This window comes from Rhinoderma darwinii, unplaced genomic scaffold (genome assembly GCF_050947455.1).
Source record: "Rhinoderma darwinii isolate aRhiDar2 unplaced genomic scaffold, aRhiDar2.hap1 Scaffold_47, whole genome shotgun sequence".
NCBI lineage: Eukaryota > Metazoa > Chordata > Amphibia > Anura > Rhinodermatidae > Rhinoderma > Rhinoderma darwinii.
Genome location: NW_027464015.1, coordinates 335,509 through 407,597, shown reverse-complemented (window position 1 = coordinate 407,597; position 72,089 = coordinate 335,509). Strand labels below are relative to the sequence as shown.

The 72,089-nt window shown below is 43.7% G+C and overlaps 1 long non-coding RNA gene across 1 annotated transcript; it reads left to right on the top strand.

The window, feature by feature from the left end:
- The first annotated feature begins 37,081 nt into the window (after positions 1-37,081).
- Positions 37,082-59,013, top strand: LOC142719148 (uncharacterized). Its single transcript, XR_012872605.1, has 3 exons — positions 37,082-37,163; positions 40,855-40,966; positions 56,524-59,013. It is a non-coding gene; the product is annotated as an uncharacterized LOC142719148 (long non-coding RNA).
- Positions 59,014-72,089: the final 13,076 nt, after the last annotated feature.

Genomic DNA, 72,089 nt, shown 5'->3' with positions numbered 1-72,089 from the left:
AGACAGCCAGCGTGCGATTTCCTCCTTGATGCACAGCAGCAGCTCCTGCCCTGTGTGGCTTTTCTCGCCCAGGCTCAGCAGGTGTAAGATAGCGTTGTGGCGCTTCACCTTGCACCTATGAAAAGAGGAGGGAGGAGGAGTGGAAGATACGCTGTGTCCTGACGGGGACGGGAAGACCTCCATTGAGGAGGGCAAGGAGGAGGAGGAGGAGTAGGAGGAGGAGGATCGTAGGCGCCTGGTGTCCGGAGTTGAACCAGAAAGATACAAGCGTGGAGGTGGTAATGCCTGGCATTGCTGCGGTGGTGCATCGGACTGCAAAATATTGACCCAGTGGGCCATGAAAGACATGTCCCTGCCCATAGTTGCTGCTCCACGTGTCGACGGTGGCATGTACCCTGCTGCACACGGATAATTGCAAGGACTGGCCCACCTTTTCCTCCACGTGCTTGTGCAAGGCAGGGACAGCTGTTTTGGAGAAGTAATGGCGGCTAGGTATTCGCCACCTAGGCTGAGCGCACGCCATCAATTGCTTGAAGCCGGCGGAGTCGACCAGGTGGTACGGCAGCGACTGCACCACCAACAACTTAGCCAGGTGTGAATTAAGCCGCACGACAAGTGGATGACTGGGTATATATTGTTGCTTATTGGACAACGATTCTGTAATGGATAACTGATGGGACGTAGGTGGAGCACTAGATGATAGTGATGATGATGATGACAACGACATGGTGGATAAGGCCTGGCTACTACTTAGATGACAGGGACTCGGAGCAGCAGCAGCAGCGGCAGAGGTGTCTTCATTAGATGTACATGATGGTGGGGCATGTCGATTGTCCCACATGGCCTTGTGATGCCGCTCCATGTGTTTACGTAGAGCGGTAGTTCCTACATTGCTGCCCTGCCCACGCCTTATTTTCTGCTTGCAGATACGGCACTGTTTTCGTCCTCCGGGAAGGTACAGAAAAATTGCCACACGGCAGAGTACCGTAAAGAGGTAGTACCACGTCCACCACCACCCGAGCTTGCCCCTTGTCTGGCAGGCTTTTTTCGGGAGCCTACACCAGTAGCATCAGTGTCGCCGTCACCGGCTCCTGAGCTGATCCTACCGCTGCAACGTTTTTCAGATTGACTTCTGCCCCTACCTCGGCTTGGCTGTTTATCACTGCCAGTGCCGCCACTACTACCCTCCTCCTCTGACGCCGTCATCACCTCGTCACCTGGTTCCCACGTCCTGTCTAAAACAACATCATCATAGCCCTCCTCATCATCCCCGCCACTTCTGTCACTGTGTTGTGAATGTGATGTGACATCATGGCGGGCTCCATGCCCCCCCCTCATTACTGCGTCTGCCACCACGGCTACCACCAACGCCCCCACTACCACAGCTATGCGTCTCGGACACCGCTTCCACCTCCACCACCGCCGCAACACACTCCGTTGGCTGACTCGCGAAAAACAAATCATCATCACTATGTTGTTCAGTATCTTCCTTCGCACCCGAGGAGATGTCTCTTAGGACTCTCAGGAAAGATGGCTTCCCGCTAGGAAGGGGGAATGAAGACATAGATGATGGAATGGAAACGCTAGAAATAGCCATATTACTACTGTCACTGTGCCAAGGAACTGTAGAGCATCTGTAATCCAACTAAACCTGACTTGAAGCCAGATCATCAGAGTCTTCCTGCTGAGATGACCGCGAGCCAGCCAACCAGTCCACAATGACCGTATTGTCTAAAGTAACCCACCCACCGGAGGAGATGGACAAGTCTGGCTTGCTGATACTGCTACTACTACCAGCAGGCACATGGCTGCTGCTACTAGTAGAACTGGGCACATGTCTTGTGCCACAAATGCTGGTACTGGGTCTGGCACCAACAGATCCAACATTTGAACTGGAAGATGACATGGCATGGGTGTTTTTTCCTCTACTCCGTCCTTTCACAACTTTTTTTTTACCAGACATTTCACTGCTGTGCTGGAGTGCAGCAAGTTTAATCAAAATCCCTACCCCTACTAGAGGAATGAGGCACTTATAAAATATGGCTGAAAATGAGTGACTGTGAATAGGTGGCAGTCAGTGTATGCTGTGACTTGTATAATAGCACCAAAGGCACCGGCTGTACTTAATTAGCACGTTGAATTAAACCCTTAGACAGAAATGAGGCCCTTTTAAATTGTTATTCGGACTGGCGGAAAATCAGTGACTCATAAGGTACCGGTCAGTCAGGGAATGCTGGGCGTTGTAGTACTACAAAGGCTGCCTGTAGTGCAAGTTGGATGTTAACCCATGTAACGGGGATGAGCCCCTTCTAAAAGCTTATTCACACACTGGCTTGGCAAACGGCAATGAATGAGAATTTCTATCAGCCACGGTGCACTCAGGGAATGCTGGTCATTGTAGTACTACAAAGGCTGCCTGTATTGCAAGTTGGATTGTTATGTTAACCCATGCAACGTGGATGAGCCCCTTCTAAAAGCTTATTCACACACTGGCTTGGCAAATGGCAATGAATGAGAATATCTATCAGCCACCGACGGTGCACTCAGGGAATGCTGGGCGTTGTAGTACTACAAAGGCTGCCTGTATTGCAAGTTGGATTGTTATGTTAACCCATGCAACGGGGATGAGCCCCTTCTAAAAGCTTATTCACACACTGGCTTGGCAAATGGAAATGATTGAGAATTTCTATTAGCCACTGTGCACTCAGGGAATGCTGGGCATTGTAGTACTACAAAGGCTGCCTGTATTGCAAGTTGGATTGTTACGTTAACCCATGCAACGGGGATGAGCCCCTTCTAAAAGCTTATTCACACACTGGCTTGGCAAATCGCAATGAATGAGAATTTCTATCAGCCACGGAAGGTGAACTCAGGGAATGCTGGGCGTTGTAGTATTACAAAGGCTGCTTGTATTGCAAGTTGTATTGTTATGTTAACCCATGCAACGGGGATGAGCCCCTTATAAAAGCTTATTCACACACTGGCTTGGCAAATGGCAATGAATGAGAATTTCTATCAGCCACTGTGCACTCAGGGAATGCTGGGCGTTGTAGTACTACAAAGGCTGCCTGTATTGCAAGTTGGATTGTTATGTTAACCCATGCAACGGGGATGAGCCCCTTCTAAAAGCTTATTCACACACTGGCTTGGCAAATGGCAATGAATGAGAATTTCTATCAGCCACTGTGCACTCAGGGAATGCTGGGCGTTGTAGTACTACAGCTGCCTGCCTGGATTGCAAGTTGGATGTTAACCCATGCTTCGGGGATGAGCCCCTTATAAAAGGTTATTCACACACTGGCTTGGCAAATGGAGAATTTGTATTGCAATTTGGATGTTGATTGTTGAGTAGAGTAGACTCCCGCTGTAGTGGATGAGCCCCTTCGATTGCTGGATTCCTAAAGCTTTCCCTTACTGCACAGAGATGCTATCCCTACAGCTCATGTCTCTAAAATGGCCGCTGAGCTCCGTGCATAGACTTTTATTGCAGGCTTGAGCCCGCCCCTATGCTGCCTCCCGATTGTCTCGGAGAGCCGTTTGCAAGGTATTATGGGGTAGCCTGATGTCAGGTGATATTTTGAAATCCCCCATTTTACATCTAACATGTGGCAGGTGCCAAAATGTAGCCGGGTTCGGTCAAAACAGGTTCAGCCGAACCCGGTGAAGTTCGGATTCGCTGCGAACCGAACTTTTCACAATGTTCGGACCAAAACCGGGTTCGGTTGTCCCGGTTCGCTCATCTCTACTAGCCAGGATAAGGGAGGGGGGATTCTGTGAGCTCACTAGAGTGAGTGTGTATTCTCAAATTTTGCAGCATAAAGCAATGTGGTTGCTTTACCACATACCAATGCTGCAATTTTGGGAATTGCACCATCTAGTGACCAGCACTGGGAAATGTTATAAATTAGAATCTAATTTATAATATTTCCTGACTCGTGAAAAAATAAAAAAAATTAGAACAATGTTTAATCATTTATACACTAACTGTTTAACTAAAAAAAAATAAAAAAAAATTCTAGCGACACATTCCCTTTAAGAAGTGCTTTAGAAACAAAAAAATTTTAGTGACACCTTCCCTTTAAAGGGGTTTTCCACGTTCTGACAACTGATGACCTATCCACTGGATAGGTCATCAGTATATGATCGGTGCGTGTCCGACACCTGGACCCCGAACCAATGCACCACTCCAGCAGCCTCCGGGCACCGGACAACACTGCCGGAAGCAGATGGCTCCGGTCAAAGAATAGAGGCCGAGCTGAAGTTCTGCCGAACGGCCGCTATGCAGTGGTCAGAGCCATCTGCTTCCGGCAGTGTTGTCCAGTGCCCGGAGGCAGCTGGACTGGCAGATCAGTGCGGGGTCTGGTGTAGTAACGATTGTTTTCCCCCATACATTACTGATGATTGCTCCTTGTGACACGCTGTATCGTCGATTGGCGCTGGTTTTAATGGTCAGTATCGGGACGTCTAAAAGGACCTTTATTTCCTCAGACACCACCATAACTAGGCATTGGAACCAACCCTTCCACCTTAGCGGGTAAAGATTAACCATCTAAAAGGTTCACTATATACACATAAGGGCTAAAGGTGAAAACACAGAGGTGCTCGCCATATATCCAGCGTATAACTGTGTCCTCCAAATCTTAGGAGTGCACGGAGCAGGAGTTGTTCTAGATTCCTGTTTATATCCCAGACACGTTCATACCATTTTAGACAATGAATCGACATATCGCAAACTTGTGGCGAAACCAAGCACCGCATGTAAAGAATCTTTAAAAAATCTGCTAGAAGAAGGAATTGGATTAGGAGTATTAGCCAAGAAACAGACAGAATACTTACTGATAGAATTCCCTATTGTTCCCATATTCCATGGGATGCCAAAAATCCATAACGTTTCATGGTCTTGAAACTTGGGTTATCTGTGACGTAGTTGGCTAGTACCCCAGCAAACAGGCCTGCCATCAGGGTAGTACCGCTGGTACTACTGTCAGGGGCCTGGCCACAAAAGTAAAATAAAGTGGGCAGCCGCCGCTCATCAAGGTTATCATCAGCGGTAATTGGTTTGTAGAAAGGAATGGGACCCATGCAGGGGCCAGAAGCAGCAGCCAGCTCTGCAACTTGGTGAGTGAGTTTTAAAGCAGTAGATTCAGTTTAATTATTTTTTATGTTGCCCCTTCTCTCCCACCTTCCCACCGGTCTCTCTCCCCTTCCCACCGGCCTCTCTCCCCTCCCCACCGGCCTCTCTCCCCTCCCCAGACCCCGGTCAAGCGTCATATCCACTCTGGCCCAACTCCCGCTTCGGCCACCTTCCGTTCTCTTAGCCTACTCCTCCGCCTGCTCACAGAGTCAATTGCACTTTGCGTCCTGCTCCCATCCCACGACTTTCCGTTGCCACCTCTCCAAATCCCCTAATAATGGGGGACCCAGATGTATTTCCTGAAATGGAATTCCACTGACTGTATGAGACCCAGACATTTCTGATGGCGGGCCTGCCTGCATACCACATATTCCGGCGATCAAGGCAATGGAATTCCATTTGAGGAAATATACCAGGTATTCCAAATGTCTACAAGAATTTATTTTAATGTCAGTGGAGTATCTGCACTCACATAATTACTTCTGCCTTGATAGTTTTATTTTATTGCAGATAGAAGACGCCCTGATGGGGTCAAAATTCTCCCTCTCCATGAACAATTTGTTTATGACATGGTGGGAGAACAACATTTTTTCAGCCAATAATCCCTTTTACGAGTGGATTGTGTGGGATGGACGCTACATCGATGATCTTTTTTTGTTTAGGGGTCGTGATGTGGCGTCTGTACCACCATTTATGGAATACAATAAAACCAATACATTTAATTTACAATGTTACAGGCTCGGCATCCATGGATGGAATTGTAATACAGAAAAGGAATCATTTTGTGAACCCTCTTCGGGCACTACCATCCTTAATGCTAGGAGCTGTCCCCCAGCTCACACAATCTAGGCAATACCTACAGGGGACCTTATAAGAACTAGGGTAGCCTGCTCAAATGATAAGACATTTCACAACCAATGTATAAATATTGACCGTGGATTACATCTTACAGGATATTAACAATGGATGTTAAGAAGGGCATCAAAACAAAGGACACAAGAATCCATCTTGTTTAATAATAAATACTGAAGCACGAGAGATCAATTACCAGTTTCTTCAACGGCATAGAGCCAAAAGTTTGGAGAAATATCAAAACATTATTCAGAAAAAACGAACCCATGTTAAATCCGGATCCAGTCCTGACACAAATTGTGGGTAAAGGCAGCCCTTGGGTCACCTAGAGGATGAGATTAGTTACATGTTGTCACAAGTCTTTTCTACAGTGTCGCTAACAACAAAACTTGACTTTCCCCCCCAAAAAATATTTTTTAAAAAGTACTTACGATATTGATGCGTTTATAAAAATTTTACTAAGCATCATGTAATGTATGCCATTAAATGCAAACAATGTGATCGCGTGTATGTACGGATGTAGCCATCTTTATCTTGACTCGGATAACTTGCAGCAGCGTGATATCACACAAAAAAAGTCATTAAAAAGTCATTGAAAAAACACTGCCACTGTGTATTTAAAGAGGCTCTGTCACCACATTATAAGTGCCCTATCTTCTACATAATGAGATCGGCGCTGTATTGTAGATTACATCAGTGTTTTTTAATTAGAAAAATGATCATTTTTGACGGAGTTATGACCTATATTAGCTTTATGCTAATGAGTTTCTCAATGGACAACTGGGCGTGTTTTACTATATGGCCAAGTGGGCATTGTAAAGAGGAGCATATAAACTAGAGAAACAAAGAATCCAAAGTATCCAAGTATTTAGAAAAGTACAAAATCTTTATTTGAACAACACATGAGAATCTAAAATACAATGTTTTAACTGGATCATAAATGGACGTACATTAAAAAAATTATTAGAAACAGGTAATGCATGAAAAAATATAAGTTCCAATACAAGTAATATATAATATAGTGAAATCACTTTTAAGGAACAAACTCATATAAATGAACGTCGGTAAGAAAAAACAACAGAAGGAAAGTGACAGTAAGATGTAAGTAATAACACTTCCTATCAAAAGGACGTAGAGAGTGTCCTAGTTTCTAGTTACATCTTGAAACAGTAATCGTTCAAAACTTACCCATTATCAGTGGTGTAGTGGTATACATTACCTCTTCCCCTGAAGAATCGATACGCGAAACGCGCGATGGGGCACCTCCTTACTTACTGGGTCATACCACTACACCACTGATAATGGGTAAGCTTTGAACGATTACTGTTTCAAGTTGTAACTAGAAACTAGGACACTCTCTACGTCCTTTTGATAGGAAGTGTTAGTACTTACATCTTACTGTCACTTTCCTTCTGTTGTTTTTTCTTACCGACGTTCATTTATATGAGTTTGTTCCTTAAAAGTGATTTCACTATATTATATATTACTTGTATTGGAACTTATATTTTTTCATGCATTACCTGTTTCTAATAATTTTTTTAATGCACGTCCATTTATGATCCAATTAAAACATTGTATTTTAGATTCTCATGTGTTGTTCAAATAAAGATTTTGTACTTTTCTAAATACTTGGATACTTTGGATTCTTTGTTTCTCTAGTTTATATAATATTGTTTGGAGTCCGTATCTCCGAAAAATTGCAGGTGGTTGAGATTTATATCCCACCTTACATTGTTGTGTCCTGTGAGACTTCTCTTGTTTAATTGTAAAGAGGAGTGTATAACGCTGACCAATCAGCGACCAATCAGCGTCATACACTTCTCTCCATTCATTTACACTGCAGATAGCGATATACTGTATCTATATCGCTATTTGCAGTCACATAAACACACTATAACGTTACTCATGTGTCATGACAATTAATATGCATACGTGTATTCATTCTCCTGACCACTTCTGTAGCGTCTCTGTGATTTACAGCATAGCAGGGGTAGTCTCGCGAGATTACGCTGTAAACTGTCATTCACAGCGAGATCTCTCTGTGCTGTGCTGTAAATCACAGAGACGTGCAGAGAAGTGGTTTGGAGAATGAATACACATCACGTTCTGGCTGGAGGTAATGTATATTCATGGTCATGACACATGAGTAGTGTTATAGTGTGTTTATGTGACTGCACATAGCGATATAGATATATCGCTATCTGCAGAGTAAATTAATGGAGAGAAGTATATGACGCTGATTTGTCACTGATTGGTCAGCGTCATACACTCCTCTGTACAACGCCCACTTGGTCATATAGTAAAACACGCCCAGTTGTCCATTGAGAAAGTCATTAGCATAAAGCTAAAATAGGTAATAACTCCGTCAAAAATGATTGTTTTTCAAAATAAAAAACACTGTTGTAATCTACATTACAGCGCCGATCACATCATGTACAATATAGGCCGCTTATAATGTGGTGACAGAGCCTCTTTAAGGCGTTGAAAGTCAAGATAAAGCCGGCTACATCTGTAGGGCGCACGATTAGAAACTTCAAAACGCGCATTGTAGAACACATTTCAGATACAAAAACAAAAAAAACACTAATGCCTCTCTGGTGCAGAAAAACACTTCTTAGAAACACATAATGGCAATTTTTAAAGCTTATGGGGAAATGTATTAACCTTTCTACGCCAGTTTTCTAAAAGGGGGCTTCCCAAAAGGGGGCAGGGTGACAGCAGCTCAACAAATTTATAATAATTTACACCTGGCGTAAACTATAGTCGAAATCTACGCCTGCTAATAATTGGCAAAAATGTCACTATGTGGAGCGTAGCTAGGTAGAGGCCCATGCCAGGCTCCTCTCCGTCCCCTCTATCGGACAATTAAATAAAAAATGAATGCTCACCTCACCACTCCTCTTCTGGTCCCCTCATGTTCTCTCCGCAGCCTGCGGCTCATACAGTGCAATGATGACGTTGAGTGCTGTGTCGCATATAAAGAACCTGACGCTGCTCGGTGTCAGTGTATTGTATGGGCAGCAGGGAGCCTTAGGGGATCAAGGGGGAAGAAGAGAAGCGGAGAAAAGATTATACTTATTTTTTATTTTACATTATGTCGGATGGGTAGGGGGAATGGATGGAGAATGGCCGCGGTCGCTACATAACGATTGTGGCGCACGAACGGCCGAAAGATGTGACACATTTAATAAATGTATTTCATCTTACTCCAACTTTCTTTATATTAAGACTGGCATCTGAAATGCCATCTTAATAAATTCCCCCCAATGTTTTTATGGCCTTGAACAATTGAAGAAACCAAAGACGGGTGGATATTGGAGAAGACACTTCCTGAATAGGGAGGCGTTCTTCGATCTGCAGCTTCATACAAGATTCCCGAAGGGTCTAAATTGGAGGAATGATCTGTTATATGTTTACTTAAGAGGAATAACACTTACTACACAATGTATATATCAACGACATAGCATAACAGTCATTTTCCTCTCATAATATGCAGTTTGATGACTTTTATGGCGATTTGTTTTTTAAATATTGCATATTTAAATATGGTGCTAAACTCCTGTTAAATAAAGATTCAGCTTCTCCCCTACTTGAGTAGCTGTGCAGCACCTGCACGAATTTGAGAATTTGCCTCTCTGGTCATGTGATCACAGGTCCTGCACACATAACACAACAGCACTACACAAACTATTTATGCAGTTTGTTCACTAGATGGCAGCAAAGCACTGAAATGATATACACATACACGTTTACATAGGCGGCATACATGTTTACATAGGCGGAGCGCTTGGTGCTAAACTTGTAAATAAAAACACAACAATCAAAAGTATCATCAACTATAAATTTATAATCCATGCCCACCTGCGGCTGCTGCTACGCATAGCCTCACCATTATGGTCGGACAGTCTGAAGGTGACAGTGGAGAGGATTATTTTCAGACACTTCTACACTGGTTTGGACTGGTTCACTGGATTCCCAGTTTGATCGGCTGCTTGTCTCATTTGAATTAAGAACCTCCTGAGCTCAGGACAAGGGGCAAATAACAGAAATAGTCCTAGAAAAAGTCTCTCTCCACCTGCAGCAAAATGGACAAAGTGGTTCCCCCCATTCCTCACACTGGCTCCAGATAAAACTGCTATGGCGAAACTCCAGTTGGCGACAAGTTGCCAGCAATCCTGTATTTAATAGAAGTGCATGTTCTGCACTGTGTGACCGAGGCCTAAATCTTTTCATGCATAGTTTGAGCTCTCAGATTTTTCAGGGACAGATTATACGATATGTACCAAAGTGGTGTTTCCTTCGAGGATTCTTACAACATTTAAAAAACACAGGGAAATATGACCTGGAAATGCACAGACACTTCCCCCCTGCCCTTTCTCATTAGTTACAACTTGTCAATAAATATGTCCTCCTGTATAACATTTTATATATGAGTAGGAAATGTCTCTACAAATTAGAAAAGATTTGGTCCCGATGGGTTAAGCTGAAAGAAACGGCTATGTAACTTGTAGCTCAAATGTGAGGGAAATCATTATCTATCCTTACAACTAAGGCTTCGTTCACATCGGCGTTGGGACTCCGTTCATGGCTTCCGTCGGACCTTTCCGCCAGGGGAACCTATGAACGGACTCCAAACTGAAATCATAGGTTTCCGTTTGCATCACCATTGATTTTAATTGTGACGGATTCGGTGCAAATGGTTTCCATTTGTCACCGTTGTGTAAGGGTTCTGTTATTTTGACGGAATAAATACCGTAGTCAACTGTGCTATTCATTCTGTCAAAACGATGGAACCCTCACACAACGGTGATAAACGGAAACCATTTGCACCGGATCCGTCACCATTGAAATCCATGGTGATGCAAACGGAAACCTATGGTTTCTGTTTCTTTCAGTTTGGATTCCGTTCATGGGTTCCTCTGACGGAAAGGTTCGACGGAACCCATGAACGGAGTCCTGATGCAGATGTGAATGAAGCCTTAGATGAGGAAATGGACGCTTCTCTGTGTGACTGGTTGGGTTTGTTGGTTAAATAGAATTCAATGTGTTATTATTTGCTTTTCATGCCTTGTAGTTTTTTTGTCCGTCTTTTTTTTTGCAAAATTATAAATTAAACCTTTGAAAAGTGAAAAAAAAAATGGCAGGAAAACAGTTACCAATTTTCAGATTACTATTCAGATCACTAAAATTCTAATGCCAATTTAATAAAATGTGGTGAAAATCCACATGTGAACAGACTCTAATTGAAGCTGAAGGATCTCCAGCTCGTCTTGGTGGCCGTACAACTTATTTTTCCTTTTTGGACACAATCCCCCCCAGTACTATATTGTAAAGCTTAGACGCTGTTTTCTTATTTTCTCCTGTATGTATTCTGTCGTATTAGGCAATGTGAGCATTGTGTATTTTTTATATGGCTCCCATTAGTGGAATGAAGGGAAAACATTTCCATAAGGGAGAGATGTGGGAAGGTTTTTCCTGCTTTCCTCTGATGGGATCAGATACAACAGCGATGAAACTGACCTGACAATACAAGCACGTGATACAGCCTGGAATGGAGAACATCAGTATATTGTAAAGTGTTTTTGTTTTTTTTTTATGTTTTGTGGCCATATAAACCCATTTAAATGTTCCTGGAAAACTCCTTGAAATATGTAGTAAATTTCATTTAGTGTTAAGTACACTGTATTATTAGGGTGCTATACTACAGCAGTATTGTATTGTATTGTATTGTATTGTATTGTATGATGCTAATATTGTCTGACACTTATTTTGGCTCCCAGCAGTGTGTTCGGTTCGGGACTTGCTGCCAAAATTTGTTCCGTCCATTACAGACGTAATGTGCTCGTGTGAATCCAGCCTTACTCTCGTCAGACTTTCCTCTATTCAAATTTAATTTCTCTAACGGCAAAAGAGAGAAAATCTCAACATATTCATCACGCCAAATACGATCTCTAATCTCCGTCTTAAGGGAGCTCTCAAAACAAACATTTGGCTAACCGAACCCCATGCAGTTGAACCGCAACAGGAGCGCCAGACCCACCAGCACTCCCAGTGACTTTAGAACCTAGCGCCGCAGCCCCAGATACCGAACCGTACCATTCCGCAACAGGAGAAGGAGCAAGGGGGACCACAGGTGGTGGGACCTCACGCTGCACCAAAGCCTCTCTAACACCAGCCAGTAATTGAGCCACTACCTGTCCCAAATCAGACACTGTCAAGCTGGGGGCTCCTGACTATGGTGTGAGCAGGGCTCAGGAAGCCTTGACCTCCTAGCTAGTCTTGACTTGGGGATTAGCGGCATATCCCTGAGCACCCCTGATGGTAAGTCTGTTTAACCTTTACCTAACAATGTCCACCACCCCGGTCTCCTTCTGCTTTATGGGAGGCTTCTGTTCTCCCTGAGGTCATCTCAGGAGCAGGACGTAGAAGAATATTTATCACCGCTTAACTGCAGTAACTCTGCTCAATCTTTATTAAAACCATAAAGAAGTACAAAATGTTAAAAAAAAATGCAGCTCACCAAAAGACAATTAGGAAACAATGTAAGCATCGTCTTTACCAAATCTGTACTTTTATCAATGAGAAAGGTTAAAACAACAAGCAATAGACAGACGACAATTACAGAGAGAGAAGAAAAAAATTGAATGGTCGGGCACTACAGCGAGGTAGCAGAGTGGAGGGAGTTATCGGTCAACTACTCAGAAAATGCCTGAGATTTTACTTCAACAATCGGCAGAGTTGCTGGATTCTGAATATCAGTGAATGTGGCCAAACATTTAGATTTGTACCGGGGAATTGTAGACTTCCAATGTCTAGGCACAACCTAGTCTGAATAAATGGAGGAGAACCTTCTTCTGGAAAGAAATAGATCTGGAGAGAATGGAGCGGAGAGGGCATGTTCGAAGAGAGAATTTATTGCCAACCAAAATGGTGTGATGTGCCTACAATCCCATCAGATGTCAGTAAGCGTACCTACCATTATCCCACAGCTCCAACATGTCTCCAAACACTCCATGGGTAAAGCCCATGGAGGACCACCAGGACTCCTGAACCAACATGTATGTAAAAGTTTTTCTAGTTTTGCACAATAAAAACACTTTTTAATTTTTTTACAAAATAATTTGTTTTTGTGACGCTGCATTCGAAGATGAACTGCATAGTTTTTCAACTAATCTGGTCCCCAATGCAGAAACATGTCTTTCCATCTGGCACCTCCAGCAGACTCCTTTCAGTCTAGTTTGATTTATTTTACCTCAGAGTTCCTCTTTTTCCCTTTTTTTAATTTCTTTTCTCCCCCCTTTTTTTTAACTATTTCTAACAGGAGCTGTGCAGGATTAGAAAAATATGGCTGCTTTCTTCAAAAAACAGCACCACACCTATCCACAGGTTGTATTTGGTATTGCAGGTTTGCTCCATTGAAGTGAATGGTAATGAGCTGTAATACCACACACAACCTATGGACAGGTGTGGTGCTGGTTTTTGGAGAAAGCAGACAAGTTATCTTATCCTGGAGAACTCTTTGTCATGGATTGTTCTTGTGCGGAGATGCTCCCTGCATTATCCCTTTTCCTTTATGGCCGCTGATATGTACTATTCAGCTTTATGGCCTCTGTGGTAAGTACACTGCCAGTCATTAAAGGGTTAACACTTCAGACCACTGTGGGTGATGTCGCAATGAACGAGGCGGCAGTGGTAAGAAACTCCTGTAGCAATGATGATGAATGCGCTGATGTCATAAACACAAATGTTTATGACATAAAGAAGATTCCATATTAGAAGGTTTTACTGCCACATTTAGTGCCATATTGGATGGGACTGAGGACCTTGATCTTGACTTCCCCACCAATGCCGACCTGATGTAACTTGTAGGTTCTAGCAGGGAAACCCTACACCCAAGACCACTTCTTCATCACAGTGATGCCATCCTCTTCATATGGGTTGTCTGTAATAGAGGAGGTTTTCCAGCAGGAGATCCCCCCCTATTAGCCAGAGCGGAGACAGGTGCTACAAGGAGGCATCTGGAGGACCCGTCTCAACCGAGCATCGCCCATTCATTTTAATGGGTACCCAGGAAGAGAGACATCCGCCTAGCCAACCAGATCAGCCGATTTATGTGTTTTATGTCGTTCGTTCATTGTAATGTCTTTCCTTGAAAATCTGAGAAAATGTACAAATTCTGTTACAAATTATACTTTGGCACCTTCTAAGCCCAGAGGAAGGGCAATCCTCCAGCCATGGTTTCCCTAGAGGTTTCCCCCACAGGGGTTTTTTCCTTTCCTGCGTGCTGGAGGGTGACTCTTCGTGAGTCGGAGGTTTGCCATTTTGGGTTTGGTTATATAATATAATAAAAGTATTGACCATTTAACACCCAATTATAATGTTTTGTGTCTTTATTTTGCATGACTTGGGGTAAGTCGAGTGATGTATGTGCATGCAAATTACACTTACCTATATATCTGTTCCCCATTCATAACCCACACCTTTCTCTCAAGAAGACTTGACACCGAGGGTTTGGATAAAGTGGCCACAGCAGCCATTTTATTAAGAAATAAATATAAAAGTTAGTTAACTCAATTAACCATAATAAATAATATCCATATTATTTATTAACAAAAACAATAATAAATCAATAATGCACGAACCATAAATTATAACCCAAACACGTCAGACACCACTGACAAACAAACATTAACACATAGACTAGGAGAAGTCCTTGGAGCTATCATTAACTTTTTATGTTACCGGCTATCTGCCCCACCATTTTACCCCCAGCCGTAAAAACCCGGCTCAGAGGCACCAATATTCCTGGCAGATGCCGTAAGGTAACTGCCACCTCTCCCAAGGGATAACACCCTAAGGAAATCACACTATCCAACCGCCAGATAGTGTCCTTTCATCTTTAAAACCCGAGGGGATCCATACCCACGATGCACCCCCCCAATAATTATTTGTCTAACTCCAAGGACTCCCCAGCCACAGCGAACAGGCCTTGACCCCCTCAAGCCTGAGAGTCCCGCCACAACAAAATAGCCCTCTCAATGCCATCCTGCAAGCCCAAGCACCACAAATCTGTTCTCACATCATTCAGGTAAACACCATCTGCACTCCAATACGCTCCAACTCCAGCTTCCAAGTCCCAGTGCCGAACACATATGCCACCATTCCGTGCAACAAATGCAGACACCGCCCTGTTAACTTTTATGCTGGCTTTGTTGATCCGCTCCACCGACCATGCCAAACGCCAGGATTTTCTAGGCACAATATCCGACCACACCGTGATCAAGTTCGGGTACAACGACCACAGGTGCAACAGATCGTGTTTTATGTCCCAAACCAACTCACGGAACGAGCGGGCCCCAAGATAGTTGCGCACAAGAAATCATCTAAATAATGAATGATCGAATCCACACCCGCCACAGATTTGACCACCCATTCCAAAAATTAGCTAAACGCCTCAAAGTACGCACAGCCGAAAAGCCGCATCGACATCCGTCTTGGCCATTAACGCCCCCCTACCATGGAAACGCACCCACAGCACCGCCGCGTCGAATGACGTATGCACGACCGAGCAAAGATCCCGATCTATCACGTCATTAACCGACAAGCCCTTAGAATAAGACAAATGGTGAATCAAACGGTATTTGTTCGCCTCCTTCTTCGGGACAACACCCAGCGGGGAGACGACCAAACCCGGGATGGGGAGAGAACTAAAGGGCCCCGCCATGCACCCCAAATCCACCTCTTTTGCCAACTTCTCCCTAACCACGTCAGGATGCTGGTAAGCTGACTTCAGATTTTTTATGGAAAAGGGGACCCTGTGAGGAGGGGCGGGGGATACAAAAACCCACATTAAAACCATCAAACAACAACTGCGTGCTGGCCCTGTCCGGATAACTATTTAGAAACCTGACCATCCTTTCCAGCTTCACTGGCGTCACCCCCATGACTGGTGTTAAAACCCCCTCCCCCACCTCGTTTTCCCTTGCACAAGCATTTAGATGCCCCATGGGATACCCCATTGCATTGAGAACAAAGGTGCTTGAACTTGCAACCTGCACCGAATTTAGACTGTCCCTCATTGTATTGCCAGCACAGCCCGAGGTTTGCATTGCCCCCTGAGCTGCATTGACCAGACTGCTGCCCCCCCCGCTCCCGGGAAAGGACTGGCCCGGTCGAACCGGAGCCGTTACCCGTAACCACAGGGCAATATCCTTGTGGTCCCACCTAATATTGAGCCGAACCGCCTTCCGTTGTCTAAACTGCTCATCATAACGTAGCCAAGCTACCCCCCATATACCCTATGGGCTTCCCCGATGACATCCATATCGCAAAACAGGGGGGAGCAATGTTCCAGAGCCTTTTCACCAATAACACTGGCCAAAATGGCGAACGCTTGCAACCAGTTAACAAATGTTTTAGGGATAAGGTGGTAACGATGCTTTTCCTCCTCCTTACTCTCATCTCGCTACCCCTTCTACAGATTAAATTTTTCCAGGGGCAACAATGAAAAAATGTCCACGTACTCGTCGTTCCAAATTTTTTCCCGAACTTCCTGCTTCAAGTTTGCCCCCAAAGGTCCTTCAAAACACACATAAACCTCCCCCTGGCTTTATCGTCCAACCGAACACCATCAACCGCCGCCGCCGAGTCGGTCTGAACAGACACAGCCACCGATTCCGTATTTGCTCCTACACTCGCAGCGACCGCCGCCGGGGCATTAAACCCTACCCCACCAGCCCCCACCCACGCCACCACAGGAGACCGCGATACCTAACAATTCCTTGACGCAACCGACCAACTCTCGCAGTCTATACCCCCCACCCCCAACATTCACAAACCCAGGCCCCACATCACATACCCGCTCCCCAACCGCGGAACCCTCCCCTGAAACAGGAGACATAAGTATAGCAGGAAAAGGTAAAGACGGTGAAAACGACTCACCGAGCTGCACAGGCGCTGTGGACCCATCAGCTGGACCGTCCTGTCCACGAAGCTCCCCATCCTCAAGGTCTTCGGCAGATCTGGTCCCCCATCCATGGCAGCATGCACAGGTGTGCTCAACGGCCGGAACCGAGGTGGGGAAGGGGCGGGCTCCCAAGCTCTCTCTCTGGCAGCTCGCCGCCCGGAAGTCACCTCCGATGGACTCCGCCGCGAAGTGGGATTCCTCCCGACCCTGGAACCGGCTGCAGTATCAGTGCTGCCAGACGCCCGAGGCGGAGGGTCCCTCACAGGGCTCCCTCTGCGGCGCCGAGTCCGAGGAGCCACATTGGGGCTCAGCCTTTCTGGAGGACACGAGCGCCGGGCCTGGCACAGGGGAGAGACAGCCGAAGGTACCGGTGCGTTGGCCACCGCTGCAGCTTGTTCCTCCAACCAGGCGGGGCTGAATGCAGCAGCCGCCGCCCGCATCTGCTCAATGAACTGCTGCGCTGACATGAGGTAAGATGGCCGCTTGATGGGAGATGCGTGGATGGATGTCTTACTCCGTGCGCTGCTCCCGACCAAAAGAGTGGGAATTCAGCGCACTTCCGGCTAACCCTCACCGGATCCCCTCCCTCTCCTAGACCCAACCCCTCCACTAACCCTCACCTTTGGCTGTGACACGATCCTCCCTCCTATCCCCGTCATGTCTGGCCTACCCTCCACTGTGGCAGGGTCCGTCCGGCCTGTGTTTTCTTTGGTTTGGTGATTGGAATTTTGGGTCTATCATATATTACAAAAATCATAAGGCCGGACATCTACTTCCCACACTGACATAGAATGGAGACAACAAGTGTTGCTGCACACATCCTTACATTAATATATTGTATTATGGTCTGTAGCCTTTGGGGGGAATATATTAACCTTTCTACAACAGTTTACTAGCGTAGAAAATTCACAAAATGCGCAAATGTCTAAATTTTTGGGCCCAAAAAATGGGCAGGGCTTAGCAGAAATGGCCAACAATTTTACTACAATTTACGCCAGTAACTGATATAAATTATAGAAGAAATCTATATGTATAGTGCGGCCCAGATTTATCTCTGGGGGCATATCAAGGCAAAGGTCCATGCCAGACCCATACCTCCCACCCAATCAGACTGTTTGCCTCCCAATCAGACAATAAAATATATTTTAAAAATGTACTTACCTCACCACTCCGATTCTCCCTCCCGGATTCCCTCAGGCTCTTACAGCAGGCCGCAGCACGTAGAAAGTACTGATAACAGGCCGCATTGCAGCTAAAAGATGCAACACATTTATTAAGAGTTGTTCACCTGTTAATAAATTTGTTGCATCTTACTCCAGCAAACTGTTTAATAGGACTGGTGTATGAAACGCCAGTATTAAAGGGAATGTGTCGCTATAATTATATTTTTTTTTTTCATTTAAACAGTTAGTATATAAATGATTACACATTGTTTTAATTTTTTACATTTTTTCACAAGTCAGGAAATATTATAAATTAGATTCTAATTTATAACATTTCCATGTGCTGGTCACTAGAGGGAGCAATTCCCAAAATTGCAGCATTGGCATGTGGTAAAGCAACCTCATTGCCTTATGCTGCAAATTTGTAGTAGACACACTCGCTCTAGTGTCCTCACAGAATCCCCCCTCCATTATCCTGGCTAGTGCCAGGAGAAAGGAGGGGGTTGAATGTTCAAACCTCCTACACTGTGTGCCGCCATTTTCTGAGCAAATGCACAGTGTAGGAGGATTAGATACAGTGCTCAGCAGACAGTATAACACTAACATACACACACATCACATACACAAACATAACTTACCTGCTCCTGCCGCCGCTGCCGCCTCCGCCCTGCCGCTCCTAGTCTTTGCTCTGCGCTGCCTTCAACATATGGCCGGAAGCCGCGACCGGAACTCGTCATCTTACTGTCCGGCCGTGGCTTCCGGTCCACATGAAAATGGCGCCGGATGTCACTCTACCAAAGACCTTCCTTTTGGTCTGTGTGGGAGTGGCGCATGCGCCGTTCCCACACAGACGGCGTACGCTATAGTGAATGGAACAGCTCCCGTTTGCATTCTCTATGGGGATGTATGTGCCGTATTCCATCTCTGTATGTGACGTTAATGGACATCAGTATATGATCGGTGCATGTCCGACACCTGGACCCCACACCGATCTGCCACTCCAGCTGCCTCCGGGCACCGGACAACACTGCCGGAAGCAGATGGCTCCGGTCAAAGAATAGAGGCCGAGCTGCAGTTCTGCCGAACGGCTGCTATGCAGTGATCGGAGCCATCTGTTTCCGGCCGTGTTGTCCAGTGCCTGGTGGCAGCTGGACTAGCAGATCGGTGCAGGGTCTGGTGTAGTAATGATTGTTTTCCCCCATACATTACCGATGATTGCTCCTTGTGATACGCTGTATCGTCGATTGGAGCTGGTTTTCATGGTCAGTATCGGGACGTCTAAAAGGACCTTGATTTCCTCAGACACCACCATAACTAGGCATTGGAACCAACCCTTCCATCTTAGCGGGTAAAGATTAACCTTCTAAAAGATTCACTATATACACATAAGGGCTAAAGGTGAATGGCTCCTGACGCCCCTGAACTTTCCTCTGTTGATCTTTTTTTTTCTGCTCTCGGGCTCATATATGACGAGACTGACAAGACTGCCTTTGCCGAGAGTCAGCTGGTGACCTTACGTCAGGGTAAGAGACCCGTTGAGGAGTACTGTTCTGATTTTAGGAAGTGGTGTGTAGCTTCTCGGTGGAATGATCCTGCCTTGAGGTGCCAGTTTAGATTGGGTCTGTCGAACGCCCTGAAAGACCTGCTAGTTAGCTATCCCTCTTCTGACTCCCTAGATCAGGTTATGGCTTTAGCGGTACGACTCTTGACGAACGTCTCAGGGAACGATGACTTGAACGTTTTTGTGCTTTCTCCTTTGGCTCCTCCATTATGGCTCCCGAGGTTCCGTTGCTTCGTTCTTCCACGGGAAAACTCGGATGAACCAATGCAACTCGGGGCCTCCGTGTCTCCCCAACAACGTAGAGAGCTCCGCAGGAAAATAGTCTCTGCTTCTACTGTGGGGATGACAAGCATCAAGTGAACAACTGTCCTAGGCATCAGAATAAGCAGCCGGAAGATCTTCCGCACCTAAGTGACCATCGGGGAAGTCACTTGGGCGCACAGGTATTTCCCGTAAATATGAAACCTAATAAGATATTGCTTCCCTTTCAGGTCTCTTTTGAGGGTAGGTCTGCTACCGGCAGTGCCTTCGTGCATTCAGGGTCTTCTGCTAATATTATGTCTGTGGAATTTGCTATGTCTCTAGCTATGCCATTGATTGATTTGCCTAAACCTGTCCCGGTAGTGGGTATCGACTCCCCTCCACTTGCTAATGGTAATTTTACGCAGCATACCCCTGTTTTTGAACTCTTTGTTGGCTCCATGCATTTGGAGCAGTGCTCTGTACTGGTGATGCAGGGATTATCGTCCGATTTGGTTTTAGGCCTTCCCTGGTTGCAGATGCATAATCCCACGTTTAACTGGAATACTGGGGATCTTACCAAATGGGGTAATGAATGCATGATGTCATTTTTTTCTGTTAATTTTTTTTCTCTCCCTGAGGAGGTAAACACTCTACCTGAGTTTATTCAGGACTTCACTGATGATTTTTCTAAAAAGGCCTCCGAAGTGTTACCTCCTCATAGAGAATATGATTGCGCAATCGATTTGGTACCAGGAGCTAAGCTCCCTAAGGGTAGGATATTTAATCTCTCTTGTCCCGAACGTGAAGCCATGAGAGAGTATATCCAGGAATGCCTGGCCAAGGGTTACATTCGCCCCTCTACTTCTCCGGTAGGTGCTGGCTTCTTCTTCGTAGGGAAGAAGGATGGTGGTCTTAGGCCGTGCATCGATTACCGAAATTTGAATAAGGTCACTGTAAGGAACCAGTATTCCCTTCCTTTTATTCCTGATCTCTTCAATCAGGTTCAGGGGGCCCAATGGTTCTTTAAGTTTGATCTTCGGGGGGCTTATAACCTTATCCGCATCAGAGAGGGGGATGAGTGGAAGACTGCGTTTAACACGCCCGAAGGTCATTTCGAATACCTCGTCATGCCCTTTGAGTTGTGTAATGCTCCCGCGGTCTTCCATAATTTCATAAATGAGATTTTAAGAGACTACCTGGGGGTATTTCTTGTAGTGTACCTTGATGACATAATTGTGTTTTCCAAGGACTGGTCCTCCCACATTGAGCATGTCAGGAAGGTGCTCCAGGCCCTTCGGGAAAACAAACTCTTTGCTAAAACCGAAAAATGTGTGTTTGGGGTGCAGGCGATACCATTTTTGGGTCAAATCCTCACTCCTCATGAATTCCGCATGGACCCTGCCAAGGTACAGGCTGTGGCTGAATGGGTCCAACCTGCCTCCCTGAAGGCGTTACAGTGCTTCCTGGAGTTTGCTAATTATTACATGAGATTTATTGCTTACTTCTCGGTCATCGCTAAGCCTCTTACGGATCTTACTCGCAAAGGTGCTGATCTCCTCCACTGGCCTCCGGAGGCGGTCCAGGCTTTTGAGGTCCTAAAGAAGTGCTTTATCTCGGCCCCAGTGCTAATTCAGCCTAACCAAATGGAGCCATTTATCATGGAGGTTGACGCCTCCGAAGTGGGAGTGGGTGCTGTGTTGTCCCAGGGTACTAGGTCTCTCACCCATCTCCGTCCCTGTGCCTATTTCTCCAGGAAGTTCTCATCCACTGAGAGTAACTATGACGTTGGCAACCATGAACGCTTAGCCATTAAATGGGCATTTGAAGAGTGGCACCACTTCCTGGAGGGGGCTAGGCACCAGGTAACGGTCCTTACCAACCACAAGAATCTGGTTTTCCTAGAATCTGCCCGGAGACTAAACCCGAGACAAGCTCGATGGGCGTTGTTTTTCACTAGATTTAACTTTTTGGTCACCTATAGGGCTGGGTCTAAAAATATTAAAGCTGATGCACTGTCACATAGCTTCATGGCCAGCCCTCCTTCGGAGGAAGATCCTGCTTGTGTTTTGCTCCCAGGTATAATCATTTCCTCTGTTGATTCCGACTTAGTCTCCGAAATTACGGCTGATCAATGTTCAGCTCCCGGGAACCTTCCTGAGAACAAGCTGTTTGTTCCCCTGCAATTCTGGCTAAGGGTACTCAGGGAAAATCATGACTCTGCACTATCTGGTCATCCAGGCATCCTGGGTACCAAGCACCTCATTGTCAGAAACTATTGGTGGGCTGGGTTTCCTAAAGACTTTAAGGGCTACATCGCCGCTTGTGAAATTTGTAATTTTGTGCTAGGTCCAAGACTCCCAGGTCCCGACCAGTGGGCTTACTATGTTCTTTGCCCATTCCCCAGAGACCTTGGACCCATATCTCCATGGATTTTATCACCGATCTGCCTCCATCTCAAGGCAAGTCGGTGGTGTGGGTTGTAGTAGACCGCTTCAGTAAGATGTGCCACTTTGTGCTCCTCAAGAAACTACCCAATGCTAAGACGTTAGCAACCTTGTTTGTCAAACACATCCTGCGTCTCCATGGGGTTCCTGTCAATATTGTTTCTGACAGAGGGGTACAATATGTTTCATTGTTTTAGAGAGCTTTCTGTAAAAAGTTGGAGATTGATCTGACCTTCTCCTCGGCCTTTCATCCTGAAACTAATGGCCAAACCGAGAGGACTAATCAGTCTCTAGAACAATATTTAAGGTGTTTTATCTCTGACTGTCAATATGATTGGGTGTCCTTCATTTCCCTCGCCAAATTTTCTCTTAATAACCGGGTCAGTAACTCGTCAGGGGTCTCCCCCTTTTTCTGTAATTTTGGGTTTAATTCACGGTTCTCTTCTGTTTCACCTGGTGGTTCCAACAATCCCGAGGTAGAGGTCGTTCATCGGGAACTGTGCACAGTCTGGGCCTAGGTTCAGAAGAACCTTGAGGCGTCCCAGAGCATACAAAAGACTCAGGCAGATAGAAGACGTTCTGCTAACCCCTTGTTTGTGGTGGGAGATCTGGTGTGGCTGTCTTCAAAAAATTTACGCCTTAAATTTCCGTCCAAAAAATGTGCTCCCCGGAATATAGGGCCGCACAAGGTCATTGAGGCCCTTAACCCTGTCTCCTTCCGACTGGAGTTACCCCCGTCTTTTCGAATACACGACGTGTTTCATGCCTCCCTCCTGAAACGCTGCTCCCCGTCCTTGGCTACCTCGAGGAAACCTCCGGTCCCTGTTCTCACCCCTGAAGGGGTAGAATTCGAGGTGGCCAAGATTGTGGATGGCTAAAGGATCCCTCCAGTACCTGGTCCATTGGAGAGCATACAGGCATGAGGAGAGGACTTCACGCTGGGGTATTGCTCAGGCGGTTCTATCTTCGGTTCCCCAATAAGCCAGGTCCATCTAGAAAGGGTCCAGTGGCCCCTCATAAGAGGGGGGATACTGTAAAGGATCTGCCAGACACAGCTTTTGTATCGACGCCTGTGGTTAATCAGTCTGTACCTGCTCCTAGGTCTGATAGAGTGACTCAATCTGCTACCACTCAGGCTGGTAGGCTCAGGAGTGGGAGAACCTATCACAGCCTGGCCAGACGGTTCTAGCTCCCGCCCTCGGTCTATTTATACCTTCATTTCCTGCTTATCTTTGCCTGTTATTCTTTCCTGTTTCCTGGCTCTGCTGCTCCTTCTATTATTATTGACCTTGCTTCATTTTGACCCTGGCTTTACTGACTACGCTCCTGCTCTGCGTTTGGTACCTCGTACACTCCTGGTTTGATTCGGCTCGTTCACTACGCCTGTTGCTCACGGTGTTGCCGTGGGCAACTGCCCCATTTCCCTTAGCTTCTGTGTACCCTTGTCTGTTTGTCTGTCGTGCACATATTGAGCATAGGGACCGTCGCACAGTTGTATGCCGTCGCCTAGGACGGGCCGTGCAAGTAGGCAGGGACTGAGTGGCGGGTAAATTAGGGCTCACCTGTCTGTCTCCCTACCCCGTCATTACATAATCACAGGCCCATATACCTTTTCTACCCTTGTCCCTGACACAACTATGGACCCCCTTGAGACCCTGGCTCAGCAAATGCAGGGCCTCTCCCTACAGATCCAAGCCCTGGCTCAGAGGGGCAACCAGCGTGATGCTACCCTGGTAGTGGCGGGTAGATTAGGGCTCACCTGTCTGTCTCCCTACCCCGTCATTACACGTGGTATCTAGGTTACATGAACACTTTCATAACGTATCTTGTGGTTCGCGCTTGGGCATTGGAGATGAAGAAGACTGGAAGAAGTCATCATGGCGTTCTGGGCCGGATGAAGAAGAAAAGAGAATGTGAACGACTCCAATCTGAGAAGATGTCACGTGTGAGTCACTGAATTTCACTGCACTGTATTCACTTATATGGTCTGCAGAATGCCTGTATAGGACTGATATCTGTCACAATATGGTGGGAATATTGGTCTTTGTTTTACTACACACGTTTTTAGTACACAATTAAGAGTGTTCATATTATTTCTATATAGTTTGAAGTTTAGACCCAAAATAATTATTTCCTTTGGTGGGTCCAAGGTACCTCAGTCAGACACTGAGTGTACAGATCCTTGCAGTAAGATATTGTATTACTGTCTGTAGCCTTAGAGGAGAATTTATTAACCTTGCTAAGCCTCTTATCTGGCATAGAAAAGTCCCAAAAGTGTGGGAAAGTTTTTGGGCAGTTTATGCTGCACTTGGCACTTTTTGAAAAGTGTGTGGTGCTTTGCGGAAAGGGACGACAATTTTACTTTCATTTACACCAGTAACGGGCGTAATGTAAAGCAGAAATCAACGCCAGCTCCGAGCTAGTGTACAATTTTACATTGAGTGTGTAACAAAAGGCCTAAGCCAGACCCTGTATCTCCCCCACTAATCAGACTGTCTTGTGACACAAGACATGTGTTTTGCCCACACCACTAAAAAAAAAAAAAAATATATATATATCTGAGAAGGCGTATCTATAAGGGTATATTCACACGCTGTGTTTTCAAGCGTATTTCGGGGTGTAAGCGCCTTCGAATACGCCTGAAAAATCGTTAGCCCGATGCCTACAAACATCTGCCTATTGTATTTTAAAACGGCACGTAAAAAGAGGGAGCATGTCACTTCTTGAGCCATTTTTGGAGATGTTTTTCATTGTGTCAATGGAAAAAAATCTAGAAAAAAACACCTCAAAAAAACGTTTCCAGCTTCAAAAACGGCTGTAAATCAAAGGCTGTGTTCTCTGAAACCAGCTCTGTAATTTTCAGCCATTTTTTACTTTGCGTGTGAACCCTAAGTCTATGACACCTGATAGCTCTGCTACTTGATAGGAGACAGCGGCTCAGCAGACAGTATCACATATAATATGCTTAGATACAACGGCTTAGAGGACAGTATCACACATGATAGGCCCAATTAAAAGGTTAGGCTATGTTCACACGGAGTATTTTGGGGGAGGAATATCTGCCTCAAAATTCCGTTTGGAACTTTGAGGCAGATATTCCTCTCCCTGCACGCCGATTTTCGCGGCAATTATCGCGCCGTTTTTCGCCCGCGGCCATTGAGCGCCGCGGGCATAAAACAGCGAGAAATACGCTTTCTCCTGCCTCCCATTGAAGTCAATGGGAGGTCGGAGGCGGAAGCGCCCGAAGATAGGGCATGTCGCTTCTTTTGAAATCAATGGGAGGCGTTCTCGGGCCGTTTCTGCCGAGTTTTGCGACGCGGTTTCCGCGTCAAAAAATTCGGCAAAATACCCCGTGTGAACATAGCCTTAATTGGGGAAAAATTTCTTATAGTGTTTTTCGATACAGGTCACTTGAACTGGTATCATTTAACCCCTTAGTGACCAGCCCATTTTAGGCCCTAATGACCAAGCTATTTTATTCGTTTTTCTATAGTCGCATTCAAAGAGCTATAACTTTTTTATTTTTTCGTCTACATAGCTGTATGAGGACTTGTTTTTTGCGGGATTAGTTGTACTTTTTAATAGCACCATTTTTGGGTACATATAATTTTTTTATTAACTTTTATTAACTTTTTTGGGGGGGGGATTATAAAAAAAACCTGAAATTCCGCCATTGTTCTAAGCGTTTTTAAATTGACGCCGTTCACTGTGCGACGTAAATAACACATTACCTTTATTCCATGGGTCGGTACGATTACGGCGATACCACATATGTAGAGGTTTTTTTATGTTTTACGACTTTTGCACAATAAAAACACTTTTGAACTAAAATTATTTGTTTTTGCATCGTTGCTTTCCAAGAGCCGTAACTTTTTTATTTTTCCATCAATGTAGTGATTTTTTGGGCTTGTTTTCTGCGGGATGAGACGTAGTTTTGATTGGTACTGTTTTGGGGTGCATGGCACTTATTGATTCATTTTTATTATGATTTTTTTGCGGGGCAATGGAAAAAAATTGCAATTTCGCCATTGTTTTTTGCGTTTTTTTTTTACGGTGTTCACCTTGCGGTTTAAATTACATATTAACTTTATTAATGGAGTCATTACGGTCGCGGCGATTCCATATATGTGTACTTTTATTTATTTTTTACACTTTTACTAAATAAAACCACTTTTTATGGAAAAAAATGGATTTATTTTTTTACTGTAATTTTTATTAATAATCTTTATTTCACATTTATGACTTCTTTTATTAGTCCCACTAGGGGACTTTACAGTGCGATCTTCAGATCGCTGCTATAATGCTTTCGTATACTTCGTATACCAGAACATTATTGCCTGTCAGTGTAAATCTGACAGGCAATCTATTAGGACGTGCCTCTGGCGCGTTCTAACAGGCATATGTCCAGGGCAGACCTGGGGGCTTTTATCAAGCCCCCGGCTGCCATGACACCCCATCGGAGACCCGCGATTGCATTTGCGGGCCGCCGATGGGTGACAGAGGGAGCTCACTCCCTCTGTAAACAAAGTTAAATGCCGCGGTCGCTATTGACGGCAGCATTTAACAGGTTAAACGGCCGCGATCGAAGTAAACTTCGATCGCGGGCGTTGGAGCAAGAGCTCAGCTGTCATCAGACAGCTGAGCCCCGGCTCCAGCCTGCACGGGGGACCCGTGCAGGACTTAGACTAGGCTCACGTGAAAAGGCGTCAGCCTAGCCTAAGGCCCCTTAGTGACTCACGTGAAAAGGCGTATTGGTGGTCACTAAGGGGTTAAACAGTTAACCAATGAATGGCGCTGTTTACGTGGAATTTACCCTGTGGCCTAATGTACCATATAATGTATTAAAAAAAAATGTAAAAAAAAACCCTACATTTTGTGGGGTGAATTTAAAAAAAACCTGTAATTCCGCAATTTCTGTTTTTATTTTACAGTGTTCATCGGGCGCCATGGATTGCATGATAACTTGATTCTGCTGGTCATTACAATTATGGTGCTAAAACCCACTCTCTGAAGCCCCCCTTCAAGATACATTTTATCTGGTAACAATGGCAGAAATATGTCTTTCCATCTGGCACCTCCAGCAGACTCCTTTCAGTCTAGTTTGATTTCTTTTACCTCAGAGTTCCTCTTTTTCCCTTTTTTTAATTTCTTCTTTCCCTCTCCCCTTCTTCTCCTTCTCCCCCCACTTTTTTTGAACTATTTCTAACAGGGGCTGTGCAGGATTAGAAAAATATGACTGCTTTCTTCCAAAAACAGCACCACACCTATCCACAGGTTGTATCTGGTATTGCAGGTTTGCTCCATTGAAGTGAATGGTAATGAGCTGTAATACCACACACTAAAGAATAGAGTGCCTAGGCACAGAGTCCCAATTTCCCAACCACCATAGGAATAGTATCAGTTAAAATGTAACTTTTATTAATGTATCAAATGGAGACAAACAACAGACAAGCAAGAGTTAAAATTGTGTTCAAAAGACGGCCAGTGTGAGTCACAGAGAGTAGAACAAATGTATGCAGCACATCGCTGTGCACTGTGTGAGAAACTGATTCGGCAGCTGCAGACTGCCGTAACAAGAAAACAGTCCCACACTAGTAGAAGGGATCACTGGACCGTCAGTGAATGTTAAAATGGCGAAAGCCCCCCCGACATGTTTCGCTGCACAAGCAGCGTCCTCAGGGGATAATTCGGGGCTAATGAGCGCGCGTTCGACTTCCTGCTCCTCATATAGACTAGTGCTCATTACGTGCAATAGCATCATCTCCATCTACCGCCAATCACACAGTCCCATACGACGAGCCTCCATGCTGCATGAATGACATGGTCAGTAACCAATCAGACGCTAGACCTGCGTCCAATCAACACGCATGTCGCGCGCACGCGTGTATAGTTCCAAATAAATGATTGTCATATCGCGGGTGCCCTGCATGTAAGGTGAATGACACCATGGATAGCCAATGAGATGCCGTGAATCAAGGTCCAATCAACGCATGCATAACGCGCATGCGTGTAGTAGTTAAGGCCGGTGATTGTAATACTGCTGAGATCTTCCATTCATATCATAAGTGAGGAAGATAGTGAGGGACTGTATTATGACAGGGCAAAGCAATCAGTAGGATTGGAAACAAGAGGGCTATAGCATCAATAAAAGGAGGACGTAAATGCAGCTATTCACCACCATATAGGAGTTATCAATGGGCATAGACAGAGCACATATGTCAATAGAAATAGCGGGCAGAGGTACGGAGAGAGCAGGAATAAAAACTTAGGTTGTCTGTCATATTAGTGACATCAAGACGGTGACACTGTAAATGCTTAATAAGCACTATATAGTATAAATGGTTATACGTCAGCAATTCATTATGATTCAGAATTAGTGTATTGTAAACTGTCAATCTGACAGCGATATCATGCTGTAAAAGTATATCTCTGTAAATAGGCATATTTCTATATTTCTATAGGAAGGCCATAAAGGTGAAACCTTCATTTAGACCATTGGGGCTGAGGGAGTTCAGCCTATATATCCAGCGGGCTTCTTCCTGTAAAAGCCTCCTGTCTAGGTTCCCAGCCCTAGGACCCAATTTTACCTGGGTGATGCCCCAAAATTGGAGGACCTTAGGATCGCCCTCATGGAAGGATCTCACATGTCTAGAGAGGGAAGTGTCCTCTTTCATGTTTATGGAACTGACATGTCTCGAGATCCTTCTCCTAAGTTGTTGGATGGTCTTGCCAACATATAATTTGGGGCAAGGGCATCTAGCGGCATAAACAACGCCACTACTCTGACAATTAATGAAATGTCTGATGGTAAAGTTATGACCGTCTAGGGTGTTGGTGAAATGCTTAATCTTGGGCATATATGTACAGAAGGAACATTTACCACAAGGAAAAGAACCCACAGTAGGAGACGACAGCCACGTATCACGAGGGACAGTAGGTCTCGAATAGTGACTCCGTGTAAGGAATTCACGAAGGTTCCTACCACGTCGATAGGTGATGCTTGGAGTATTTGGGATGACATCTGTTAAATCTGGATCCGACTGTAGAATTGCCCAGTGCTTCGTTAGGATATTGGAGATCTGAGAGGAACATACATCGAAGTTCCCTATACATCTAATGGTGGAATTATCATGTTTTTCCACTATATTAGTTTTCTTTCCATAGAGTAGTTCTTCTCTTGGGGTAGCTCTAGCTCTTGCATAAGCTCGATGTAGGGTTTTCTTAGGGTAACCTCTTGCCAAAAATTTGTGAAAAAGGGCATCACACTCCAGCTTAAAAGTGTGTTCCTCAGAGCAATTTCTTCTAGCCCTAAGGTATTGTCCGATTGGTATTCCCTTCTTGAGAGATGGTGGATGAAAGCTACCATAATGTAGAAAACCATTGGTAGCGGTCTCTTTTCTAAAAATGTTAGTGTGGACACCACCACCAGAATCCAGAGAGATCTGAAGATCAAGGAAATCAATGGTGTTTTTGTTAATGTGGTGAGTGAATTTCATACCGATGTCATTGTGGTTAAGTATATCCATGAAATCAAGAAAAAGTGTAGTGTCACCATCCCAGAAAATAAGTATATCATTGATATACCTCCCCCAGAATAGTATGTGACATGTGAAAAAAAGTAAGTCCTCATTAAAAATTAAAGTGTCTTCCCACCACCCCAAAAATAAATTTGCATAGGTGGGTGCGCAAACTGTGCCCATAGCAGTACCTTTAACCTGATGGTAAAATTTACCATCAAATAAAAAATAATTGTGAGTGAGTAGAAATTTGAGAAGAGAAAGTATCAAAGTGTTATGTGCCTGAAATTGTATCCCTTTAGTGTTCAAAAAATATTGTACCGCTTTCAAACCCAAATCGTGCTTAATATTGGTGTAAAGTGATTCTACGTCAATAGTGGCAACTAAAGTAGTGTCAGTGACATTGATCCCCTGGATTCTGGTGAGGGTGTCCTTTGTGTCCCTCAAGAAGGAAGGTAGGGCCTTGACAAAAGGTGCCAGCATTTCATCGACATATGTACTGATGCCCTGTGTAAGATTATCATTTCCAGAAACTATGGGTCTCCCAGGCACTGGTCTAGTATTTTTATGAATCTTTGGGAGTGCATAAAATGTTGAGATGGTAGGGGTGGGATTATACAGAAACTTAAATTCGTCCGGAGTAATGAGTTCCCTGGATTTAGCATCATCCAATAAGGAGCGTAATTCAGATGTAAAACGATTAGTAGGGTTCTTCTCTAAGATGGTATATGTGGATCTATCATCTAGTAATTTATATACCATGGATGTATAATAGAAACGATCCATGATGACGATGTTACCACCCTTATCTGAGGATTTTATGATAATTTCATTGTTGTTACATAATGTATCTAATGCCTTCTGTTCCATTTTATTAAGATTGTCGTTGGTCCCATGTTTTGTAGCTTTTAATTTCCCCAGTTCAGAACTTACTAATTTGACAAAAATGTCAATATGTGCATATTGTGCAAAGGGAGGGGTCATCCTTGATCTGGGACGTAAGGAAGAGAAAGGACCAGTAGCTGAGCTGATTCTATATTCGTTTTCCTCAGATAGGGCCTCAAGGGCTTGTAGAGTCCTACATTCGTTGGAATCCATTGGGTGTCCATCATTGGTCTTGGTCTTAAAATATTTATGCAATGCCAGCTTCCTGGCAAAAAGATGAATATCCTTGACCCAGGAGAACTCATCAAAAGCAAAAGTAGGGGTGTAAGAGAGACCTTTGCGTAGAAGTGTCTCTTGATGATGACTTAACTGCAAGGAGGAAAGGTTGCAGATCTGTAAATCGTCTGAGGTGTAATTAACTTGTTGTGCTATTTGGGCTGGTTCCAAGGAGTATGGTGTATCCCTAAAAAAGGGAAAGCATTCGGAGGACCGCTCATCAAAGAGCTTGTGGCGGATGTGGATATAGGGTTTCTCCCTAGAACATCTACACTTGAAATGGTCCCCATAGTAGTTGGGGTTGATGGTATATTCGTGGTCATGGTCGTAAAGGAGGGACGAGCCAAGGAAGATGCTGATGATGTAAAAGAGGTTGGACGTGGTCCACTGTGAGTGGAGCATGATGCTGTGAATTTTTGAGACACAGTAGGTGTTCTTTTAGAGGGGTTATACTTATTCCCTCTAATTTTACGTTTTGCTCCCAACCTAGTATCGTCCGAAGATGGTCTGGAGTCGTCTGTCCCAGACACGTCGGACTCTGAGATATCCTCAGATCTATGAGCACGATTGGGAAATGGAGCAGGAGTGCGAGAACGGTAAGTATATACCTGTCCTGTGTCAAAGTCTCTGCGATCACGTATATATTTACGATGTTTTCTTTCTTTTATCTCTTTCTGTAAATGTTCTATATTTTTTTGTAATTTAAATTCACAGTCAATGAATTCAGGCTCTGAGCTGAATATTTGTATATCCGCAATTTCCTTCTCCAATTGTATACTTATTTTACTGAAGTCTCTTTTTTCAAATTCTAACAGATAATGTAACATGCGTGATGAACAGTCAGTCAATATCTGCTCCCAGCCCTTAGTGAAGGTGTTATCATTGCGATATGAGTTTGGAATAATGTTGATACGCAAACCCCTATAAATGATCTTCTGTTGAATGTATGTTTCTAGACTCGTTATTTCCCAACAGGAACGGACATATTGTTTATACGTTTTCTGTAAATCTCTAAATGCCGTTTGCACATCACACTTATTCAAGGGTATATTCTCAGTGGAGAAGACAAATGCTGCATCTAATGATAAATCATCAGGATTCAATTTCCTAGACAGGAAACTGGCCATAACAGGAAGAAAATTGATAGAAATATACCTAAAGATAACTGAAATAACTGCCGATGTATATCACTGGTAAAGTACCATGTAACAGGGGTCAGATATAAGGGTGATTAACCCAGATTCAACATAGAAAAACAAGGAGGACCCCTAGTGGTTGGCAGGGATATATTAACAATAAAGAATAGAGTGCCTAGGCACAGAGTCCCAATTTCCCAACCACCATAGGAATAGTATCAGTTAAAATGTAACTTTTATTAATGTATCAAATGGAGACAAACAACAGACAAGCAAGAGTTAAAATTGTGTTCAAAAGACGGCCAGTGTGAGTCACAGAGAGTAGAACAAATGTATGCAGCACATCGCTGTGCACTGTGTGAGAAACTGATTCGGCAGCTGCAGACTGCCGTAACAAGAAAACAGTCCCACACTAGTAGAAGGGATCACTGGACCGTCAGTGAATGTTAAAATGGCGAAAGCCCCCCCGACATGTTTCGCTGCACAAGCAGCGTCCTCAGGGGATAATTCGGGGCTAATGAGCGCGCGTTCGACTTCCTGCTCCTCATATAGACTAGTGCTCATTACGTGCAATAGCATCATCTCCATCTACCGCCAATCACACAGTCCCATACGACGAGCCTCCATGCTGCATGAATGACATGGTCAGTAACCAATCAGACGCTAGACCTGCGTCCAATCAACACGCATGTCGCGCGCACGCGTGTATAGTTCCAAATAAATGATTGTCATATCGCGGGTGCCCTGCATGTAAGGTGAATGACACCATGGATAGCCAATGAGATGCCGTGAATCAAGGTCCAATCAACGCATGCATAACGCGCATGCGTGTAGTAGTCAAGGCCGGTGATTGTAATACTGCCGAGATCTTCCATTCATATCATAAGTGAGGAAGATAGTGAGGGACTGTATTATGACAGGGCAAAGCAATCAGTAGGATTGGAAACAAGAGGGCTATAGCATCAATAAAAGGAGGACGTAAATGCAGCTATTCACCACCATATAGGAGTTATCAATGGGCATAGACAGAGCACATATGTCAATAGAAATAGCGGGCAGAGGTACGGAGAGAGCAGGAATAAAAACTTAGGTTGTCTGTCATATTAGTGACATCAAGACGGTGACACACACAACCTATGGACAGGTGTGGTGCTGGTTTTTGGAGAAAGCAGACAAGTTATCTTATCCTGGACAACCCTTTGTCATGGATTGTTCTTGTGCGGAGATGCTCCCTGCATTATCCCTTTTCCTTTATGGCCGCTGATATGTACTATTCAGCTTTATGGCCTCTGTGGTAAATACACTGCCAGTCATTAAAGGGTTAACACTTCAGACCACTGTGGGTGACGTCACAATGAATGAGGCGGCAGTGGTAATAAATTCCTGTAGTAATGATGATGAAGGTGCTGATGTCATAAATACAAATGTTTATGACATAAAGAAGATTCCATATTAGAAGGTTTTACTGCCACATTCAGCGCCATATTGGATGGGACTGAGGACCTTGAGCTTGACTTCCCCACCAATGCCGACCTGATGTAATTTGGAGGTTCTAGCAGGGTAACCCTTCACCCAAGACAACTTCTTCATCACAGTGATGCCATCCTCTTCATACGGGTTGTCTGTAATAGAGGGGGGTTTCCAGCAGGAGATCCCCCTCTATTAGCCGGAGCGGAGACAGATGCTACAAGGAGGCATCTGGAGGACCCGTCTCATCCGTGGATCGCTTATTCATTTTAATGGGTGCCCAGGAAGAGAGACATCCGCCTAGCCAACCAGATCAGCCGATTTATGTGTTTTATGTCGTTCGTTCGTTCGTTCATTGTATTGTTTTTCCTTGAAAATCTGAGAAAATGTACAAATTCTGTTACAAATTCTATTTTGGCACCTTCTAAGCCCAGAGGAAGGGCAATCCTCCAGCCATGGTTTCCCTAGAGGTTTCCCCCACAGGGGGTTTTTCCTTTCCTGCGTGCTGGAGGGTGACTCTTCGTGAGTCGGAGGTTTGCCATTTTGGGTTTGGTCATATAATATAATAAAAGTTTTGACCATTTAACACCCAATTATAATGTTTTGTGTCTTTATTTTGCATTCTTTGGTTTGGTGATTGGGATTCTGGGTCTATCACATATCACAAAATCATAAGGCCGGACATCTACTTCCCACACTGACATAGAATGGAGACAACAAGCGTTGCAGCACAATTAAGTGTACACATCCTTACATTAAGATATTGTATTACGGTCTGTAGCCTTTGGGGGGAATATATTAACCTTTCTACAACAGTTTACTAGCGTAGAAAATTCACAAAATGCGCAAATGTTGAAATTTTAGGGGGCAAAAAATGAGCGGGGCTTAGCAGAAATGGCCAACAATTTTACTATAATTTACGCCAGTAAGGGCATGACCACACGTGGCGGATTTCCTCCGCAACTGTCCGCATCAATGCCGCACAGAATCTGCGTTGCAGATTCTGCTGCGGATCTGCACAAAATGTGCAGTAAATTGATGCGGACTAGCTGCTGCGGACTGCGGGAAAAGTGCTTCCCTTCTCCCTATCAGTGCAGGATAGAGAGAAGGGACAGCACTTTCCCTAGTGAAAGTAAACGAATTTCATACTTACCGGCCGTTGTCTTGGTGACGCGTCCCTCTTTCGGCATCCAGCCCGACCTCCCTGGATGACGCGGCAGTCCATGTGACCGCTGCAGCCTGTTATTGGCCTGTGATTGGCTGCAGCCGTCACTTAGACTGAAACGTCATCCTGGGAAGCCGGACTGGAGACAGAAGCAGGGAGTTCTCGGTAAGTATGAACTTATATTTTTTTACAGGTTGCTGTATATTGTGATCGGTAGTCACTGTCCAGGGTGCAGAAACAGTTACTGCCGATCGCTTAACTCTTTCAGCACCCTGGACAGTGACTATTTACTGACGTCTCCTAGCAACGCTCCCGTCATTACGGGAGCCCCATTGACTTCCTCAGTCTGGCTGTAGACCTAGAAACACAAAGGTCCAGCCAGAATGAAGAAATGTCAAGTTAAAAAAGCAAGACGGATCCGCAGCACACATAACATGTGCATGACAGCTGCGGACTTCATTGCGGAAATTAGAATCTCCATTGAAGTCAATGCAGAAATTCCGCCATGAGTCCGCCACTGCTCCGCAACAGACAGAGCATGCTGCGGACACCAAATTCCGCTCCGCAGCCTATGCTCCGCAGCGGAATTTTACGCCTCGTCTAAACGAACACTGCTAAATTAAAGTGTAAGTCAATGGACAAACGGCTCCGCTGCGGATTAACGCTGCGGAGTGTCCGCAGCGAAATTTTAGTGAAATTCCGCCACGTGTGAACCCAGCCTAACTGATGTAAATTATAGCAGAAATCTATATGTATAGTGCGGCCCAGATTTATCTCTGGGGGGCGTAACAAGGCAAAGGTCCGTGCCAGACCCATACCTCCCCCCAATCAGACTGTATGCCCCCCCAATCAGACAATAAAATAAATTGTAAAAATGTACTTTAACTGTACAGCAGGCCGAAGCACGTAGAAAGTACTGATGACAGGCCGCGTTGCAGCTAAAAGATGCGACACATTTATTAAGAGTCGTTCGCCTGTTAATAAATGTGTTGCATCTTACTCCAGCAAACTGTTTAATAGGACTGGTGTATGAAACGCCAGTATTAAAGGGAATGTGTCGCTAGGAATTTATTTTTATTTTTTTCAGTTAAACAGTTAGTATATAAGTGATTACACATTGTTTTAATTTTTTTAAAATTCAGGAAATATTATAAATTAGATTCTAATTTATAACATTTCCATGTGCTGGTCACTAGAGGGAGCAAATCCCAAAATTGCAGCATTGGCATGTGGTAAAGCAACCTCATTGCCTTATGCTGCAAATTTGGAGTAGGCACACTCGCTCTGCCCCAGCACACACCAGTAAACATACCTACCAACTTTCAAGTATCTAATCTAAGTAGTCTCTGCCCACACATACCCGGTTCAGACCACTCAGTATTATGTTCCCATAGGACCCCCCACACAGTGTAATGACAAATAGCTGCCCCCATACAGTTTAATGCCCCCTTAGCTGCCCCTAGTACCAGTGCGCTGATATAAAGCGCCAGTGCCCATATAGATAGTGTCACACACAGTGCCCATGTAGATGGTGCCACACACCCCAGGGATTCCACTCCAGGAGGAGCCCCTGCTGTCACTGTCCATATATGGACAGTAACGTAAGGCATTCCCTATAGGAGCAGAATCCCTGTCCAGAGCGTCGGCCACGCTGTGGCCAGGGATCGCACTCCAGGAGGAGACCTTGATGTAATTGTACATATATGGACAGTGACGACAGGCAGGGCCGCACCTGCCATTAGGCGAGGTGAGGCAGCGGCCTCAGGCGGCGCCACCGAGCTAAAAACGGGGGGCGGCATATTGTGGCAGGGCCAGGGGGGATGCGTGGGGAAGGCAGGGGAGAGTACTTTACCTAGTAGACGTGCAGCACGATAGGCGCACGTCTGCTAGTACACTCCCCCTCTGTGACGCTGCACGCGCCGCGAGAGAGGAGCATAGGAAACCTGGAGGACTGCGGGAGGAGCGGCCGAACGCTCTCTCCTGAAGAAAAGAAAAGCAGCTGGTAAGTAATGAGTTGAGGACAGGAGGCTGAGTCGTTGATAAAGACTAGAGCGGCAGAGTGCCAATTACTGCGCTCAGCCTCCTGCCCTCACTAATTTAAAAGTGATGGGCTGCTACCATACTGACAAGAGGGGGGCATCTGACTGACTGCATTGGGCAGCCTTAGATGTGTGCGACATGGTGCTGCATCCTCCCACCATGTAGGGGGCGCAACTGTGCAGGCCGTGCTTTGGACTCTATATTCTCTGCTCCTCGTTACACACACTGAGGAAGCAGAGGAAGCAAGTGCAGAGCCGAGGAGGAAGCTCCGCCCACAGTCCGACCTGCAAGAAACCTGTGCAGCTGGAGAGATGGTAAGTTCCTGTGAGTGTGTGTGTATATATGTATACATACATGCCTTGTGTCTGACTGTCTGTCTATGTGTGTGTATATATGTGTCTCTATATGTATACATGCTTTGTCTGTCTGTCTGTGTGTGTGTGTGTGTGTGTGTGTGTGTGTGCGTGTGTGTGTGTATATGTGTCTGTATATGTATACATGCCTTGTGTCTGTCTGTCTATGTGTGTGTATATACAGTGAAGGAAATAAGTATTTAATCCCTTGCTGATTTTGTAAGTTTGCCCACTGTCAAAGAAATGAACAGTCTAGAACTTTTAGGCTAGGTTAATTTTACCAGTGAGAGATAGATTATATAAAAAAAAACACAGAAAATCACATAGTCAAAATTATATATATTTATTTGCATTGTGCACAGAGAAATAAGTATGTGATCCCTTTGGCAAACAAGACTTAATACTTGGTGGCAAAACCCTTGTTGGCAAGCACAGCAGTCAGACTTTTTTTGTAGTTGATGATGAGGTTTGCACACATGTTAGATGGAATTTTGGCCCACTCCTCTTTGCAGATCATCTGTAAATCATTAAGATTTCGAAGCTGTCGCTTGGCAACTCGGATCTTCAGCTCCCTCCATAAGTTTTCGATGGGATTAAGGTCTGGAGACTGGCTAGGTCACTCCATGACCTTAATGTGCTTCTTTTTGAGCCACTCCTTTGTTGCCTTGGCTGTATGTTTCGGGTCATTGTCGTGCTGGAAGACCCAGCCACGAGCCATTTTTAATGTCCTGGTGGAGGGAAGGAGGTTGTCACTCAGGATTTGACGGTACATAGCTCCATCCATTCTCCCATTGATGCGGTGAAGTAGTCCTGTGCCCTTAGCAGAGAAACACTCCCAAAACATAATGTTTCCACCTCCATACTTGACAGTGGGGACCGTGTTCTTTGGGTCATAGGCAGCATTTCTCTTCCTCCAAACACGGCGAGTTGAGTTAATGCCAAAGAGCTACATTTTAGTCTCATCTGACCACAGCACCTTCTCCCAATCACTCTCAGAATCATCCAGATGTTCATTTGCAAACTTCAGACGGGCCTGTACATGTGCCTTCTTGAGCAGGGGGACCTTGCGGGCACTGCAGGATTTTAATTCATTATGGCGTAATGTGTTACCAATGGTTTTCTTGGACTGTGGTCCCAGCTGCCTTGAGATCATTAACAAGTTCCCCCCGTGTAGTTTTCGGCTGAGCTCTCACCTTCCTCAGGATCAAGGATACCCCACGAGGTGAGATTTTGCATGGAGCCCCAGATCAATGTCGATTGACAGTCATTTTGTATGTCTTCCATTTTCTTACTATTGCACCAACAGTTGTCTCCTTCTCACCCAGCGTCTTACTTATGGTTTTGTAGCCCATTCCAGCCTTGTGCAGGTCTATGATCTTGTCCCTGACATCCTTAGAAAGGTCTTTGGTCTTGCCCATGTTGTAGAGGTTAGAGTCAGACTGATTAATTGAGTCTGTGGACAGGAGTCTTTTATACAGGTGACCATTTAAGACAGCTGTCTTTAATGCAGGCACCAAGTTGATTTGGAGCGTGTAACTGGTCTGGAGGAGGCTGAACTCTTAATAGTTGGTAGGGGATCAAATACTTATTACTCTGTGCACAATGCAAATAAATATATATAATTTTGACTATGTGATTTTCTTTTTTTTTTTTATATAATCTATCTCTCACTGGTAAAATTAACCTAGCCTAAAAATTCTAGACTGTTCATGTCTTTGACAGTGGGCAAACTTACAAAATCAGCAAGGGATCAAATACTTATTTCCTTCACTGTATGTGTCTCTATATGTATACATGCTTTGTCTGTCTGTGTGTGTGTGTGTGTGTGTGTGTGTGTGTGTGTGTGTATATATGTGTCTGTATATGTATACATGCTTTGTCTGTATGTGTGTGTGTGTGTGTATATATATATATATATATATATATATATATATATATGTGTCTGTATATGTATACATGCCTTGTGTCTGTCTGTCTGTATGTGTGTGTATATGTGTCTGTATATGTATACATGCCTTGTGTCTGTCTGTATGTGTGTGTGTGTATATATGTGTCGGTATATGTATACATGCCTTGTGTCTGTCTGTCTGTATGTGTCTGTATGTGTGTGTATATGTGTCTGTATATGTATACATGCCTTGTGTCTGTCTGTATGTGTGTGTATATGTGTCGGTATATGTATACATGCCTTGTGTCTGTATGTGTGTGTGTGTGTGTGTGTGTGTGTGTGTGTGTATATGTGTCTGTATATGTATACATGCCTTGGGTCTGTCTATGTGTGTATATATGTGTTGGTATGTGTATACATGCCTTGTGTCTGTCTGTCTGTATATGTGTGTGTGTGTGTGTGTGTGTGTGTGTATATGTGTCTGTATATGTATACATGCCTTGTGTCTGTCTATGTGTGTATATATGTGTTGGTATGTGTGTACATGCCTTGTGTCTGTCTGTCTGTATATATGTCTATGTGTGTATATATGTGTCTGTATATGTATACATGCCTTGGGTCCGTCTATGTGTGTATATATGTGTTGGTATGTGTATACATGCCTTGTGTCTCTCTGTCTGTATATGTGTGTGTGTCTGTATATGTGTGTGTGTGTGTGTGTGTTTATATATATATGTGTCTGTATATGTTAACATGCTTTTTGTCTGTGTCTGTGTGTGTGTGTGTGTGTGTGTGTGTGTGTGTGTGTGTGTGTGTGTGTATATATGTGTATATTTGCCTGTATTTGTAGAGGGCAGCAATAGAGTCCCCCGCACAGTGCGCCATCCAACCTAATCCCGGCCGGTAATATAATTTTAAAAAAACAGACATAGGATTTTTTTTTTTATTGAAATAAAAACTCCCCCGCACAACCCTCTTTCACCATTTTATTAAAAAAAAAAAACGTACAATATCGAAGTAGTCCAACTAATCCATGACTAAGGCTGGGTTCACACGACCTATTTTCAGGCGTAAACGAGGCGTATTATGCCTCGTTTTACGTCTGAAAATAAAGCTACAATACGTCGGCAAACATCTGCCCATTCATTTGAATGGGTTTGCCGACGTACTGTGCCGACGACCTGTCATTTACGCGTCGTCGTTTGACAGCTGTCAAACGACGATGCGTAAAATGACTGTCTCGTCAAAAGAGGTGCAGGACACTTCTTTGGACGTTTTTGGAGCCGTTTTCTCATAGACTCCAATGAAAACAGCTCCAAAAACGGACGTAAAAAACGCCGCGAAAAACGCGAGTTGCTCAAAAAACGTCTGAAAATCAGGGGCTGTTTTCCCTTGAAAACAGCTCGGTATTTTCAGACGTTTTTGGTCACTACGTTTGCACATACCCTTAGTCTAAATGGTCCAGCCGAACATAGCAAAAAAATAAAAGTTAGCAGTATTACAAATATAAAACCTATACTTTTTTATACTCCCCTGCGCCACAATAGAAACTAGAGGTCAAGGAAAAATAATTTCCCTTCATGTAACTCTGCTTCCTGTCAACTGAAAAGTTAGCCGCCAGAGGGAAAAAATGTTTCCCCATTGTGGAGTACAAGAAAGTCTAATTCCCAGGTGGGGCTTTCTTGTACTCATCGGGGAAACATTTTTACTTCTGACAGATGATTTTTCCGTTCACAGTTTGTGTTTTTTCCACCCCTGCCCTAGATTTCAATCCTACATCCGCCCCTGTGTGCAGAATATCACAAGTTCACAACAGAGCTTGCAGAGGAGAAGCGCACGCCCCTGCGGACCACGATACAGAGAGCGCGTCTAACGAGTGAGTATGGCAACTCTGCACCTCTCCTCAGCCTCCACATGTTATTGGATGAGAGGAGGAGGAGAAGGGCGGACTGTGGCTGATAACATTCGCTACTGGTATATATTTATATGTGCGGTATATTCACTGCTGCTATATATGGATCAGAGCGGTATATACACTGCTGCTATATATGGATCTGTGCGGTATATTCACTGCTGCTATATATGGATCAGAGCGGTATATACACTGCTGCTATATATGGATCTGTGCGGTATATACACTGCTGGTATATATTTATATGTGCGGTATATTCACTGCTGCTATATATGGATCAGAGCGGTATATTCACTGCTGCTATATATGGATCTGTGTGGTATATACACTGCTGCTATATATGGATCTGTGCGGTATATTCACTGCTGCTATATATGGATCTGTGCGGTATATTCAGTGCTGCTATATATGGATCTGTGTGGTATATACACTGCTGGTATATATTTATATGCGCGGTATATTCACTGCTGCTATATATGGATCAGATCGGTATATACACTGCTGCTATATATTGATCTGTGCGGTATATTCACTGCTGCTATATATGGATCTGTGCGGTATATTCACTGCTGCTATATATGGATCAGAGCGGTATATACACTGCTGCTATATATGGATCTGTGCGGTATATTCACTGCTGCTATATATGGATCAGAGCGGTATATACACTGCTGCTATATATGGATCTGTGCGGTATATTCACTGCTGCTATATATGGATCAGAGCGGTATATACACTGCTGCTATATATGGATCTGTGCGGTATATTCACTGCTGGTATATATTTATATGTGCGGTATATTCACTGCTGCTATATATGGATCAGAGCGGTATATTCACTGCTGGTATATATTTATATTTGCGGTATATTCACTGCTGCTATATATGGATCTGTGCGGTATATACACTGCTGCTATATATGGATCAGAGCGGTATATTCACTGCTGCTATATATGGATCTGTGCGGTATATACACTGCTGGTATATATTTATATCTGCGGTATATTCACTGCTGCTATATATGGATCTGTGCGGTATATTCACTGCTGCTATATATGGATCTGTGCGGTATATACACTGCTGCTATATATGGATCAGAGCGGTATATTCACTGCTGCTATATATGGATCTGTGCGGTATATACACTGCTGGTATATATTTATATCTGCGGTATATTCACTGCTGCTATATATGGATCAGAGCGGTATATACACTGCTGCTGTATATACGCCGATCTGCTGCAATAGGAGATAGGGGTTGCAAAATCTGGTGACAGAGCCTCTTTAAGACCTGGATTAGAAAAATAAAAAGGAGACACGGCGCCACATAGTGCAATAAAGCGAGGGAGTATATTGAGCAATATGACCAACAAGAAAATTGCTCACCTTAGAGAATGGATACCAGTAGGTATCACAAAAGCATGAAGCTGCAGCCAGGTTACTATACTGACTGTAAAGTGCAGCATGTGTTACTATACTGACTGTAAAGTGCAGTGTGCGTTACTATACTGACTGTAAAGTGCCGCATATGTTACTATACTGACTGTAAAGTGCCGCATGTGTTACTATACTGACTGTAAAGTGCCGCATGAGTTCCTATACTGACTGTAAGGTGCCGCATGTGTTCCTATACTGACTGTAAAGTGCAGCATGTGTTACTATACTGACTGTAAAGTGCAGTGTGCGTTACTATACTGACTGTAAAGTGCCGCATATGTTACTATACTGACTGTAAAGTGCCGCATGTGTTACTATACTGACTGTAAAGTGCCGCATGAGTTCCTATACTGACTGTAAGGTGCCGCATGTGTTCCTATACTGACTGTAAAGTGCAGCATGTGTTACTATACTGACTGTAAAGTGCAGCATGTGTTACTATACTGACTGTAAAGTGCCGCATGTGTTACTATACTGACTGTAAAGTGCAGCATGCGTTACTATACTGACTGTAAAGTGCCGCATGAGTTCCTATACTGACTGTAAAGTGCCGCATGTGTTACTATACTGACTGTAAAGTGCAGCATGTGTTACTATACTGACTGTAAAGTGCCGCATGTGTTCCTATACTGACTGTAAAGTGCCGCATGTGTTACTATACTGACTGTAAAGTGCAGCATGCGTTACTATACTGACTGTAAAGTGCCGCATGTGTTACTATACTGACTGTAAAGTGCTGCATGTGTTAATATACTGACTGTAAAGTGCCGCATGTGTTACTATACAGACTGTAAAGTGCCGCATGTGTTCCTATACTGACTGTAAGGTGCCGCATGTGTTCCTATACTGACTGTAAAGTGCCGCATGTGTTACTATACTGACTGTAAGGTGCCGCATGTGTTCCTATACTGACTGTAAAGTGCCGCATGTGTTACTATACTGACTGTAAAGTGCAGCATGCGTTACTATACTGACTGTAAAGTGCCGCATGTATTACTATACTGACTGTAAAGTGCCGCATGTGTTACTATACTGACTGTAAAGTGCCGCATGTGTTACTATACTGACTGTAAAGTGCCGCATGTGTTACTATACTGACTGTAAAGTGCAGCATGCGTTACTATACTGACTGTAAAGTGCCGCATGTGTTACTATACTGACTGTAAAGTGCAGCATGCGTTACTATACTGACTGTAAAGTGCCGCATGTATTACTATACTGACTGTAAAGTGCCGCATGTGTTACTATACTGACTGTAAAGTGCCGCATGTGTTACTATACTGACTGTAAAGTGCCGCATGTGTTACTATACTGACTGTAAAGTGCCACATGTATTACTATACTGACTGTAAAGTGCCGCATGTGTTACTATACTGACTGTAAAGTGCCACATGTATTACTATACTGACTGTAAAGTGCCACATGTGTTACTATACTGACTGTAAAGTGCCGCATGTGTTACTATACTGACTGTAAAGTGCCGCATGTGTTACTATACTGACTGTAAAGTGCCGCATGTGTTACTATACTGACTGTAAAGAGCAGCATGTATTACTATACTTACTGTAAAATGCCGCATGTGTTACTATACTGACTGTAAAGTGCCGCATGTGTTACTATACTGACTGTAAAGTGCAGCGTGCGTTACTATACTGACTGTAAAGTGCCGCGTGCGTTACTATACTGACTGTAAAGTGCCGCATGTGTTACTATACTGACTGTAAAGTGCCGCATGTGTTACTATACTGACTGTAAAGTGCCGCATGTGTTACTATACTGACTGTAAAGTGCCGCATGTGTTACTATACTGACTGTAAAGTGCCGCATGTGTTACTATACTGACTGTAAAGTGCCGCATGTGTTACTATACTGACTGTAAAGTGCCGCATGTGTTACTATACTGACTGTAAAGTGCCGCATGTGTTACTATACTGACTGTAAAGAGCCATTAAAGGAGCCCTGACACAAGTTTGAACACTGACATTGTTCTTTCATTTTTGTGTTTGAATTTTGGATACACGTTGCCCTGGTAATTTTACTAGTATTTATAGCAGGGGCAATATAGGGATATTTACTACACAATTGCCTGTAGCATTATGAGACCTTGCAGTTTATAACAATGATGTTCAATAAGGGCCTGTTCACATCACCGTTCGATTCCGTTCCGTTCCGTAGTCGACTCCGCTATTGATTCCGTCGGAAAACCGGAAACCAGCCGGAATGGTGACGAACGGAAGCCATTAGCGATGTTTCCATCAACATTGAGATCAATGGTGACTGAAAGGGAAGCTGTGCTGTCACTTTCACTTTCCGTTGCGGGGTTCACCCGACAGAACCTCGGAACAGAAGCGAACGGTGATGTGAACAGGCCCTAATGTATTTTTTTGTTCACACAGCTTTAATTTTTTTGTTTCGTTTTACAAGTTGCTTCTTACTTACAATTTTTTTTTTTTTTGTGTGGAGGGGGGGGGGGGGGCGCCATTTCCATTTTCGCCTCAGGCAGCAGAAAAGCTAGAGTCGGCCCTGGCCCCAGAGGTATCAAAGCAATGGAAAACCACCAGAAGTGACCCCATTTTGGAAACTACACCTCTCAAGGAATTCATTTATGGTTGTTTTTACCATTTAGACTGCACAGTTTTTTCACAGCACCTATTTGAATTGGGCTGTGAAATAAAAAAAATGAAATTTTTTCCAATAACATGTAATTTTTTATCATAATTTATTATTTTCACAGGGAACAAAATACACCATTTTGTTGCCCAATTTCTACTAAGTGCAGCAATACCCCATTTGTGGAGATAAACTGCCGTTTGAGCCCATGGGAGGCCTCAGAAGGGAAGGAGCGCTGTGTGTTCTTTGGAGTCCAGATTTTGCTGGTTTGGTTTTTGGGTGCCATGTCGCATTTGCAGAGCCCCAGAGGTATCAAAGCAATGGAAACCCACCAGAAGTGACCCCATTTTGGAAACTACACCCCTCAAGGAATTAAATGATGGGTTATGTGACCATTTAGACCCCCATAGTTTCTTCACAGAACTTATTTGAATTGGGCTGGGAATTTAAAAAAATATAATTTTTTCCAATAATATGTTTTTTTTAGCTCAAAATATATTATTTTCACAAGAAATAAAATACCCAATTTTGTTGCCCAATTTGTCCTGAGTGCGGCAATGCCCAATTTGTGGTGATAAACTGACATTTGGGCTCATGGGAGGGCTCAGAAGGAAAGGACCACCATTTGGTCTACTGGGGATTTTCTGGTGCAAAGTCATGTATGCAGAAGCCCCTGAGGTACCAGTACAGTTGAAACCTCTGAGAAGTGACCAATTTTAAAAACTACACCCTTAAGGCATTCATCTAGAGGTGTAGTGAGCATTTTTACCGGGACATACACCCCATAAACTGTAATGTGGGTTCTCACGGATATGGCAATACCCTCAATGTGGCTGTTATCAGCTGCCTGGGCACACGGCAGGGCTCAGAAGGGAAAGATAAGGGGGATAATCTGTGCGGAGTGCATCAGGGTAAGTAAAACTGGGGTAGATTAAAAATCAAGTGATGTATGATACATTTTGAAGCACTCTTTCATACGGAGCCTTAGTTTTTCGGGACACGTCACATTGATATATTGTGTCATCCCTTATCCCCCTCTTATAGCAGACTTTGTACCTCTTTTGACTTTTTCCTTTCTTGCCAGTTTGGGGAACTTCTCCTGGAAAGTGTTGCCCTGGTACGATGCGTGTGGCCTTGCTTCCAGAAGTACTGGGTGTCCCCCCTTCTTGGTCCCTAAAAATTCGTTTCTTGATAACCACCTCTTGAAATTCCAGGAAAGTTCCCGTCTGGCCTGTACATGGATGTAGCACGTACGCATTGTACAATGCCATCTGTATGATGTGCACGGCCAGCTTCTCATACCACACCGCATGGCGCAGTAGGGCTTCAGGACTTGATCTGACAAGTCCACCCCTCCCATGTACCTATTGTAGTCCAGGATGCAGTCTGGTTTGGGGGTCTCTGTACTGGTACCTCGTACAGGTACATGGGTACTGGTGTGGCATCTCTCTTGTCTTGTACTTGACACACAATCTGTTGCTGCTAGATTGTGCCCTGCTCTCACCCCTTCTGAGTGTTTGCCCTGCAGAGTCTTAGGGAGGCCTCTCAGATTTGTTCTAGCAGTGCCGCATGCCGCCGGACTTCTGGAAGCGAGGCACTTGAAGAGTGGGACGCTGGTATAAAAATTATCCAGGTAAAGGTGGTAACCCTGGTCCAGCAGTGGGTGCACCAAATCCCACACAATTTTTGCATAACTCCCAGTAAGGGGGGGGGGGCATTCTGGGGGCTGAATACTGGTGCCCTTCCCTTCATGTATCCTAAATCTGTAGGTATACCCTGATGCACTCACACAGCTTACACATCTTCACGCCATACCTTGCCCTCTTACCCGGCAGGTACTCGAGGAATTGAAGCCTCCTTTTAAAATGTACCAAGGACTCATCAATAGAAATACACTTCTCGGGGGTGTATGCTTGGGAAAACCGGGCACTGAAACGGTCTAATAGGGGTCTCCGTTTATACAAACGGTCAAAACTGGGGTCATCTTGGAGTAGCCAATGCTCATTAGGATTTTTTTTTTTTTAGGTTCCAGTTCAGTTCTGATGTTGCTTTGAGGGGCCTATATATTAGACACCCCATTTTAGAAACTAGACCCCTCAAAGTATTCACAACAGCATTTAGAAAGTTTATGAACACTTTAGGTGTTTCACAGGAATTTAGAGCAAAGTAGAGGTGAAATTGACATATTTATTTTTGTCAGAAAATCATTTTTATACCTTTTTTTTCTATAAAACAAAAGGTTTTACCAGAGAAACCTCAATATTTATTGCCCAGATTCTGCAGTTTTGAGAAATATCCCACATGTGGCCCTCGGGTGGTAATGGACTGAAGCGCCGGCCTCCGAAGCAATAAAATAGTGGATTTTGAGGCCTCTTTTTTATTAGGCACCATGTCCGGTTTGAAGAGGTCTTGTGGTGCCAAAACAGCGGAATCCCCCAAAAATGACCCCATTTTGGATACTAGACCCCTTCAGGAATCCATTGTAGTTTTCTTGGGGTGCATGCGGCTTTTGGATCAGTTTTTATTCTATTTTTAGTGGGCGCGGTGACTAAAAAACAGCAATTCTACTATTGTTTTTTTATTCTATTTTTTTTACAGCGTTCACCGTGCGCTATAAATGACACATTCACTTTATTCTGCGGGGCGATACGATTACGGCGATACCAGATGTTTATAGTTTTTTTTTATGTCTTATGGCGTTTGCACAATAAAATACGTTTTGTAAAAAATCATTCACTTTTTCTGTTACCTTATTCTAAGAGCCAGAACTTTTATATTTTTCCATCAATAAAGCCGTGCGAGGACTTATTTTTTGCGTAACGAACTGTAGTTTCCATCAGTACCATTTTTCGGTACATGCGACTTTTTGATCTCTTTTTATTCCATTTTTTGGGAGGTGAAGTGACCAAACAATTGTGATTCTGGTACGGTTTATTATTATTTTCTTTTCGGCGTTCACCGCGCGGGATAAATAATGAAATCATTTTGTAGTTCAGGCCGTTACGGACGCGGCGATACCAATTATGTATAGTTTATTTGTTTATTTATCTATTTTTATTAATAATAAAGGACTGATAAGGTAAAAAGGGGGATTTTTACTTTTATTACTTTTGCATCTTTTATTTTCTTATTTTTACACATCTTTTTTGTACTTTTTTTTAACTTTATTACTTTGTCCCACTAGGGGACATGAGGGCAGGAGGCCCTGATCGCTATTCTAATACACTGCACTACATGCGTAGTGCAGTGTATTAGAGCTGTCATCTACTCACTGACAGCAAGCATAGTGGGTCCTGACTTTGTCGATGGCATAGCCGGACGCCATTGTTTGGTGTCCGGTTGCCATAGTTACAATCGCCGGCCGCTATCGTGTAGCAGGCCGGCGATTGTAGCTTAACCCCTAAAAAGCCGCGATCCCTATTGAACGCGGCTTTTAAGGGGTTAATCAGCGGGGACACAGCGTAATAACAAGAGTAATAACTTTTTTATTTTTTCGTTGACACGGCCATGTGTGGGTTTCATTTTTATGGGACAAGTTGTACTTTCTAATGGTGCTATTTAACCCCTTCCCGAATTTGTCGTAAGTATACGACATGGAAAGCCAGTGCTTCCCGCAAAATGTCGTATACTTACGCCAAATGTTTGGCACCGGCTCAGAAGCTGAGTCGGTGCCATCATCCCCGGATGTCAGCTGTATCTGACAGCTGACATCCTGCTGTAACGGCGGGACCGAAGTTAACTTCGATCCCCGACATTAACCCCTTAAATGCAGCCGTCAAAAGCGATGGCTACATTAAAGGTGTTTGCATCTCATCGACACCCCAGCAATGAAATCGCTGGGGTGTCGGTGGCTGCAATGGCAACCGGAGGCCTAATAGTGGCCTCCCGGTGTGCCTAGCACGGAAAACTTCCAGCCTCCGCCCGGAGGCGTGGCCTGAAAGGCTTCCGTAGCTGCCGGCAAGATGGCGCCGGCTCAGTAGATGAGCCGGAGCCATCAGCGGTGGATATCAGCTTTATGTTACAGCTGACATCCACATGTAACGGCAGGAACTGGAGCTAGCGCTGATCCCTGCCATTAACCCCTCAGATGCAGCGATCAGATCCGATCGCTGGATCTTTGTGGTTGCTAGCAGATCGGCAGCTGTGCCCTGCAATCGCACAACTGCCGACTGCTACTATGACACCAGGAGACCTAACAATGGCCTCCTGTTTGCCATTACGGAAGCCGATTAGGCCCCGCTCGGAGGCGAAGCCTAATCGGCTTGCTGTCAGTGAATGACTGACAGATCTAATACATTGCACTACGTAGGTAGTGCAATGTATTAGAAAAAAAAATCTGACAGTTGGACCTTCAAGTCCCCTATCGGGACTAAAGTAAAGTGTAAAAAAAGTTGTAAAAAATATAATAAAAGTTTTAAGTAATAAAATAAAACACAATCGCCCTTTTTCCCTTATCAAGTCCTTTATTATTGAAAAAAATAAATAAAGCATACATATTTGGTTCTCACAACTTGGCGACAGAAAAAATACATTCTTTTTACAAAAGTAATTTTATTGTGCAAAAAGTTGTAAAACATAAAAAAGTGCCATAAATTAGGTATTGCCGGAATCGTACCGACCCGCAGAATAAAGTTAACATGTAATTTATAACGCATGGTGAACACTGTATAAAAAAACCCTAAAAAAACTATGGCAGAATTGCTGTTTCTTGGTCACCTTGCCTCTCAAAAAATAGGATAAAAGGTGATCAAAAAGTTGCATGTACCCCAAAATGGTACCAATAATAACTACAGCTTGTCCCTCAAAAAAACAGCCCTCATACCGCTACGTCTATGAAAAAATAAAATTAGTTATGGCTCCAATAAGTCAGGAAATAAAAACATGCAGTTGTGCAGATCAGAGGGGAACATTTCATCTGTTTCAAGATACGATTTATCAGGGCCCTCAAATTATTGAACCATGAAGGGGGGACCCAAACATATCTGCTGGAAGCGAGGGTGCCCATATTATACCAGGACAACACTTCCCAGCAAAATTCCACAAACTGCAAAGGTGCGGAGTGTGGACCAAAGGGGGATAAGAAAGGACGCCATATATGAGTGCGACACGGGCCTGTGCAGAAAGGATTGCTTCACTGCGTAACACACATCTATGGATCATTTTATTGTTTTTTTACCCCATTATTATGCCACCTGACTATGCCCCTGATGTACTCTGCCCAGCTTACATGTACCCCCACATTATAAATGGAAACACCAGTAATACTCAAACAAAACTACTACCAAGCAAAATCTACGCTTCAAAAGCCAAATGGCGCTCCCACCCATATGAGCCCTACAGTGTGCCCAAACAGCAGTTTACTTCCACATATATGGCGCCGCCATACCCGGGAGAACCCTTTTAACAATTTTTGGGGTGTGTGTCTACAGTGTCCTAAGCTGGGCACGACATACTTGCCACTGAATTGGCAATTCTGGGGAAAAAATTTAATTTTTACTTTGCACCATACACAGCACATTTATTTATGGAAAAAACCTGTGGGGTGAAAATGCTCACTACACCCCTTACTAAATGCCTCGAGGGGTGTAGTTTCTAAAATGGGGTCACTTCTGGTGGGTTTATTTTATTATTTCCCATCTGAGCCTCTGCAATTGTGAACCAATTCTGTGTAAATCGCCAAATTAGGCCTCAATTTCGCATGGTACTCTCGCAATGAGCCCTGTCAAATGTCCAGGCAAAAGATTAGGGCCCCATGTAGGGTGATTCTAAAACCGGGAAACACAGCATAATAATTAGAGTGCGGTCTTGTTATGGTGGCACAAGCTGGGCACCACATATTGGCATATCTATGGAAAATATCCCATTTTCACTCTGCAATATCGAGTGCACACTAATTTATGCAAAACAGCTGCAGAGTTAACATGCTCACTACACCACTATGTAAATGCATTGAGGGGTGTAGTTTCCAAAATGGGGATCACTTTTGGGGGGGTTTCCACTGTTTTGGTCCCACAGGGGTTTTGCAAATGCGACATAACGACCAGAAACCAATCCAGCAAAATCTGTACTCTGAAAGCTAAATTGCGCTCCTTCCCTTCTGAGCCCTGCTGTGTGCCCAAAAATGAGTTTATAACCACATATGGGGTATTGCCGTAGTCGGGAGAAATTGCTTAACAAATTTTGGGTTCTTTTTCTACTTTATTTTTTGAGAAAATTAAATTTTTTGAGCTAAAGCTACGTCTTATTGGGAAAAAAAATGTAATTTTTATTTTCACTGCCCAATTCAAATAAAATCTATGAAACAGCTGTGGGGTCAAAATGCTCACTACACCCCTAGATTAATTCCTGAAGGGGTGTAGTATCACAAATGGAGTCACTTTTGGGTAGTTTCCACTGTACTGGTACCTTAGGGGCTTTGCAAAAGTGACATGGTGTCAAGAAACCAATCCAGCAAAATCTGGGCTCCAAAAGCGAAATGCCGCTCCTTCTCTTCTGTTCCTTGCCATGTGCCCAAACAGCAGTTTATGACCACAAATGGGGTATTGCCGTACTCAGGAGAAATTGCTTTACAAATATTGGGGGGGGGGGGGTTCTTTTTTTCCTTTATTTGTTGAGAAAATTAAAAATGTTGACCTAAAGCTACATCTTATTGATGAAAAAGGATTGTTTTTATTTTCACTGCCCAATTCTAATAAATTCTATGAAACACCTGTGGGGGTCAAAATGATCACCACACACGTAGATCTTCAAGGGGTGTAGTTTCCAAAATGGGGTCACTTTTTTGGCGTTTTCATTGTTTTGTCCACTCAAGGGCTCTGAAAATGTGTCCTGGCCATTCCTGCTAAATTTGAGCTCCAAAAGCCAAATGGAGTTCTTTCCCTTCTAAGCCTTGCCGTGTGTCCAAACAGCAATTTATTGCCACATGTGGGGTATTGTTTTACTATAGAGAAATTGCTTTACAAATTATGCGGTGCTTTTTCTCCTTTAATCCTTGTGGAAATGAGAAAAAATTAGCTAAACCTACATTTTCTTTGAAAGAATATAGATTTTCATTTTCACGGCCTACTTCCAATAATTTCTGCAAAAAACCTGCAGTGTCAAAATGCTCACTATACCCCTATATAATTTCCTCAAGGGGTGCAGTTTCCAAAATGGGGCCACTTGTGGGGGGTTTCCACTGTTTTGGTCCCTCAGGGGCTTTGCAAATGCGACATGGCCTCCGCAAACCATTCCTGCTAAATTTGAGCTCCAAAAGTCAAATAGCGCTCTTTCCCTTCTAAGCCCTGCTATGTGTCCAAACAGACGTTTATGACCACATGTGGAGTATTCTTTTACTCGGGAGAAATCGCTCTACAAATGTTGCGGTGCTTTTTCTCCTTTAGTCCTTTTGGAAATAAAAAAAAATTTGCTAAACCTACATTTTATTTGAAAGAATGTAGATTTTCATTTTCACAGCCTACTTCCAAAAAATTTATGCAAAAAAACTGTCTTGTCAAATTTCTCACTATACCCCTAAATAAATTCCTTCGAGGGGTGTAGTTTCCCAAATGGGGTCACTTTTGGGGGGTTTCCACTGTTTTGGTACCACAAGAGCCCTTCAAAACTGACGTGAAGCCTAAAATATATTCTAATAAAAAGGAGACCCGAAAATCCTCTAGTTGCTCCTTTGCTTCTGAGGCCGGTGCTTCAGTCCATTAGCACACTAGGACCACATGTGAGATATTTCCTAAAACTGCAGAACCTGGGCAATAAATATTGAGTTGCGTTTCTCTGGTTAAACTTTGTGTTACAAAAAAAATGGATTAAAAATTAATTTCTGCAACAACAAAAAATTTAGTTTGTAAATTTCACCTCTACTTTTGTTTAATTCCTGTGAAACGTCTAAAGGGTTAAGAAACTTTCTAAATGCTGTTTTGAATACTTTGAGGGGTGAAGTTTTTAAAATGGGGTGACTTTTTGGTGGTTTCTAAGATCTAAGGACCTCACAGCCGCTTCACAACTGAACTGGCCCCTGTAAAAATAGCCTTTTGAAATTTTCTTGAAAATGTGAGAAATTGCTGCTAAAGTTCTAAGCCTTGTAACATCATAGAAAAATAAAAGGATGTTCAAAAAACGAGGGCAATCTAAAGTAGACATATGGGGGATGTTAATTAGCAATAATTGTGTGTGGTATTACTATCTGCAGGCAGATACATTTAAATTTAGAAAAATGCTAATTTTTGCAATTTTTCGTTACATTTTGGTGTTTTTCACATTTATATACTGTATGTATCGAGCAAATTTTGCCAGTAACATAAAGTCCAATATGTCATGAGAAAACAATCTCAGAATCGCTTGGATAGGTTAAAGCATTCCGAAGTTATTACCACATAAAGGGAAAGATGTCAGATTTGAAAAATGAGGCTCTGTCAGGAAGGTCAAAAGTGGCTAAAGAGGGAAGGGGTTAATATTATGTGTGATGTACTGGGAAGCTGGAATTTTTTTTTTAGAATGGAGTGGAATTGGAAAAAAAACAGCAGGCCGGCATTTTCTTATGGATTTCGTTTTTACGGTGTTCACTGTACAGTGAAAGTGACGTGTTACCTTTATTCTGAGGGTCAGTACGATCGCGGTGATACCAAATTTATATAGTTTTTGTTATGTTTTATTACCTTTAAAAAAACGACAAAGTTTGAAAAAAATATTTGCACCATATTGTGACCCCCATAATAAAGTTTTTATATTTCTGTGTACAGGGCTGTGTAAGGCGTCTTTTTGTACGTGGAAAGATGTGGTTTTTATTGATACCATTTTGGGGAATATCGGGCATTTCAAACACTTCATTAAATTTTGTGGGCGGTTGTAGTGGCAAAAAAATAGCGATTCAGACATTTTTTTTTTTCACGCTACGGTGTTCACCATATTGGATAAATATTTTTATATTATTATAGTTTGGGTATTTTCGGACGCAGGGATACCTAATGTGTTTATGTTTATTTTTATATTGTGATCTAGGGAATTATTTTTATTGTTTTTTAGCCCCTCTAGGGGATTTGTACCTGCGATCATTGGATCGCTTGTGCCATAGACTGCAATATCACAGTATTGCAGTCTATGGTGAAATCAGTACTTTGTTATTGAGACCTGCCACAGGCAGGTCCTAATAGCAATCTTCCTATAGCAGGGCTGGGAGCGTTCACAAGGCGGCCAGCTGCTAGAGGAACACACCGGCTCCCACCATCTTGCCGCGTGTGAGCCGGTGTTACACAGCAGAGACCCAGCGGCTATGACGCCCGCTCTGCTTCTGAGCAGGCGCCATATTTAAATACCCTTTCCTTTACATAAATAGCCAGTGCAGCGACAGGAAAGGGTTAACAGGAAATAACTCAGAAGCAAAACGTTCTTCTTTTCTGCCTCCCTTCAGCCCCCGTAGCATTGATTTTATCATATCTCTATATAAATAGTAAATCTGTCTAGTTATGAAGTGATATGTCACCTGACCATACTGTAGCGTTACATTACTAAGCAGTCTTGCCATTCAGGAGTGTGGACAATTTGGGTGACAACAGTTGTCTGGGTTTTCTCTGGGCAGATATACAGAAGTGTCCTTCCTTAAAGAGGCTCTGTCACCAGATTTTGCAACCCCTATCTGCCATTGCAGCAGATCGGCGCTGCAATGTAGATTACAGTAACGTTTTTATTTTTTTAAAAACGAGCATTTTTGGCCAAGTTATGACCATTTTTGTATTTATGCAAATGAGGCTTGCAAAAGTACAACTGGGCGTGTTTACAGTAAAAGTACAACTGGGCGTGTATTATGTGTGTTACATCTGGGCGTTTTTACTTCTTTTACTAGCTGGGCGTTAGGAATGGGAGTGTATGATGCTGACGAATCAGCATCATCCACTTCTCTTCGTTACCACCCAGCTTCTGGCAGTTCACAGACACACAGCGTGTCCTCGCGAGATCACGCTGTGTCGTCACTCACTTCCTGCCCTAGGTCCTGCATCGTGTCGGCCACATCGGCACCAGAGGCTACAGTTGATTCTGCAGCAGCATCAGCGTTTGCAGGTAAGTAGCTACATCGACTTACCTGCAAACGCCGATGCTGCTGCAGAATCAACTGTAGCCTCTGGTGCCGATGTGTCCTCGCTCGTCCGACACGATGCAGGACCTGGGGCAGGAAGTGAGTGACGACACAGCGTGATCTCTCGAGAACACGCTGTGTCTGCACTGCCAGAAGCTGGGTGTTGTGAAGAGAAGTGGATGATACTTCTCGTCAGAACGCCCAGCTAGTAAAAGTAGTAAACACGCCCCGATGTACGCACATAATACACGCCCAGTTGTACTTTTACTGTAAACACGCCCAGTTGGACTTTAGAAAGCCTCATTTGCATAAATACAAAAGTGGTCATAACTTGGTCAAAAATGCTCGTTTTTTAAAAATAAAAACGTTACTGTAATCTACATTGCAGCGCCGATCTGCTGCAATAGCAGATAGGGATTGCAAAATCTGGTGACAGAGCCTCTTTAACTTATGTCTTCGGCCCCATGCAAACGACCGTATTTTTCATCCGTAATTACGGACCCATTCATTTCTATTGGCCACGGACACCTTTCTGTATTTTTGCTGAAAAAATGATAGAACCTGCCACTCTCCCATAGAAGCCTATGGGCGCTTCCGTATATATGGACGGCTACGGATGTGTATGCATAAACCATCCGTATTTACAGAAGCGTTGCTAAGCAACATGTTAGTGACATCATTTGCAGCCTCCCTTTTTTTTTACGTATACGTATATACGGATCAAATACGGATGCACTACAGACCGTATTTGCGGATATCGTTCCATATATATACGGATGACTACGGATTCGTATTTACCGACAGTATTTACGGATAGATGAAAATACGGTCATGTGCATGGGGCCTAACCCGAGATATATGGCGCGAGATGTTAAACGAAGATGTAAAAGAAAGTATTTACTCCGACGGATGCCATATGTCGCCCATAGACTCCCATGTTAAAAACAAGTGTATGTTGCTTTTTTTTGCTAGATGGCACGAGATTGTATTGAATTGGTATTATGATACATTGTATAACTTGATGCAAGTTAAGGGTTAACACATCTGTAAGGCCCAGTTCACACAAAGTTTTTTTATGCGGAAACCGTATCAGATTTAGTGTAAAAAAAAGTCCCAAACCACCTCCCATTGATTTCAATGGGAGGCGGAGGCGTTTTTTTCCGCGGCGGCTTTCAGCCGCTTGTGTTACAAAAAAGCGGCATACTCTTTCTTTCCGCCGTTTTTTACCCGAAAAATGCAGCGAAAAAGGCCACGAAAATAGCGGCAAGAATTTGCAGGCAGATTTTCCATTCCTGAATGAATTTTGAGGCAGATTTTTCTGCCTGCAAAAAAACTCTGTATAAACGGGGTCTAACTGAGAATTATTATTTTTATTTACAATCTATTTACTGTTTTTTCTTCCCTTTTTAGAGATGACGTGTCTTCATATGATGTCATCAGTCCTACTCCTATGTGGTGAACAGGTAAGTTACAAGAGGTAGGTGACTATTTAATATGAATGTATTGTCTGCGTTATTCACATAGAGTATATATGTATACTGCTACACATGGCCGGACGTGTTGCACCCATAAAATGGTGTAATCAGGAAAGATTGGTGACATATTTAGGAATGAATGACTCTCTTTTATGGACAGTTGTAGACACATGAAGGATTTTTGTGGGAATGATCTTCTACATGGGGAATAATGCCGGGGTTGCAGATATCTTGTAATGTCTGCCCCTTACATGGAGAGAGTCTCTATAGTGAGACATATGAGAATGCGTGTACGATTGGGAGCAGATCCCATCTACAGCCCCCATATCCTTCCAAATCACTTTACTGCATCATGGGAAATACCTATTTTTGTTGGCAGCTTTGCCCATGAAGGAACTTTATGCTTTAGGTTGGGGCTACATGGGAATTTCTAATCATGTGCAACACAAATGACTACTAGTACTACAGGGGCTCAGCAAATGTGACATGGCGCCCAGAAACCATTCCAAAATCCAAATGGTGCTCCTTCCATTCTGATCCCTACCGTGTGTCCAAACAGATGTTTATGACCACATGTGGGGTATTGTTTTACTCGGGAGAAATTGCTTTACAAATGCTTTTTCTCCTTAAGTCCTTGTGGAAATGAAAAAAAATTAGCTAAACCTACATTTTCTTTGAAAAAATGTAGATTTTCATTTTTACGGCCTACTTCCAATAAGTTCTGTAAAACGCCTGTAGGGTCAAACTGCTCACTGTACCCCTAGATAATTTCCTCATGGGGTGTAGTTTCCAAAATGGGGTCACTTGGTGGGGGTTTCCACTGTTTTGTCCCCTCAGGGGCTTTGCAAATGCAACATGGCCTCCGCAAACCATTCCTGTTAAATTTGAGTTCCAAAAGCCAAATGGCGCTCTTTCCCTTCTCAGCCTCGCCGTGTGTCCAAACAGCCATTTATTACCACATGTGGGGTACTGTTTTACTCGGGAGAAATTTCTTTACAAATTTTATGGTGCTTTTTCTCCTTTAGTCCTTGTGGAAATGAAAAAAAAATAGCTAAGCCTACATTTTATTTGAAAAAAAATCGATTTTCATTTACACAGCCTACTTCCAAAAATGTCTGCAAAAAACCTGTGGGGTCAAAATGCTCACTATACCCCTAGATAATTTCCTCATGGGGTGTAGTTTCCAAAATGGGGTCACTTGTTGGGGGTTTCCACTGTTTTGTCCCCTCAGGGGCTTTGCAAATGAGACATGGCCTCCGCAAATCATTCCTGCTAAATTTGAGCTCCAAGAGCCAAATGGCGCTCTTTCCCTTCTCAGCCCTGCCGTGTGTCCAAACAACCGTTTATTACCACATGTGGGGTATTGTTTTACTCGGGAGAAATTGCTCCACAAATGTTGTGGTAAAAAATGTAGATTTTAATTTTCATGGCTTAGTTCCAAAAATTTTTGCAAAAAAACTGGCGGCTCAAAATGCTTGCTACACCCCTAAATAAATTCCTTGAGGGGTGTAGTTTCCCAAATGGGGTCACTTTTGGGGAGTTTCCACTGTTTTAGTTCCACAAGACCTCTTCAAAGCTGACATGGTGCCTAAAATATATTCTAATAAAAAGGAGGCCCAAAATCCACTAGGTGCTAATTTGCTTCTGAGGCCGGTGCTTCAGTCCTTTATCACACTAGAGCTACATGTGGGATATTTCCTAAAACTGCAGAACCTGGGAAATAAATATTAAGTTGTATTTCTCTGGTAAAACCTTCTGTGGTACAAAAAAAATGGATTCAAATTGAATTTCTGGAAAAAAATAATGAACTTTGTAAATTTCACCTCTAGTTTGCCTTAATTCCTGCGAAATGTCTAAAGGGTTAAGAAACTTTCTAAATGCTGTTTTGAATACTTTGAGGGGTGCAGTTTTTAAAATGGGGTGTCTTATTGGGGGTTTCTAATATATAAGGACCTCAAAGCCACTTCACAGCTGAACTGGCCCCTGTAAAAATAGCCTTTTGAAATTTTCTTGAAAATGTGAGAAATTGCTGCTAAGTTTCTAAGCCTTGTAACGTCCTAGAAAAATAAAAGGATTTTCAAAAACAGAGGCCAATCTAAAGTAGACATATGGGGGATGTTAATTAGCAACATTTTTGTGTGTTATAACTGCCTGTCTTACAAGCAGATACATTCAAATTGAGAAAAATGCAAATGTTGGTGTTTTTCACAATTAAATACTGAATGTATCGGGGAAATTTTGCCAGTAACATAAAGTCCAATGTGTCACGAGAAAACAACCTCAGAATCGCTTGGATAGGTAAAAGCATTCTGGAGTTATTACCACATAATTGAAACATGTCAGCTTTGAAAAATGAGGCTCTGTCAGGAAGGTCAAAAGTGGCCACAGCGGGAGGGGGTTAAAGAGGCTCTGTCACCACATTATAAGTGCCCAGTCTCATACATTAGGAGATCGGCGCTGTAATGTAGGTGACAGTAATGCTTTCTATTTTAAAAAAAACGATCTATTTTCACCACTTTATTAGCGATTTTAGATTTATGCTAATGAGTGTCTTAATGCCCAAGTGGGCGTGTTTTTACTTCAGACCAAGTGGGCGTTGTACAGAGGAGTGTATGACGCTGACCAATCAGCATCATGCACTCCTCTCCATTCATTTAGGCAGCACATAGGGATCCTTTTAGATCGCTATGTGCTGTCTTATACTAACACATAAACAATACCGAAGACAGTTTTGACAGTGAATAGACATTCCACGGGATGTCTATTCACAATCCCTGCACTTCGTTAATGTGTCTATGGTAGTTACAGTAGAGCACAGCGTAATCTCGCGAGACTACGCTGTAGATGAAAGGTTACAACGAGATGTTGCCCTAGAAAAGGGCCAAAACAAAGAGAGCCCTAAAGAGGCCAAATAAATGGTACCCAAATGAGGACCATAGAAATGGTTCCTGAGTAAGAACTATATAAATAGTGGCCGAGGACCACTGAAATGGTGCCTGCGTGTGGCCAAAAACAGATGATGCCCTAGAAAAGGGCCAAAACAAAGAGAGCCCTAGAGAGGCCAAATAAATGGTACCTAGATGGAGACCATAGAAATGGTTCCCGAGTAAGGACTATATAAATAGTGCCCGAGGACCACTGAAATGGTGCCTGCGTGTGGCCAAAAACAGATGCCCTAGAAAAGGGTCAAAACAAATAGAGCCCTAAAGAGGCCAAAATAAATGGTACCCAAATGAGGACCATAGAAATGGTGCCCGAGAAAGGACCATATAAATAGTGCCCGAGGACCACTGAAATGGTGCCTGCGTGTGGCCAAAAACAGATGATGCCCTAGAAAAGGGCCAAAACAAAGAGAGCCCTAAAGAGGCCAAATAAATGGTACCTAGATGAAGACCATAGAAATGGTTCCTGAGTAAGGACTATATAAATAGTGCCCGAGGACCACTGAAATGGTGCCTGCGTGTGGCCAAAAACAGATGCCCTAGAAAAGGGTCAAAACAAATAGAGCCCTAAAGAGGCCAAAATAAATGGTACCCAAATGAGGACCATAGAAATGGTGCCCGAGAAAGGACCATATAAATAGTGCCCGAGGACCACTGAAATGGTGCCTGCGTGTGGCCAAAAACAGATGCCCTAGAAAAGGGTCAAAACAAATAGAGCCCTAAAGAGGCCAAAATAAATGGTACCCAAATGAGGACCATAGAAATGGTGCCCGAGAAAGGACCATATAAATAGTGCCCGAGGACCACTGAAATGGTGCCTGCGTGTGGCCAAAAACAGATGATGCCCTAGAAAAGGGCCAAAACAAAGAGAGCCCTAAAGAGGCCAAATAAATGGTACCTAGATGAAGACCATAGAAATGGTTCCTGAGAAAGGACTATATAAATAGTGCCCGAGGACCACTGAAATGGTGCCTGCGTGTGGCCAAAAACAGATGCTCTAGAAAAGGGTCAAAACAAATAGAGCCCTAAAGAGGCCAAAATAAATGGTACCCAAATGAGGACCATAGAAATGGTGCCCGAGAAAGGACCATATAAATAGTGCCCGAGGACCACTGAAATGGTGCCTGCGTGTGGCCAAAAACAGATGATGACCTAGAAAAGGGCCAAAACAAAGAGAGCCCTAAAGAGGCAAAATAAATGGTACCTAGATGAAGACCATAGAAATGGTTCCAGAGTAAGGACTATATAAATAGTGCCCGAGGACCACTGAAATGGTGCCTGCGTGGGGCCAAAAACAGATGCCCTAGAAGGGTCAGAGCACATAGAGCCCTAAAGAGGCTAAAATAAATGGTAATGGATGAGTATAATATAGTGAGTGTGGGTAGGTTTGTGTAAAATGGAAGTGTGTTATTTAGTGAGTGCAAAGAAGTATATAATAGATGAGTGTAAATTAGTGAGTTTGGGTAGGTAGGTATATAATCGATGAGTGTAATATAGTGAGTGCAGATAGGTAGGTATATATTGGATGAGTGTAATATAGTGAGTGCAGATAGGTAGGTATATAATGGATGAGTGTTATATAGTGAGTGCAGGTAGGAAGGTAGGTATGTAATGGATGTGTGCAATATAGTAAGTGTGGGTTAGTAGGTGTATGTCACGTAGTGATGGAGGTATGTGGTGGTGGCCAGGAGCCAGAGGACGTCATGTAGAGGTAAGTATATGGCAGCCGCAGAGAGCCTTATGCCCCCTCTTTTTAGCCTTGTGGGGAAAGTGAAGACAACATTTCCAGAGGAGAGATGAAGCATCATCATTTTCCTCAGGTTCCCAAGATTTCTCCTCAGACCAAAGATTTTCTAATTGACCAGGTACCGGAGCTTCCCTCTGGACCTCTTGGTGCCCAGAATCCTGTTGACTTCATACTCTCTATCAGGAGTGGAGGAAGCAGGAGAACGAGGAAACTTCTTGGAGAAGTGATTCCGGAACAGAGACTTGGGAAGAGGCACATGAAAACATTTGGGAGTTTTCAAAGACTGTGGGAGTCGGAGCTTGTAGAAAACCAAGGATCCAATTTAAAACAGTGGGTCCTCAAACAAATGTACTTGGTGGATAACTAGACCTTGTCTCCTGGGTGGAATTGTGGAGGAACTCTATACTTCTTGTATGCATTTCCCTTCAATCGGCCTACTCCTTTACTTATAGACTCCTTGGCCTCCTGCCCTCTGTGCAAGAATTGAGTGAAACTGGCTGCTGGAACTTTGGACAGTGTTGGAACTGGCAGAGGGATTCTTGGATGCTGTCCATAAATCAAGAAAAAAGGTGTGAATTCCCAGGTGTAGTTATTATAAGCAAACTCTGCCCAGGGAAGGAGACTAGTCCAGTCATCTTGAAGTGCGGACACAAAATTGCTGAAAAAGTTTTCCAAAACCTGGTTGAACCATTCCAATTCTCCATTAGATTAATGGTGGTAGGCGGAAAGAAAATCCAACTTAACTTCAAACAACTTGCAGAGTGGCCTTTAGAACTTTGAAGTAAATTTCACTCCTCTATCGAACACGATATGCTTAGGGAGTCATCGCAGACGAAAAATGTGTTTACTGAAGAGAGTAGACAGACGTTTAGCAGAAGAAAGGCCGGTCAGAGGAATAAAGTGTGCCATCTTCAAAAAACAGTCAACTACGAACCAGATTACAGTACAACCAGAGCAACTTGGTAAGCCAAGTCCAACCTGCTTGATGAGGGTTTAGTTTATATGCCGTTTGCAGATACAATACATTTTTGTGGTCGGTGTAGACAGTGATGGCATAATGAGCACCTTCTAGCAAACGTCTCCATTCTTCGAGAGCTAATTTTATGGCCAAGAGTTCCTGATCTCCAATGCCATCATTTTTCTGGGTAGGGGACAAGGCATTGGAGAAGAATCCACAGGAAATCGTTTTTGCTTTATAATTTTTTTGAAAAAGAACAGCACGCACTCCTTACAGATGAGACCTGCTTCTTCAAGATGGAGGTTTTACTGTAGTCCGCTCCATGGAGAACTAAGGCAGAGGAGAAGGCCTAGACTAGACAATTTAAGTACTGCTGGATCTATTTGAATTCCTTGATCAGAGATTTATCCTACAAAAGACAGTCTGGATCACTCAAAAAGCAATTTTTTAAGCTTGGCATATAGATGATTCTCTGTAAGTCGGTGCAGAACAAGACTCTATTGCTTGCGATGAGTATAGTGGTCTAGGGAGAAAACAAAAATGTCATCCAAATATAACAAAACACAGCCGTATAACAGATCTTGCAAAATGTCGTTAACAAGTTCTTGAAAGACAGCCGGGGGATTTCTGAGACCAAAAGCCACAATTAGATATTCATGGTTTCCATCTCTAGTGTTAAACATGATTTTCCCCTCATTCCCTTCACAGATGTGAATCAAATTGTAAGTACCACGTAAGTCTAGCTTGGTGAAAATCTTAGCAACTTGCAGTCAGTCAAAGAGCTTGGAAATGAACGTGGTTTTTTTTTTATTGTGATTTCATTAAGACCTCGTTAGTTAATACAGGGCCTGTTCATCCTTGATGCGGTCTGCCAGACCTTTCCAAAACATAGCGACAAGAGAATCAATGTTCCACTGTAAGGCCCCATGCACACGACCATGAGGTTTTTTTCGGTCGTGTGCATGGGGCCTTACTCTGTGGATAATGTGCAAAACTGGATGGCATATTGTCCTACTGGAGTAGTGACGAAGAAGCAGATGATGACTTTTTTAAAAGTCGTGAAAAATTCTTGGGTAACAAACATGATGGGGTTGTCCTTTTCCGTAGAGGTGAAGCCCAGGCCTGCCGCCTCACCAGACAGTAGAGACAAGATGTTGGCTACCTTAGCGTGGTCGGAAGCAAATTGCTGCGCTAAAAGCTCAAAACGGATTGTGCATTGATTTAATCCTCTACAAGGCTTGGAGTCGCCTTTGTAAGGTGGAGGAGTTGTAGATGCAATCCAGGACTGAAGGCAGCAAATTGAGGAGGTGGCGATTGCGCCCCAGGAGCAGATAAAACACTTAAATGTGAAGAAACATTTTGTAATAACTGATACAATTGATACTAGCGGACACGTTGCCTGAAATGGTGTAGAAAGTTCTCTAGGATCTGGTTGACCCTCTCCACTTGGCCATTGAACTGTGGATGGTATGTAGAAGAAAGATCTAACTTGACTTCCAGCAGGCCACACAGAGCTCTCCAAAATCTTTAGGTGAACTGTACACCGTGGTCAGAAACAATATGATGGGAAAGAACATGCAGATAAAATATATGCTGTATAAAGAGACCGGCAAGATGAGGAGCAGAAGGCAAACAAGACAAAAGATCAAAATGTGCCATTTTGAAGAAGCGATCTACCATCACCAAGATGGTATTGCATTCGGGTGAAAGGAGTAGATCCCTCACAATGTCCATCGCAATATGTTGCCACAGAGAATCAGGGACTGGAAGAGGTAGAAGAAGGCCAGGTGGTCTGGACTTGGAGGTCTTGTTCCGGGAGCAGAAGGAACAGGAAGCGACATAGTCCTGAACATCCTGGACCATGGCTGGCTACCAAAATTGACGAGAAATGAGCTCTCTGGTTTTACGCACACCTGCGTGACCGGCCAGTTTAGGGTTATGTCCCCAGGAAAGCACTGTCCTTCTTCTGGCTGAGGGAACAAAGGTTTTACGAGGATGGATATCCTTCAGTAGGACTGGAGCCACCAGAATGATGCGAGAAGGATCGATATAATATGTTTCACTTGATCAGAGGCATCAAATTACCGAGACAGATTCGGATATTACATCGCTGAAAGGTTTGGCCTCAGCTTACTTGTCCTTAAACACCCACAGCTCATTTCTGAAATTGAAATACATATCTCAGTGAGAGACGGATATGGGTCGGGAGTTCTCGGAGGAGGACTGGAGGGCTGCTTTACATCACTCACATAGGATATCCAAATATGTCAATCATATAGAAGCCATTAGGATAATTCAGTTTCGTTGGTACCTCACACCTGTTACAACATATGCAAGCCTGGGCTTCTCCTTTGTGTTGGAGGGAATGTGGAGCAAGGGGCACATTATTTCATCTATGGTGGACATGTAAATCAGTCTACCCATTCTGGAAGCGTATCTTCCGCTACATATCAGAATTAATGGGAGCAGAACTTTTACCTTCCCCTGCATTGGCTTTATTGGATATGCAGATGGATGAGATCCCTTTAGAATATAGGTGGCCAATAAGCCATATTCTTATCGCTTCCAGATTCCATATAGCCAAGAGATGGAAAACAGCTGAGGCTCTGAATCTCTCGGAGGTGCTAAACAGGGTTTATCTTCACTTCTATTACGTATTGCACTTTGCTACATCTAAAGGTTATAGGCAGAAGTGTTTGTCTCAATGGGCCCCTTGGACGGAGTTACCCCATGTTCAACTGCTGCTCCGCAAGAACTCTGTCACTCTGTGAATGTATCTGTGCTAACTTATACATGGTTTTCGTATCCTGCATCATCCTGTTCCTTTTTGACATCTCATATGTATAATTGCTTGTATTTATCACCACCGCTCTTTGTATGTCTGTTTTTATGTTTGTTTGTCTGTTAATATGTCAGTATGTCAACGTCCGAGGCACGTTTCTGATATCTAAAGGTGCAAGCTTTTTCTGTGTTCTGTATACAACACTGTGAGACTGTATCATTGGGATGTTGTATACTTTTGTATTGTACTTTGGAAAAATAAAAACCAAATGAATTTCAAATCACCGAGACAGAGCGTCAGCCTTAGTATTCCTTTCGGCAGGACGGAAATGTAACAGAATTTCAAATCAGGCAAAGAAGAGCGCCCACCTGGCCTGGCGCGGATTCAACCGCTGAGCGGTCTGTAGATAGACCAAATATTCGTGGTCTGAAAATAATTACAGGATGCATGACCCCTTCTAGCAGATGTTTCCACTCTTCCAATGCCAGTTCAATGGCCAGAAGCTCCTGATCTCTAAGAGTAATTCTTCTCGGCAGGAGAAAATAACTAGGAGAAGAAGCCGCAGGTAACAGTCTTGCCGGTAAGACCTTTTTGCGTCAGGTCTGCACCTGCACCGATAATAGAGGCATCCACCTCAAAGAAGAATTGCTTGGAGACGTCCGGATGCTGCAATATAGGGGCGGCAGAGACAGACTGAGTTGAAGAAATGCCAATTTGGTCTCTTGGGTCTCATTTTTGGCATTCACTCCTTTCTTTGTAAGAGCTGAAATAGGCGCCAGTAATGAAGAGTAGTGGGGAATAAACTGCCGGCAGAAATGTGCAAATCCCAGAAAGCGTTGAATTGCACGGAGACCCTGAGAACAAAGCCAGTACAACACAGCAGATGTTTTGTTGGTGTCCATCTTCAATCCCTGGTCAGAGACTATATAATCTAGAAAGGGAAGGGAGGATTTCTGGAAGACCCACTTCTCCAACTTTCCACAGAGCTTAATCTCCAGCAACCGTTGAAAGACCTGTCGAACACGTTTCCAATGTGTAGTCAAAGTGGGTGAGAAAATCTTGATTTCGTCTAGATACATCACCACATTGACATATAACGGATCCCGGTAGATGTCGTTAACTTGCTTATCATTGCTTTGCATCAAAAGGGCCTTACAGGCAAGGACATTGCTGCTTGTAAGATTACCCCAAAATGAACCATTTATCGGATCATCCAGTACTTCAAGGAGAGAGGTTCATTTGCTATGAAGAAGGCTTCAGGGTGTCCAAGAAATTCCAGCAAGTACCAGGACCTTCTCCTAAAGAGGATTCAGCTATGGGATCGGTTCAACAGCAGTGCAGAGCTTCCTCAGACATCTGTCAGTGCATCTGCACGCACCGTGAGGTGAAGGCTTTTGGAGGCTGGACTGGTGTCAAGAAGAGCTGCAAAGAAGCCACTTCTCTCCAAGAAAAACATCAAGGACAGACTGACATCCTGTTTTAAGTATATTGATTGGACTGCAGAGGACTGGGGTAAAGTTATTGTAATGCTGGTGGCAGGTCCCTCTCCTGCCAGTGGTCTCCGTCGCTGGATCCTGTACCTTGCTTGACAGCCTCCTCCCACACGAGGCCGCCCACGTCCACTGATGTCTCCTGCTCACGGCAGCCGGATCCCAAGTGCGCGCTGGCCCAGGCCGTTTCTTAAAGGGCCAGCATGTAAGTATATAATGGATGAGTGTAATATAGTGAGTGCAGGTAGGTATATAATGTATGAGTGTAATATAATAAGTGCAGGTAGGTATATAATGGATGAGTGTAATATAGTAAGTGCAGGTATGTATATAATGTATGAGTGTAATATAGTGAGTGCAGGTATGTATATAATGGATGAGTGTAATATAGTGAGTGCAGGTAGGTATATAATGGATGAGTGTAATATAGTGAGTGCAGGTAGGTATATAATGTATGAGTGTAATATAGTGAGTGCAGGTAGGTATATAATGTATGAGTGTAATATAGTGAGTGCAGGTAGGTATATAATGTATGAGTGTAATATAGTGAGTGCAGGTAGGTATATAATGTATGAGTGTAATATAATGAGTGCAGGTAGGTATATAATGGATGAGTGTAATATAGTGAGTGCAGGTAGGTATATAATGTATGAGTGTAATATAATGAGTGCAGGTATGTATATAATGGATGAGTGTAATATAGTGAGTGCAGGTAGGTATATAATGTATGAGTGTAATATAATGAGTGCAGGTAGGTATATAATGTATGAGTGTAATATAATGAGTGCAGGTAGGTATATAATGTATGAGTGTAATATAGTGAGTGCAGGTATGTATATAATGGATGAGTGTAATATAGTAAGTGCAGGTATGTATATAATGTATGAGTGTAATATAGTGAGTGCAGGTAGGTATATAATGGAAGAGTGTAATATAATGAGGGCAGGTAGGTATATAATGTATGAGTGTAATATAGTGAGTGCAGGTAGGTATATAATGTATGAGTGTAATATAATGAGTTCAGGTAGGTATATAATGTATGAGTGTAATATAGTGAGTGCAGGTAAGTATATAATGGATGAGTGTAATATAATGAGTGCAGGTAGGTATATAATGTATGAGTGTAATATAATGAGTGCAGGTAGGTATATAATGTATGAGTGTAATATAGTGAGTGCAGGTAAGGTATATAATGGATGAGTGTAATATAATGAGTGCAGGTAGGTATATAATGTATGAGTGTAATATAATGAGTGCAGGTAGGTATATAATGGATGAGTGTAATATAATGAGTGCAGGTAGGTATATAATGGATGAGTGTAATATAGTGAGTGCAGGTAGGTATATAATGGATGAGTGTAATATAATGAGTGCAGGTAGGTATATAATGGATGAGTGTAATATAATGAGTGCAGGTAGGTATATAATGTATGAGTGTAATATAATGAGTGCAGGTAGGTATATAATGGATGAGTGTAATATAATGAGTGCAGGTAGGTATATAATATATGAGTGTAATATAATGAGTGCAGGTATGTATATAATGTATGAGTGTAATATAATGAGTGCAGGTAGGTATATAATGGATGAGTGTAATATAATGAGTGCAGGTAGGTATATAATGGATGAGTGTAATATAATGAGTGCAGGTAGGTATATAATGTATGAGTGTAATATAATGAGTGCAGGTAGGTATATAATGTATGAGTGTAATATAATGAGTGCAGGTAGGTATATAATATATGAGTGTAATATAATGAGTGCAGGTAGGTATATAATGGATGAGTGTAATATAATGAGTGCAGGTAGGTATATAATGTATGAGTGTAATATAGTGAGTGCAGGTAGGTATATAATGTATGAGTGTAATATAGTGAGTGCAGGTAGGTATATAATAGATGAGTGTAATATAATGAGTGCAGGTAGGTATATAATGGATGAGTGTAATATAGTGAGTGCAGGTAGGTATATAATGTATGAGTGTAATATAGTGAGTGCAGGTAGGTATATAATGGATGAGTGTAATATAATGAGTGCAGGTAGGTATATAATGGATGAGTGTAATATAATGAGTGCAGGCAGGTAGGTATGTCAGTAATACACTGCAGAATTAAGGCGGGATTCACACGACAGGGTTTCCCGGCCGGGTGCCGGCCGTTCATAAATCGGCCGGCACCCGGCTGCATTAGCAATAATAGACCATTAGGATGGGGCTATTCACACGACCGATTTTTTGACGGGCCAGGAAAACCGGCCGTCAAAAAATGGGACATGCCCTATTTTCGGCCGGGTGCCCGGCCGCCCGGCTCCCATAGAAGTCTATGGGGTCGGGTAATACACGGCAATCACCAGAATGTGTCCCGAGTGATGGCCGGGTCAACCGTCGCTCGCGCACTCTCTCCTCCTCACAGTGCAGAGTGCATGTGAGGAGGAGGAGTTGATGCCATTCGGACGAATGGCTACGCTGGTGATACTGTGTGGCAGGGTCGGGTTGTACAGCAGGTGGAAGGGAGCGCTGCGCTGGCTCCCTTCCCCTGCTTGTTACGGTTCCCGACCGCTGGCTGTGTTTTTATGGCCAGCGGTCAGGGTCCTTAAAACCCGAGCCATAGACTTTTTACGGCTCAGGTTTTAACTTGCTGCCCGCGCGATCGGGCAGCTGAATGTCGGGTCTCCGGCTGTCAGTGACTGCCGGGGACTCTGAGGAGAGGATAGAAGCTGCTTTCACTGCTTCTGTCTTCTACGATGTCTTTTTACACAACGCTCAATGAACGCTGTGTATAGGAATAGAGACAGCAGCAGCAGCGGTGCTGTCTCTATTCCTCCCGGTGATCATGTGACTGGTCACATGATCGCCGGGTGCCGTTAGTGACAGACTGCTGCTGGGTCTTACTAGACCTAGCACAGTCCTATTAGTGAAACTCGTCACTGTGAGAGGGCTGATTTCCCCTGTAACTGGGGCTGCTGTGCAGCTCCAGTTACAGGGAAAAACATGGTGTAAAAGAAAGAAAAAAAATATTACAAGTTCCAAAAAGGTCTTTTTTGACCTTTGAGGGACAGACCATAATAATAAAAAAATAAGTAGAGTGCAAAAAATTCATCCGATTAAAAAACGGTTGGGGAAAAAACCGGATGAAATCGGGTCCAAATCGGCCGGTAAAAACGGCAACACGGCCCGGAACGGAATCGGAATGGATGCAAACCGGCCGGGAAAATCGGCCCTGTCGTGTGAATGAGGCCTAACGCAGCATGTGATTACGATTTTTATAAATATTATTCTCTTGTATTAAATAGATTTCTACTACATGTAAACATAAAGGTTTTCTATATTTTCTTTGCTATCTTTTCTCTACCCCACATGGCCACTCTATGGTGATGCAGGTGGGGGCGCTATTTCACTGTTTACCTCCGGCAGCAGAAGGGCGAGGTGCAGCCCTGCCACACAACAACAATCCTGGTTCCGCAGTAGAATTTTCCGTTTTTTTGGTGTAAACTTTTTGCATAGATTTTCATTGTAGGATCTGTACAAAGTGGAGCTGCCAGGAGATCGGAGTCTTGATGAGATGGACGCATGCAGCTCCCGTCAGGTACATACTGGTTAGGTGAGTCGTCCCACCTCATAATATCCATGAAAAATGGAAATAAATAGGTTTTGGACAAATATCAAACTATCACTGCCAGGCAAAAAACTTTAAAACCTAATTTTTAATAAATATTAACTGTAAAAAAAATAATCAAATACCAATTTAATTTTACTACAAAACACATAGCACCTCGATCAGTGGTACAAGCATCTTTGGGGTTCTCCAGCGGGTAGAGTTCATAGAACAGGGTATAATACTAGTAATACCAGTTCAGTATCCGGGCATAATAAACAATGAGTAGTCCCACCTCCCCTTTCTCATCCATATTAGGTTCTGTTCACATCTGCGTTGGGGTCCCGTTCTGACGTTCCGTCGGAGGTTTCCGTCAGAACGGGACCCTGAGCAGGCACCGACGAAAACCAGGGGTTTCCGTTTCCATCACCATTGATTTCAATGGTGACGGAGCCGGTGCCCGTGGTTTCGGTTTGTCTCTTTTGTGCACCGGACCCTTCGTTTTGCCGGAAGCAATAGCGTAGTCGACTACTCAAATCAATGGTGATGGAAACGGAAACCCCTGGTTTCCGTCGGTGTCAGTTTGTGTCTGCTCAGGGTCCTGTTCTGACGGAAACCTCTGACGGGAACGTCAGAACGGGACCCCAATGCAGATGTGAACAGAGCCTTAGGGCATGACCAGACGTGGCGGAATTGCTCTGGAATTCCGCTGCGGATAGTCCGCAGCAGAAATCTGCAGCGTACACGTTTCTCCATTGCTTTCCACAGCTTTTTAATTGGGTTAGTTTACACGTTGCGGACAATTCCGCTGCGGTGCATAGGCTGCGGTGCAGAATTTGGCTGTTGCGGACGTGTAGCGGACTCATTGCGGAATTTCTCCATTGACTTCAATGGAGAGTGAAAATTCCGCAATGAAGTCCGCAGATGTTATATTTGCTGCGGAGCGTACTGGTTTTACTAACATGATAGTTCTTCATTCTGGCTAAACCTATGTATCTCTAGGTCTACAGCCAGACTGAGGAAGTCAATGGGGCTCCCGTAATTACGGGTGACTGCGTGTGTGCACCCATAATTACGGGAGCGTTGCTAGCCGACGTCCGTAAATAGTCACTGTCCAGGGTGCTGAAAGAGTTAAACGATCGTCAGTAACTGTTTCAGCACCCTGGACAGTGACATCCGATCACAATATACATCAACCTGTAAAAAAAATAGAAGTTCATACTTACCGAGAACTCCCTGCTTCTTCCTCCAGTCCGGCCTCCCGGGATTACGTTTCAGTCCAAGTGACGGATGCAGCCAATCACAGGCCAATCACAGGCTGCAGCGGTCACATGGACTGCCGCGTCATCCAGGGAGGTCGGGCTGGATGTCGAAAGAGGGACGTGTCACCAAGACAACGGCCGGGTAAGTATGAATTTCTTTTTCTTTTACTAGGGAAAGGGCTGTCCCTTCTCTGTATCCTGCACTGATAGAGAGAAGGGAAGCCCTTTCCCCCTCAATACGCAACGGCCAGTCCGCATCAATTTAATGCCCATTTTAGGCAAAGCCGCGACAGAATCTGCAACGCAGATTATGTGCGGCATTGATGCGGACAGTGTATGCAGAACTACGCCACGTCTGGTCATGCCCTTAGACTGTCACACAGAAACCTCTGCATGTTCTTTATATCCACAATTTCTAGTTATAATCCCTCCTCATCGGGCTGCAGCGGCCAAACCGCAGGAGAAGTGGGGGGTGTGAACATAATCTTAGGCAGCCTTGGCTGGAATTACAGCTGTGATTGGATAGAGTAGGTCACATGTGGACACGAAGTCCCTGTTTACACACCAAGTTTTTTGCAGGTGGAAAAATCTGCCTCAAAATTCCTTCTGCCGCTTTTTTTACGCATTTTTCGACCACGGCCATTGAGCACCGCACACAAAAATGCTGCGAAAACCGTTTTCTTTGCCTCCCATTGATGTCAATGGGAGGTCAGAGACTGAAACGCTT